The following is a 71,767-nucleotide window of genomic DNA, read 5'->3' as shown; positions in this document are numbered from 1 at the left end:
CCTTTGAAGAATGTGTTGATCATCGATTCATCATTAACCAGAACAGAAGAATTTTCTAAAGGCTCCACTACCAACTACCTGAGTAAGCAAATTGGGTGGAAGCAATTGGATAGCAAGAGGGCTATTTGTGGCAAAGAGATTTGGACACAAACCCTGACATAAATTTAACTGTTGTTCTACCATGACAAGCAACATCAATAAAGTTCACCAATTATACTTAAATACTATTTCATGCTAAAATAGGCTGATCAACAATAACCCCAGATTTTGCCGCTTAGCTATCTTATTTGGCGTCAAACATAACCAGTTTACTCATTGAATAACAGTCACATGAAATTGCACACAGAAGCCCTTTAAAGAAACGCACAACCTTGATTCAAAATAAATTTAGTTTATTCTTCATATGAAAATAATAAGAACAAAATGAGGTAAATCAGCATACCAATTGTTTTGAATGGACAAGCCACTCACCCACACTGGCTGATTTTCTTAGTGAGGTCCCCTGAAAACCTCCAAAATTAGGAAGTGTTGAATAATGGAACTTGTAGGTAAACATTGCTCGTTAAAGGATGCCTACCTGGGATGGTCTTTGTGCAACTGTACAAAGTGGGATATCCTAAAATGCAGATCCATGTTTAGTGAAAACTGAATTTGATTTATTGTTCCAAAATTGAAACAAAATAAATAAAAGAAAACCTTAACCTTTACAAGATCTAAATGTTCGGATGTAACCGAAAAGCGGCCTTTTATTTGAATAACGTTGCCCTTTGACTTGTCCTCCAATGAATCTCCTATACCTCCTGAAGAACGTATAGGAGCAGATAAGCTGTTTGCAGAAGCACGGTTTGGGAGCATCAATGGGCCACTTAAGTTTGGAGATTTCCTCACATCTCGTCTTTTTTTATCTGTTGCGAGTTGAATGTCATTGTCAAACCTGATAAAATATAAGAGTGATCTCCTTTAATATTTCCCCTAAGAAGAAAAGCCTCAAAATTTAAAGCAAAATGATATATGGATCCAAACAAGAAGGAACTTAAATGGGTGTATAAAAACATTAACTGCATCAGAGTATATAAACGCCCTTTTTTCCAAATACAAATTTGTAAAAGAGACCAGGAAATGTCAGAAAATAAGGAAATAATAATGAGCAAAAGTATCTGCATAACACTGCTAGAGATTATCCATCAATAACATCTGATATAACTCTAAGTTGAAAAGAATAAAACCTTTCAGCACTCCAACTCTTGTCGGATGATGAATTATTGTGCACAGTACCAGGTAGTGGACCACTGTACGTTTGGTGCCTTTTTCCAACTTCATTCTTCCAGTGGTTGGGCTCCGTACTCTGCTTTGATGTTGATGGTAAAGGATCATCTTTAAATCTGTTTTCATAATCAACCCTTTCGTGACTACTAGAATCCATTATATCTGCTTCAACAGATTTCATCTTTGGTATCCAAGCCCCTAGCCATTGGCTCTTCCATGGCACAATTATTTCCCCTGAAAAAGAGAAGTAAAAAACTTACATCAAAAGAGTCTGCCTAACATGCAGATTAAGCTGCAGCAGCATGTTCAAGAAAAAAGAGCATTCCCTTGCACAAGAGTACAGCTAAATAACCTAACTTGACTTCACCATCAAGTAAATTGACACTTATAACACAACTTATTTATTTCACGAAGAGTGAACTTTTTAATCAAAACCTTCAGTTAACAGTAAAGTTGGAAAACAGGTGATAATGTAACTTGATAGATTACTTTTAGCCAATTTGACAGTGTTAGGGTGAGACAGATCAATTAGTGTTAAGGTCATAGGTTCAATGGAAATATTTAAAAACCAGACTGAGATGGAACTGAAAAATATGAAATGTCATAATATCTGAAGCCTGTAACTCCATAATGCAAATAGCAATGTAGTTGGAAAACTCTTAAGTCTTAACAGTATAAAAAGCAAAAATGGTGCCGCCTTGAATTGCTTTGCAAATAGAAGAATTCCTAATTTTTTTTTTACAGTTATAGTCCGTAAGGAGTAAACATATTTTTTTTCTTTCTTTTTTGACGAATGTTGACAAGGCACCTTTTTTTTTTTGGCACAATCACTCCTCAAATCATCAAGACCTCTCACATAGGGAGGGGGTGTCTTGCCAACTCTTTTATTGGAAGGTTAGTAGGAGGAAACACATTTAAATACTATATGTCAAACAAGAAGCTAGTTATTAATTGCAGCAAAACAAATAACATCCAAATGAGCAGGACAACTTACTTATATTGACTTTCATCAGTAAATATTGATTGCCCATGACTAAATGTGGAATCACATGAACTCTGCCAATGTATACAAGCATCTATTAGTGAACTCAGTCACTGGGGAAAATCAAAGGGTCCACACCAAAATAGCAACAACCTTATTATTAAAAAATAATTTTGGTCCCTTATCATCCTCTTTTGTTCTAGGAAGGTCCTCATCATCTTCAATCTGCAAGAAAGATTAAAGAGAAACTCAATTTTCCAATTGCAAATATATTGAAAATTAAAAAAGAAATCAATATAGATAGTAAGAATTATATAGAAGTGATATTGAGAGAGAAAAAAAAAGGAAAGAATATGCTGGTACCATTGCTGCTTGGGCTTTCAGATCTTCAACATCAAAGTTCCATGCACTAACACCCCTTTGGTACTCACTCTGTCATATTACCCAAATCATGCATTTGAAATTAAAACAGTGAGAATTTTTACGCATTTTCAATAGCAGACCAACATCAATTGATTGAAAGTAATTTTTTTTTTCCTTCCCTTCCAGATTAAGTACCAAAAGCATGGTTTTAGGAGGAAGGCACATTGGAACACAACATAATGATATTTTATTTCTTACATGTTTTGTTTTATTGTTCGATTCAAATATACGGGTTGGCTGGTGAGTAAGAGTGTTTAATGGAATCTTTTGAAATTTGGTTTGGGAAGAAACTTTTATATAAGTTGACCACGCCTTAATTAATGCTAATCAAAATAAATATTTTAACGTTAAAGTTTAATTTTTAATTAATAATAGATATTTAATAATATTACTACATTTTAAAAAATTAATTAATAACTATCTTTATTTAATAATTAAATATTATTTTAAAAAAGGACTGATGTGATAACTTTTGAGTGTTTGGGGCAGCTCACCAACCAAACACCCCTACAGTGTTTATATTATGTAGTAAGGATCATTTCTGCAAATAACTTTCCATAATCAAAGACATGATAAGGCAGCCCTTGCACACAGGTAAACTGGCCCATGTTCATGGCCTCTCACTGGAGACATGAGCTGGTAAAATAAGCAGCAAATCCTCACTAGTTTGACAATTTTACGTTGTACAGAGATATTCCTTGAAAGCCAACAGGATCAAAGAAAAAGGGAACTGCTATGGCCTAAGTAGATCAAAGAAAAAGGGAACTGGTAGTGAATTATAATTTATATCTCATAGAAATGTAAATGCCAAAAAGTCCTAATTCAGAACTAACTGGCTGCCAGAACTCAATCTTTCCATGAGCATCAGTGCATGGCCTAATGTCCAAATGCACCAAACTAGAAAGTTAAAAATAGGTTAAGAACTACTGCAGCTTATAATGTGGTAGCAGATTTTATAAACATCCAACTGGTTAGCAGGCATGCAATGCATGTTTCAGCATCTATTTCAAGATTTGTTAAATGAAGGCTACTATGAAATTTCATCAGCATCACATAACAAGGATAAGCTAATGGTGCTAATCAAGCATCATATTACAGCAATATTGTTCAACAGAAATGAAGAACCACAACATGACCACATATTCAGGGGATAGACTAAGAGAAACCTGTGATAATGCTTCCTGTTCTGCAGAAGGCATCTTTTTGAGAGCTAATTGTGCTGCATCTTTTAACTGCACAAGAAGAGAATCTTCAATACAAATTTACAAATGGCTTAGCAACAGCAAAAGATATAAATGGCATGTGCTCTGAAGTGGTTGCAGACCTGAAGAGCCTTTACACGATCCCAGAGTGGTGGCAAGTCAGCTAGAATACTTTTTAAGGACAGCTCCGAAGGCTTTGCTTGTTTGAAAAATGAATGCTTTAATAATTTCTCTGCAGTTGGCCTTTTCGTTTGATCTTTCACCAAACACATAGCAACCACTTCCTTGAATGACTGATAACAACTGGAAATCCTTAGTTAGGAAAAGAAATATACATCATGCATTAAATGACTATATATCCCAAAATTCAAGAAAAAAAAAACTCAAATCATTAGAAAAGTGAGACGTGCACCTCAAAATCCTCTATTTGCATGAAAGAACTTTATAAATTTATTACTTTTGGAAGCAGAAAGAAGAGTAATACCTTTGAGAATTTTTTGTCACGTTCATAGTCAAGTCCAGGAGGAGCATTTTGGAGGGTCATCAAAAGAATCTATATTCAAGTAGAAGACTATATCAGAAAACTTTAGCCCATTATAGCCCGTTGTCTGCTGCACTAAGAACACTTATTAACACAAATAAATACATATCAACCACAAGAAATTTTCATTAATAACGAAGAGAAAAAATTTACCTTGTTCTCACTAAAATTTAAAGAACAGGGAAAGTTACAAATGGTATAAAATTTCAAACTAATTAAAAAAATATATATATATATGTAATTGCCCTTAATGTGACTGGGTCCTTACTAGTAACTCCAAATGTTTTACTGTCATTGTTAACAGGTTTTATAAGCAAGTGAATTATAATTTTGAAAGGAAAACTACTTTGGTGGCGTTTGATTGGATGTAATTCTAAATACAGTGGATTTTCAATTACAATGGAACTGAAAATACTTGGTTTTCAAAATACAGTGCAATCAAATCTTGTGTTTGGTCGGATGTAATTGGGATTACTGTATTATAAAATTTTATGTTTGATTGAAGGGATTTATAAATGTAGTTGAGGTATATAATCACCTTAGGTGAAATTACCCCTAAGATTTTAGATATTTTCATATATTACAAAACAAAATCAAGAATTAAATCTAACACTAATCGGATATTAATTGAACTTTATTATTAAATTAATTACTGGACACATTAGTTTATACTAAAAATTATAAATTTAATTATTACATGATTTATTTTAGTTATTTATTATTATTATTATTAAAAAAATATTATGGAAAATATTGAGAAACTATGTGCCCAAAAAATGAGAGGAACGGGAAGATAAATTTATGAAAAAATTAGGATCATGCTTGCAACCATCACTGTTGCTCCTTGCTCTCCACCCTTGAATGCACGCACCCCACCCGTCCACTATCTCTTCCCTTCTAAACTCCAAAGTTTGCCCTCGATTGGAACTTTATATATATTCTCAGAAAACCCAAGAGATTTGGGAAGATAGTATGTGAGAGAAAACCCAGATCAAACATGATAGTGGATCTCTGGAAGCTTTTTGTTGAAGCGCGGTGGCAAGGATCAGATGTGGATATGAAGCACAACGGCAGGGGATCAGCTGTGGATGTTCGAAGGTCCGCATTGAAGTGCAATTAATGAGGATTGGATGAGGATCACCGGAAGGAACATGTTGAAGCGCGGCGTTCAGGAAAAAGATGAGATTACCCCTGAGGCCAGTGGATGATCACGTGCAAGATTCCCACAAGGAGGATTTGGTTTTACGACCAAATAAAACCAAATCCACTATCCGTACGTTTTGAAAGCATTTGAAGTTACATTGAGAAAATGCAATTCATTGAAACAAAAGATTTTAGTCTTTTAATGTATTTGGAGTTACATGTAACTCCAAATACTAAGAAACAAACACCACCTTTAAGATTAAAGCGTTGTGTTCAAATTGCAGTGCTCTCAAAAGATAGGTCTTACATATCTGTTCAACCAATCCAAACAAATAAACTTTGGTGAAAGTGCACCCACGGTTCTTTAATCTTCCCTGAAAATGTATTTCACCATAAAAATTCGAGATATCATGTAGGGCTAGTTTGGTTGGTCCAACTCTCCAAACAAACAACCTTTAAGTTATTCTATTCATCTTTTTTATAAAACATAATTAATTTTTACAAAAATATTAATATTAATAAATAATTATCATTACATAATAAAATAAATAAAGTTTGAAATATTTATTTTAATTAGTTTTAATAAAGTCAAAGTGTAGTAAACATATATAAAAAATTTCCCAATAAAACAATTCTCAGAAGAAATTCCCTCACACTCTAGCTCCCAACCAAATAAAACCATAGTGATATAAATATACTATAATCACTAAGGATGTAATTAGTTCATAGGAAATCGAGAAGGACCTGACCTATCCTTTTGTAAGTCAAAAGTTTTTTAAGTCATCTAAGCTCTCAGAAGTTTAACATTTTGGTAATTCTGAAGTGTGCCTGAGAATGTGGGTGTATGCATGATTACAAATTCAATTCTTCCAAAACAATCATTCTTTTGCTGCATTACGCATTATTAATAATTCAAAATCTTTTAATGTATAATTTTGAGGAAGTCCTAGATTCTGATCTTATTTTTTCTGGTCTGGTCTTCCTTTCAACTTCAGGAAAGGACAGATGCCATGTTAACAACTATTTTAAGAGTCCTCATTTTCTAAGCACAACCAACATTAATCAGACCGTTGAAAATTTAAACTTCCTAATGACCTAACACTCACAAAGTAGCACCAATGTCACAATCACGAATTTCCAAGTGTTCATGTGGGTGGGCTAAACACATCCTGAGTAGAAGAACAACAAGCTCTGAGGGTAAGTTGGAGATGGAAGCAATAATTGGTGCTAACAAGGCTTTTAGAATAGATAGTAAAGAACAATATAAAACTAAAGATTGAATTAAAAAAAGAATTCACTGCCTTGCAGTCTTAAAGATCAGTAAGTATCAAATATGACACAAAGCAAATTTGTAAGATGGCACATAGTTTTTCCTTTTAGTTTCATCTATAGTACATGCCCCATAGCACACTATTAATAACTGAAAACACTAGAAAACTAAAGACCATACCTTCATTGGAGGATATTTTGAAAAAGGAGCATGACCATGAGCTAACTCCAGAGCCGTTATTCCAAATGACCATATATCAGCTCTGAAAAATATCGATAGATGAGGCACTGTTGTTGTAAGCATTGTGACAAATACCCATTTTCATAAATAATATCAAAGAGTCAATATTTCGTTTCCGCCTCAAATGAAAAAGAAGGTATAAAGCAGTTTCACAAAATTTGTACCTCTAGACATCAAAAGACCATAAGGCAACGACAGTGATAACAAAATAATATATCCACAATTAAATATGCTGCTTCTCTAATTCAATCAAGAAGTGGCTCATGACCAACACAGACACAGACTTCATCAAATTATATTGTGCGCATTATTTTCTAAAGGCTAGTAAAACTCACTTGAAATCATATCCACTTTCAGGCTGCAAGACCTCTGGAGCCATCCTGCACAAAGAAGGGCTATTAAATTTGGTGTTGAGTAACACTCCAAAAAGCTCACATTCATCTAAAAAGCACACTTTACAGAAAATTGATGCAAATTGGAACAGCATCTCACCAACATGGAGTCCCCACAAATGTATTTCTTAAGCGTTGCCTATCACCTTTATCGAACATGCATGCTGAAACACCAAAGTCACCAAGTTTCACCCGACCAGAACTATCAAGAAGAATGTTCCCAGCCTGAAACAACAGAGATCCAATGAGAAAAAAATATGGAAACATAATCAGAGTAAAACAGTACAACAAATTTGAAATTTAACCTTGACATCCCGATGTATGTGCCCATGTTTATGAAGATACTCCAAAGCTATAAGAGTCTCTTTCAGGATAGATCTAATGATAGACTCCTCAAATCCATCTTGATAAGCTATCTTCATCAGATGAAAACATGAGCCCTCTGCCATAAATGGCATCACAACCCAAAGGTAGCTATCAACAACAAATGAACAGCATGCCCGTATTATGTTAGGGTGTTCTATCAAGCTCATGGTTTGAGCTTCCCTTCGGATGTCATCCTGCAGAGCATACCATTCATCAGCATAAAGGATAGCAACCAAACATCATTCAAGCCACATAGATAAACACATCAATTGTTTCATATTATGTGCAATATAAATAAATACTAATATCATTCATATTTATGGGCAAGTCTAAAGAAATGCAGTTCTCTTTTTCTTTTTTTTTTTCCTTTTTTTTATTTTTTGACCAGCAATTTTCTTTAGTCTTTTTTGTTTTCTGAGTGTATGTGTGCACGCGCACAGGGCACATCCACCTCTAGGCAAAATTAGCCTTGTATGAAAGTTTGTATAACAATGTCCTATCTGTATGGAGAAGAGTCAGAAGACTTTTCCAAATGATAAGAGAGCTCTAGCCCCAACTGAAGGAAAAAAAAAGATGGAAAATATATGAAAACAATGTTTAAGCATGTGTTTGGTAACTTCAGTAATAAAACTGGGATTAGAAATAATGAACCACCCTAGTTTCACACACACTTCATTTTTTGTATGAACAGAATATCATGACCCAAAATCTCTCCCATACATACTGAAGTCTTCGTCCAACTGAAGGCATTATGGCCTATGGGTCATCTGGATTCATAAGTCACCCCACTTAGGAAGCACATAGGACATGGTGTAAGAATTGTTGGCCAACATGAACGCGACATAACGTTGACAATAAACAGTAATACAACAAGTAGCCTTTAGCTGCAACCCCACCTCAACCTACCTGGCTACTCATTAAGATGTCTTTTAAGAAAATATACCTTTCCAACATCCCACAGAACCAATTTTCCGCAAGAACTAAGAAGTTCTCAATCAAGATATAAAATAGGCAAATGGTTGTGTATTTTTGTAGTCAGGTTCTTTCTTTGTCATATTGGAAGGTATAATTTCACTTTGGATTCACATACAATTGAGAAAATATTTTAGGTAATAGACAAGAGGTTGCGAGTTCTCATGAACAATCCAACGCCAAATACAATTAGTTGCTGGGAAGCAAAAGCATCACATTTCAAGAGGGGAATATAGTGGACAACTAGAAGAATTCTCTCCACCTTAATGAAAAAATGAGACAACAAAAACTCGAGACATCTGTCATAAAAAGTGAGTGGATAACTGTGCAATAGTTACCAAACTAGCAAACTCCTAGACGACTTTGTAATAATAAATACATACATATTCAGTGAAGGGTTAAGTAAGCATAATTTAGTGAAAAACCAAAGCGCAATTATAAGCAAGTTAAGGAGACTAATACAAACAACCAAGATGAGCTTGTAGGGCATTGGCAAATAAAGATGCTGATGCAACAGGCCTGAGTGTGAAAAGTCAGATGCAAATAGTATTCCAAGAATGAATCTAAGTGCATAGAATCATGAATACCACTCTATTCCTAGAACTTCCGCATGAGATACAGGAAACTTTGGGGCAACATGTCTTTGCCTTGAGCTCATTATCCAGACAAGATCACTACTGAGTCTGCAGTGAGATAGATCGAAACAAAATTAATTTCTATCAGATGTAGAGGCACTTAAGCTCTTGGTAAAGACTCCTCTTCAAATGTACCATTCTATCTTTATATAAAACTGGAAATTCTGTTCTACTGTCATCTCTTACAGTTTGTATGTTTTTTTTTCCAAATTATCAGGGACTGTAAATAGAAATCATGAGCCATAGTATGGAGACCTAAGAACAACATAAGTTTCAAACTTTCAAGTATTTGAAGATCTTCTAGTTTTCCCAGGCTGAATGAGGATTCTCAAAACAATTCAGACTTGTAACTCCTCTACAAGCCCAAAACCGATGTGGCATAGAACTAAATTCATACACAATTCATAAGCATGAAAAGGATCACAAACTAACATCAATTCACAACAATCACCACCAAGGCAGAGACTTCAGACGTCCAAAACAACAAAGTCAAACAGCGAAGCAGATCCAAATCGCAATCTCATCAAGCACCAACCCCCCGCAAAAAAAAAAATAAATAAATAAATAAATAAATATTCAAACATCACAGCGAGATTAACTATCAAACCAATCAAGATCCAAGAATTCAACCCAAAAAAAAAATTTATAAATAAAAAAAAGACCAAAAACAAGCCAAGAACAGTAGAGAGAGAGAGAGAAGAGACCAGATTACTATTGCAGCGATCAAGATCGAGGCACTTGACGGCGAGAAGCTCGTTGGTGGGCAAGTAGATGGCCCGGTAGACGGTAGCACTGGCGCCATGGCCGACCTCTTCGAGCAAGCGATAGTCATCAGGCGACGCCGAGTAGCTCCTCTTCTTCGCTCCTCTCCCCATTCCCATCTCTTTGCCAAACCCTCGTTGACCGCAGTCGCAAGCCGAAGAAGAAGCTTCAAGAGCTGCAGTGAAAACCAAGAAAGAGAAAGAGAAAGAGAGAGATTTGAAGGCGAGTTTGAAGGCGAAAGAAGCGAGAGAGGGAGGAGGAGATGCCGAGGGGATGATGACGTGGCAAGCACGAGGGAGACGTTTGGAGACCAGCGCGCGTGGGTCCGTACAACACGGGACCGCGAAATGTGGGACCCTCTGGTGTGTCAGATTATGGATTTCTATTTTTCGTTTTTTTTTATGGATTTAGACATGAGAATCAGGTTTTTTTAGATTTTTTAATTAGTTCCTTTATTTTTGAAAATATATGAACTAATTAGATCATTTTCAAAAAAAATTAAATTGATTTATTTTTAAAAGTAAATGAACTAGTTGACAAAGATTTCGAATAGAAAGTGACCAGTAGAGTACGATTTAAATATTATACATTTTTTTTTTTATTTATTTAAAAATAAAAATAAAAATAAAGGTAAGAACAAGATTAGATAAATATTTGTAATATTTTTCTTTTCAAGTGATGGCTAATGTCCAAAATAAAAAGTAGTTTTATTCATCGGTGTGTTTAGCTTAGTCTTGTGTAGCACAGACGTGAAAATAATGAAATCGTATTTCTATGAATTTATTAATTTTTTTTATAAAGCCATCCAATGTTGAAAAATATGATGATTTAACAACCTTTAAAAATTTATTATATGGAGCGAACTAACATCGAGCAATTAAAATCTATTTGTGACAAATATGTTATATCAGTAAAATAGTATTTGAACAATGCTTTACAATATCAAGTAGTTCACGACCAAGTGAAGTGTGCTATAGTTGAAGTGAGAATTCACTGGGCTATCTTATGCAACTCATTGCTTTACTTAAATTTATTAGATAAATTAATATAAACGAAAATTTATATTTTTTATTACTTAAATAATTAATAAAATGCAATGTGATCATCATGTCATTTTATTCAAAATTTATATACATGTATGTGGTTGCATCTTTTGAATAATTCTACGAACGTTCGCTGATCGCCGTTGAATTTAAATTGAATAGATTTGATTTTAGATGCACGTACAGTAATTTTGTCTCTCTTTCAGGTGTCATTGTGTTACCAACTGCGAACGTTCTATGAACAAACATCTGCATTTAACATATTATATATATATATAAATATATCCTCACCAAATATAGGCATATATTAAAAAATTAAAATAAATAATGTAATTTTGTGAAAACCCCCCAAATTTATATTGTCTCGCGTGTTTTCACATTGGTTTGTGAATGATATACATGCAAATATGTTTTAATTTTTTTTTCATGTAAATGAATTTTTTAAAAGTGATGATTACAAATTGTGCATGGAGATATTATGAAGTAAGATTGAATATTTTAATTACATTTTATCGAAATCTAAAGTTAAAACAAAAAAGTGGGATCTTGACTTTGCAAACCGTGATATACATGCTATAATTATGGTTGAAGTTGGAAATATATCATTTTTCCAATGAATTGTTAGAATTAAAAAAAAATGTAAATTACTAGATCAATTTCATAACAAGCACAAAAAGGTTAAAAATATAATTATTTAGATTTTATTAAATAAATGCCCTTTTTTCAATTATACAGTTTAATAAAATCTAAATTTATTCATATGTTTGAGCATTTTATTATTGCTCCATAACTGTGAATTATCACATTAACACATACAATGCAATTCAATAAATAGCAGTAATTTACAGTTTTTTAAATAAAAAAAATATAAGTAAAGTAAACATATACATTTTCATGAAAGTACAAAATTAATCAACAAAATTTAAAAGTTCACCAATAAATTTCATCATTGTTCCCATACTCAAGTACTATTCATAGGACTTCAAAATAGCTCCGGTGGATCCCACGTGGGAGATATTGTATTTCTCTCTCTGAATTTACGTAGCATAGGGATACATTAGCTCTGTTTGGCTTCTAAAAATTTTTTTAGCATGCATATAACAGAACTTTCATCGTCCTATATGACACTTGGCTAGATTAATAAATTATTGGGTAATCAAATAAATCATCGTAATTAGTGCACTACTTTATATATGCTTGTCTCTTAATAACCCCTTAACGAGTTATCGTTTGTCACCTTTGTAATATATATATATATATATATATCCCAAATTAATCAAACTTATTCAAAAAAAAAAAAGCTAATTAAATTAGCATTCATACGAATTAATATCAACCAAAATTTAATTATTCAAAAAAAAAAGCTAATTAAATTAACATTCCTACGAATTAATATAAACCAAAATTTAATTATTAAAGAGTACAAGTTATTAATTGGATTGATACGAGCTTGAATTAAATATAAGAAATGATATTTTCGTAGGTTCACTTCCTTCTCAAAGTCAGCCCGTGACCGTGGTGGGGTAGTGATTCCGGATCCGGGTCCATGTCCGGATCCGGATCCGGAAAGGGGACGGATCCGCATCCGGGCCCAGAGACCATGGTGGCCGTACGATCTGTGGGCCAGGCCCACAAACAAAGTAATCATAGACCAGAGTTTGGTCACTTGTATGATTTAAATTTAAAAAATTTGTACTTTGTTCATAAATTTGAAGAAGATTTATAAAATTGGATTTTATACATATATAATTCTTTTTTTCATCATTATTAATGGAAAAAATATGAATGTTTAACAGCATTAAAAGTAATAAATAAATAAGTTTTTTTATGAATTTTATTAAAATTAAAAATACTGTTTTAATTAATAATGTCTTTTTTTCTGCAATGGTGCAAGGATGGATATATGGAAAATTTGGAGAAGAAAATATGAAGTGGAGGTATTTTAAATTTTTTTCTATTTTTAAATTTAAATAAATATATTTGATAATCAATCTTTAAATTATTAATTTAATAAACACATATTATTTATTTAAAAACAAATTTTTAAATATCTATTTTTATCAATATTAGCTAAATAAAAGTTTAGCCAACTACTGATAAAAAAATTTCTCCACGTTATTTTCAACAAAAACAACTTTCATGATAAAATAGAAAAATTTATTTACAACAAATAAAAACAAGTCGGAATGTTTTATTGAAAATGAGATTAGTAATTATAGCATAGCACATTAGAGTTTAGTTGAGAATGCAATATATACAGATATATAATAAAAGCCTTTCAACTTGCATTATTTAAAAAAAAAAAAAAAACTTTCAAAAGATATTATTCCGATATTTGATGTAGAAACAAATAACGTGTGTTCATTATAAAATATTGAGTGAATATGAAAATTGATGTAGATATTGTCTTATAATAAAATTGAAAAAAAGATGTTTTACATAAGTCATAATTTTTTTTTTATTTTTTATCAAAACTAATTTGATCTATATTATATATTTTGATATAGAGCGACAGGGAACCGACAAATAAAAAACAAAACACACGACAAATATATATATATATATTGATAATTAATTGTGTGATTAAATATTCTTTATGAGCTCCAAGTTGGGATGTACAAAATTGTTGGGAAAGTAAGCCAATAAGCTTCTTTACAAGATCATGAAGATTTTTATTTTAATATTTTTTTATATTTTTTTAATTAATTTTCAATATGTTTTATGAGTTAATTGAATTGGTGTTAATCATTCCATTTAGAGCCTTTTATTTTAATTTTAGTTATTATTCTTAAATATCCAATAGCATACTACGGAATAGTTGGATAATAAGGGATTTATTTCTCATATAAGAGATCTTTAATTTGTCAATATCTCAAAACATGGTTGAGTATTTAGTGAATACTCTCTTTGTTCTTTTTTACTTGTTACATTTAACTAATTCATACAGATTAAGAAAAATTCGTTAAAATTAGTTGATTACCTATATTTTATATCACTTTTCCAAAACTACCCCTATTTAATACCTATTAGTGGAGTATATAATTTAATGCTTTATTGATTGTGATTTATTGAAAATGGTACAAGTACATTAAATTAAAAGATAAATTTGAAAAAAAAAATATTTAATGTTGCACAAAGTTTATAATGTGACAAATAAAAAGAAACAGAGAAAAGTTCCAAAACATGACAATTAAAAAGGAACGTAGGAAGTATGTCAATGACTATGGCTTGTACATATTATAAAAAATTAATAATAAAATAAATATTCAACAATGACAACATCAACACATTGAATTATTTACAAAAACTGTTATCATGATGTTTTCACTATTTTTCATATTATATGGGTGAAAAAAATATAAAATAAAATAGAGTTTCGCAAAGTTAAATTTGAGTCAAAGACTTAATGCAAAAGTATGATTATCAACGACAAGCATATTAGATGCCAACGTATATTGAAAAGAATGGAAAAGATATTAAAAGAATTTTGGGTAAGTTTCCATGGATGATGTGATAGAAATTATTCTAATTAATCTCAAAGTGGGAATAATTATAAGTGATTATAACATCTTAGTTTGATTATTATCAATTAAGTCAATGCTATTAACAACTTGTATTAATTTAAATTTATTATTTTTAGAAGTTGTTTTGTCAACATAATCAATTTTTCTTTAACATTTATTAATCATATTTATTGGATATATTAGATCATTATTTTATACAATCTTGTTATAATACAAAAGAATGTTTTTCTCTTGTTGGTTTATATATAAGAATTTTGTGTAACATAATGTTACCTTTTATGTTTTAAAAAAATAATAAAATCTGGATAATATAATAATAATAATAATAATAATAATAATAATAATAATAATATTATTATTATTATTATTATTATTATTATCAAATGTGTGATGTATTCAAATCCAAATGCTACAAGGAAAACTCATAAAGCCCTATTTGGATAAATTTTTTTTTAATTTTTGTGTTTCTTTTGACAAATGGTTTTGAATTCATAACTTATTAGAAGCAATAGTAGTAATAAGTCATTAGTTATGGGTGTGGGCTCACAACTCAAATTTTTTTATCCTTAACTGAGACACACAAATTAGATAATTAATATTTGATCCATGTGTAAAACCTCATGTATGGAAGTCTTATCGCTTTCATCACTGGAAAAAAACATATAAAAAGGTATTTTTTTTATAAAGTGAAAGAGATGATCCACCATTGAAGGACCACAAGCGATCAGAAGCAAGCCACAGATAAGTTATGTCCTAAGTATCATCCTTGATTTTGACTTAATATTTAATGTAAATGTATATATATATATATATATGGTAATGGGAATTTAAAGATGTGACTATCATTGATTGTTCATGACTTATGCTTTATATATAAATAAATAAATAAATAAATAAATAAATAAATAAATATATAGAATGAGTGAAGGATGGATGGAAAACAATTTCATTAGAATTGATATAAAATTGATTCAATAATTTAATCTGGTCATTGGCTCAACCAATATATAAAAAATAATGCATATATCCTATATAATAGAGACAGTATTTATTCACAAAATTTCCAAAAAATAATCCGATTTATTTATTTATTTATTTAATTTCAATAGCGTATTATATGAATAATAAGTATTTGTTAAAAAATAATGAATAAGTTTAATATTCATTTTAATTATATAGTTAGTAAATTTCTGCGTAAAGTAAATCCTCAAGGAAGAATTTGTTAGGTTTTTTTAACAAATAAAAAATTATAGATGCCAAACAAAACAAAAGAGGTTTTTTTTATAAAATATTGTAAAAAATTATGCATTTTGTGGATTATTTACCAAAATATGCATTTTATGGGAAAAGAAAAATTTTCTGTTTGTTTTTTTTTAATTTAAATATGGAAAATAGTAAAATATCTCCCATTTTCATTTTTTTTAAATGAAAACGGGAGATGTTTGCTCGTTTTCTATTTTTTAAAAATTTATATCCGTTAGTAGGGCACTAACAGCCATATAAAAACGGTAACATTTGTTACTTTTTTGTTATCATTTCATTTTTTTATTTTTTTAATTTTTTTCTTATATAATCCCCGCTTCCCACATCATACCACCTCCCTTTATTCTCATTTTCTTCCCTTATAATCCTATTTTCAACTTCTAATTGTTTCGTATTTTTATATTTACACATGTATGAGATTTCTATTGACAATTTTTAATTGCGTTTTTAAGAGACCACATTTCATCCATTTTGCCAGAAAAGGTAATTTTTTTATACTTAGATAATCTACTATTTATTAGGTTAATTTTTTTATTAATAATTGTATTAAGTCATTAGTTTATATTAATAATTGTATTATGTAATAATTATTAATCGTATTAATAATTGTCTTATTAGCACCCAAGCATATTTGATTAAATAACCCACTATATTATTAGGTTAATTTTTTTTATTAATAATTGTATATTATTTTTATTAAAATATGTTTATGTATGTAGGGTTTAGATCTTAGTGTTTAGGGTTAAGAGTTTGTTGTTTGAGTATATAATGTTTAGTTTTTCGGGTTAACTATGTAAGGATTTGGAATTAGGGTTTAGAGTGCTTTTGATTCGTAGAATGGGAATGGGGAGTAATGGGATTTGAAATAGTAAAGATAATGGGAATGAAAATAAGGTGATAGGAATGGTGATTAAATTATGTTTGGTTGGAGATATAAATTATTGGGAATAGAAAAAGTGAGGACGAGGATATGGTAGAATGACTTATATACCCTTTTGGAGTAGAAAATAATATTTATGTATGCAATAGTAAGCTATGTGTAATTCTTATTTATAAAATATCATTATTAAATTTAATTATAATAATTAAATATTTGAAATAAATATCTTCATTGAATACTTTATTTATTTATTTAATTTTTATTATGTAAAAAATCTTTTTATTTATAAAATATTTTAGTAGGATTGTTATTTTAATTACCATAATTAAATGTTAAATTGAAATTTTCACTCTATTAAATTATTTTATTTAATAATTATAATTAACTATATAAATCATATAATATTGTTGGTATCTTTAATACTTTTTATTATAAAACTTTCATAATATTATTGTTCATTGAAGTTATTATATTAAAATTTTCAAATTAAACATTTAATGATTCTAACTCAATAATTAATTAATTTAATTATGGTCATTAACTTTCAGTTTTTATTAAAAACAACCAGAAATAACCCATTACACTTTGGTCATGACATTTTCTCACACAAATAATTCAACTTCAACTATTTCTCACATTAATTAACATTTTAAACATCCTACCTATTCTTAAAGATTCCAATCATAAACACACACCTTAAAATATATACTACTTTCAAATTGCAAAGCACCATCCCTTCTTAGTGCAACCGTACTATAATTGGCATAATTTGACACATAGTCAAGGTGACGTGGTAACCTGTGTGACGTGGCATAATTGATGACATGGCAAGGCATGGTGACATGGCAAAGAGTCTTGATTTAGAGACAAATACCTTGAAGATCTTGATGGAGTTATTTTTGACAATTTATTACAACTTGAAGACAAGATCATATCAAGACCATATTTAAGGTGATTTGATTGAAAACTAAATATGGATGAAGCTTAATTGAAGAAATACCTATCAATGGTATGATTGAAGACTATTGATGGTATGATTTGAAGAAACCTTAATGAGGATGATTGAGGGCTATTAAGGGCGAGATTTGAAGACATGCCTATTGTTGGCATGATTGAGTTGATTGATTAAAGATCTATTCTTGGGAAGATTTGAAGGCCAAACTTGGGTGAATTGAAGATCAAGTTTGGCAATTTTCATGAAGACGCACAAGGACGTGTGCCCCTTGCGAGGGGACTGCGTAATGAGGAACTGAGGAGGTAGGCTAGTTGCTGGCAGTCTGGATCAGGAGATTTGGCTGCACCGACTCAGACTAAGCATAACCGGGAGGTTGATTTGTCTTGAGGTCGTCCACAACGTAACCAGAACTTAATCAAGTCAGTAGTCAGGGCCATGTTGGAATTCATGTTACAACAGGAGTTGCAACTAGGGATGGCAACGGGTCAGGTCGGGTGCGGGTATTACCATACCCGCATGCATCCAATACCCCACTAATATACCCGAACCCGAACCCGAACCCGAACTCGAACCCGAACCCGACGGGTTTTAGAAAACCCAAACCCACACCCGCTCTGACGGGTAATCGAGTACCCGTGAGTATACCCGCCTCCCCTAATATTAAAAAAATTAATAAAAAAATATTATTTTTTTATAAAAAAAGTAACTTAAAAAGTAATTATAATTTTTTTATAAAAATAAAAATAAAAATAAAATTATTATAAAAATTACAAGACCAGACAAAGAGGAAAAATAAAAAACCCTAAATTGTGAAGTTGTAGAACATATTAGTATATATATATATATATGTATATATACATATATATTATATAAATATTTTAATAATTTTTAATTTTCGGGATCGGGATGCAGGGTGCAGGGTCGGGTATTAGAATTCTCATACCCGCACCCGCACTCGCTTTCATCTAAGTCGGGGTTTACTGAACCCAACCCGAAACCCGGTCAAATCGGGTTTTAACCGTCAAACTCGGGTCGGGTCGGGTCGGGTATGGGTATTATTGCCATCCCTAGTTGCAACATCTAATTTTGGAAAGGTTTTTTTAAATTAGTAGCTGCGGAGATTCTAAAAAAAGTATGTGCTATATTTGGGACGTTGAGGCGTCTATATAAGCTACCTTTCTCTGAGATTGAGTGTAGCTCTTGTGGAGGAGAGAGTGTGAGCACTAGACAATCTAGAGAAGGGTAGTGATCTTTATTGTTGGGAGAGTGAGTGACAAGTGTTTGTACTCATCTATTTTTCACCTCTTTTAATGGATTGTTTATCTATGGGCTTGGCCCCCTAGACGTAGGTGAGTGGACGCCGAACTGGGTTATCAATCTTGTGTGTCTCCTTTTTGTTTGGTTTGTGTGAGCTTTCTATGAGTGTTTGCGTATCCTCTAACACACAAACCACATCGGCGGAACTAACACCTTCAAATCTTAAAAAAATTCCTTGCATAAATTGGTTCATCATTCAACAAAAAAAAAAGATAGAAAATACATTGTTCAACACACAATAGTTCAAAACACATAAACAAACACAATTCAAAATATAAATCCCCAGCTTGACATGTTTCCATTGCTTAAAATGACCTCCATTTCTTTCATCATCATTGCTTGAAAGACCTAAAAAATCACAAGGTCCAAGTAAACAAAATCAACAACTTGACAAAGAAGAAAGCAAATGAAAATAAGCACAATATATGCAATATGAAATTCTTACCATGATGGTTTACACTTTAGGCGGGTGGTGTGACATCTAGCTAAAAATACCCTACAAAAGCGCAATTTTTTATCATTTGGAAGGTCCCAAAAAACCTTCAGTTGATTCTCATTCTCTACAAAGACCTGCAACATGATAGTTACTTCATCATCAGTAAGCCCATTAATCTCAAAAAGTACTTGACTTAATAGTTTCTTTTTCTCTTCAATTTCTACACGAGTTGCTTCCTTATGAGCAACAATTTCAACATTGCAAGCAGCTGTTTAGCATTGCGAGCTATAGAATCAGCATTGCAGGTAGCAGCCTTAGCTAATGTTTTAAACTATGTGCCAACCATATCAACAAAACCTCAAAAATTTTCATATATTTGCTCCATTGTTGGGTCCCTTGCAATGCTTTTCCTTTTCGGACGTGCAGATGTTCTTGAGGTTCTTCCATCAGATGCCATAGGCAATGGAGCTTTAGTAGGTTCTTGTGTAGGCATGAAGAAACCATCAATTGGCACTTGAGAAAACCCTACATCATCCTCCAATGTAATGCTAGCATCATGTTCATATTGGGTTGCATCATCGTCGATATCACCCCTAGCATTGCCATATACTCTATCTTTAGTGAAGACCGGGGCGAGGTAGTTAAAGAATGGAAAAGTTTTGCCATGCAAGCCAACTGCTTCCTTGTGAGTCTATGTTGCATGTGAAAAAAAAAATATCCTTATAGACAAAATGTCAAGTGCATTGTATAATAAGCAAATAAAAATATTTATACCTTAACATACTCATCGTAAGCGCTTTTCACACACATAATAATGCTACTCCCATAGTTCTAATCAAAACCACGCATGCGTAGAATATCAGTAATGGCAGAAGTTTGTCTTTGCAAGAGTTTCACCAGAGATTCAATGTTTGGCATTGCTTTAAGCATGGTTTGTGGAATTTTGTCCTTTAAAATTCTTTCCAATTGATATAGGTACCACTTTGGAACCCATTTTCATCCCGTCATATGAAATTTGTAGAAAGCTCAACCAAAGCCTTAACAAGGGCCTTATCTTCTTCGGGTGTCCAATACCTCTTGTTTTGTCCCCTACCCCTTTGGTGTAATTCTGAGTCCATACTAAACACAAAATGCAAAAGAACACTAAAACACATGAAATAAAATAAAGAATAATTGACTTCAACACAGCATGAAAATACCGACAAATTGTTTCGACAGATCGCATGAAGTTGAATTTAATTATCTTATTTTTGATATGGTGTGCGACAATATTCAGAAACATTGAAATCATCTCCTCAACCATGATATTTCTTGTGCCTCGTAGTGTGCATCAATAATTGACATAAATTATGAAAACACTGACGATCCATGCATAGTTTATCAACACATTTGATGTCATTTTCATAAACATCCCGGTTCAAGTATTCCCATTGTCTGTGACTCCTAGTTGACGTTGACTCTATATCATACTGCACCATTATATTTTTATTGTTTCGTTGTTTCTTTGCACATAGAGCAGTCATGACATTAGAACATAAAAATGGCACAAATACATTACGAACCAAAGTCAAAGCTCCATAATCTCATCCATATCTAAAATAACAGTTATATATATTATGGCAAATAAAAATAAACATTTATCATTGAGCCATGAAAAAACAACTATATAGAATTAAATGATATTTTGTGAAATATAGCCTAACATAACATGGTGTTATCTAATAAGTAAAAAGCACAATATAGGCAATATGAAATTATTAACAAATTGATAGCATCATGGATACTCATTTATGGAATTAACTTGTTTGCCAAGTATTAAACATATTCTCAACCATATAAAGTCTAAATTGAACCAAGCATCAAATACATAGTTTTATATAACCAAATACAAATTAAGTTAAAGTTTATCACTCAAGTATATAATTGATGTCAATATATATGTCTCTCCTAGTAATTGAACCAAGCATCAAACACAGTTTCAATTTGGGGAGTTTTGCTTTTTAACAACAAGTTATATAAAAAAAATAATAAGAAATTCAATATTAATGGACTTTTTGCAATTCAATTACAACCTATCAATTTTCAGTTAAGTCCAAATATTCCAACACAGTTACAACCCTTGTTCATCAACACAATTAAGCAAACCTATAAATATAAACCCCCACATTCCACACCAATCTCATCATACCAATCTCATCACCATTCAGAAGAGAGAGCAAGAGAGTGCAAAGAATCCCTACCTTTCCCTTCAATCTTCTATATAAAAAGCTTTCATATATATATATATATATATATATAGAGAGAGAGAGAGAGTGTGTGTGTGCTTTCATATATATATATATATATATAGAGAGAGAGAGAGAGTGTGTGTGTGAGTGAGTGAGTGAGTGAGATAGAAAGAGAGATGGAAGGGCAGTTCTTGCTTGAAGGTTGTTTCATATATATATATAATATGTTAACTTTATATATAACAAGATGGATTTCATTCATTTAAAAAAGAATTAAATTAAATTGAATAGTTGAAGAAGAATAGGAAACCAAAACATGAAAGCTTTGCAGCTTTATATCACGGGCTTGTTATTTCGTTCAAGGTTCGGTGCGGCCCTTGGTTGGTTTTTGTTCACACCTCAAGTGTTTGTTCAAAGTTCAAACCAAACCATGGCAGCCTTCCCTCTTAGAATACTTAAGATTTATAAGCTTGCAAGAATGAAAATGTAAACTTAGCAAGAAAGTAAATATGCAAGAACACAAGTAAATAAACAAGCAAGAAGATGAGGAGAAATCTCTCTTGTATAATAGATGCTTGTAATGAAGCTCTCTTATGTATCTTTACAATTGCCATGAGGGGTTTATATAGCCATTCACCTAACAAATTAAGGGCTAGGATCATTTTGATCCAAGGGCTCACATTAAAGGGGTAGGTGGCACCTACCCCCAAATAATATAAAATATTCCCCACCAACCTCCACTAACCCTCTCCACCTACCACCAAGTCATGATAAATATGGAGAAATATCATTCTTGCCTTTATGTGTTGATAGAGAAAAATTGTGGAGTGTGACATACTCCACCACTCAATCCAGCGACGTCCACCTCGCGTCTTCCTCATAGGCCTTAAGGATGTCCCGGTGGTTCCATAACTTGAGAGCCAGGTCCCAACTTACCTTACTCATAGGCAAGCCCCTCCATTTAACAAAATACTCCTTGTAGATTGGATGTCCACCTCGCCTTCGGATGGTGTGATGAGACAATATCTCCTCCACATCCCGTTCCTCAAAGGTTGTGATTGCCGTAGGCACCCTCCTTGACTCTTCTCGGCTTGACTCCACCTTATCGGCATGGTAAGGCTTTAGGAGACTCACATGGAACACGAGATGCATCTCCAAGTGCGATGGTAGCTTCAATTGGTAGGCCATCTTGCCTACTCTTCTCTCTACCTCAAATGGCCCATTATACCTCCGAACTAGGACTTTGTGCACCTTGGAAAATCTTTGAGTTTGGTGTTAAAGAAGCTTCACCATCACCAAATCACCATCTTCAAATTCAACATGCCTTCTCTTCATGTCCGCCCACTTCTTTATCTTCTTTGAGGCCTTGGCTAAGTAAGCCCTTGCCATGTCCACCTTTTTTTGCCATCCCTTGGCAAACTTGAATGCGGCCGGACTAGGACCCTTGTAGCCACCCTCTAAAGTATGTGGTGTGGCCGGTTGCCTCCCCGTGGCCACCTCAAATTGACTTGCCCCCAAAGACTCGCTTTTTTGCAAGTTATAGGAGAATTGTGCCATGTCAAGATACTTCACCCAATCTTGTTGATTGGAACTCACATAATGACCATGGTAGAGCTCCACCAAAGCATTTACCCTCTAAGTTTGGCCATCGATTTGGGGATGGAAACTCATAGAGAAATTGAGCTCTGGCCCCATGAGCTTGAAGAGTTAGGTCCAAAACCTCCCGGTGAACCTTGTGTCACGGTCGCTTATAATGCTCTTCGGTATACCCCAATACTTAACTATATACTTGAGAAACAATCTTGCGGCATCTTCAGCATTGAACTTGGTGGGTATGGGAATGAAGACCCCATACTTGCTAAATTGGTCCACGACCACCATGATATTGCCACACCCTTCGGACTTCGGCAAGCAAACAATAAAGTCCATGGAAATGCTCTCCTATGGCTTCTTCGGAGTGGGTAGAGGTTGGAGAAGTCCTAGTGTGCGATCATGCTCTACCTTGTCTTATTGGCACACAAGACAAGTCTTCACATATAACTCGATGTCTTCCCGTATTTGGGGCCAATAGTAGGCCCTCTCAATAAGTGCTTGGGTGCCTTGGGCTCCCAGATGCCCAGCCCAAAGTGCATCATGACATTCCTTCATAATCTCCTTTCCGTAGGCCTTGCCACTTAGGAATATAAAGTTGCCCTCCTTTGGTGACAAGCGCCCCATCTTTCACCCAAAACAGCCGAGTCTTGCCTCCACTCATGGCCTCTAGGATATTCTTGGCTTGGGGATCATGTTCCAAGCCTTCTTGAATGCAGCTTGCCAATGGAAAATTTGGGGAATAAACGGAGGTGAACTCGGCCCTCCTACTAAGTGCATCCGCCACACAATTCATCTTGCTGGGTTTGTGCTCCATCACGAAGTCGAACTCGGCTAGGAACATTTGCCACCTTGGTTGCTTCGGTGTCAACTTCTTTTGTGTAAGGAAGTAGCTTGTGGCAACATTATCCGTCTTCAACTTGATCTTGGCACCCTAACAAATAATGCCTGCAAGTTCTAAGGCAATGTACAATGGTTGTCATCTCCTTCTCTTGGACCATGTACTTCCTCTCCATGTCATTGAGCTTCCAGCTTTCAAAAGCAATGGGGTGTCCCTCTTGCATCAATACACTTCCAATAGCATAGTCAAAAGCATTGGTTTGTACCTCAAATGGCTTAGCATGGTCTGGAAGTGCTAGGACGGGTTCCTCCATCACAGCTTGCTTCAACTTCACAAAAGCCTCTTGGCATGCCGCATCCTACTTCCACGCCTTGTTTTTCTTGAGTAGGTTTTTTTTTGCTGGAGGAGAGCTTTGCCATTAGCAAAGCTAAATACAAAAACAAAAACGACAACAAACTAAGGACTCAAAACAAAAAATCACTCTTCCGAGCCACCTCCACCAGCCAAAAAACACCTCCATTCCCCCATAGAAATGGTCAGTATTCGGGTTCCTTAGCGCATGTTTCGTAATAATATCGGTAACAACGTTTAGCTCCCGAGGGATACCCTCCAATGTACTATTTGGACACTGTCCAAAAAGCTGGCAAAGCTCCACAATATGCTCTTTGACTCTCCATGTCACCGCTTGTTCATCCTTCTGAAACTAGTCTACCAAGGTTACATAGTCCGTGTAGATGTTGTGGGGTTGAAATTTCCTCTCTAAGCAGCTCGATAACGCCATGATCAAAGCATTTAGCTCCCCTTGAACACTGGAACCAACATGTCCATTCATAGCACCTGCCAACATGATAGTTTTATCCTAGTTAACCAGAACAAAACCCATGCCACAACATTGATTTTGTTCATTCCACGCAGCATCCGTAAACAAAGAAAGGGAGGAATTGAATGGGAAATGAAAAAACTTCCCTGTTCGCAGCTTCATCTCATTGTCCAGGCTCTCCACCATATCCACTGCTTGAACACCTATCTGCACAAAATTTGGAGTTGTACAATTGAAGATCTAATCACAGCGAGCTTTCCATAGCAACCAGGCGCAAGAGGCCATCACAGCCTTGAACCTATCATTTCCACACTTCGTCTTCCACCACTTGGTAATCCACTCCCCATTGATGAAATTTTCAATTGAATCTAAATTAATTCCAGCGTAATTCCCGATAACTAACAAGCTCATCTTACTTTTGTAGCAATGCCAGAGAATATGCTTATCCGTTTCTTTCTCTAACTCACAGAAGACACAATCCCTCTCTGTTCCAACTCTGATGCTATGGAAATTCAAAAACGTCGGAGTCCTGCCATGCAACGCCCTCTATAGAAACACTTTCACTCTGGGGGTGGTCCTCAATTTCCAAATCCTTTGCCAGCCTTCCCAGCAGTTTCCATTTCCAAATTGATCACCATTGATCCAATTGTACACCGAGCTAGCAAGAGAAGAGTTTGATCCCATGGGAGCCCAAACCCAAATATTGTTGCTCTTTCTATTAATGGTCCAGTTGCACAAACGGGACCAATCCACGTTGTCGCCAAACACCAAGCTACAAACATCAAAGTTAATCGACGAATTTTCAAAACAATCATTAATAGTAATATTCTCCAGCTGAAGGTTCATGTTCACAAAAGTAGGTTTAAATGCAATTGCGTTTCGAAAAGCCAGGGATCTCCCAAAAAGTCAGTTTTTATGGGATTACACTCCTTGATCCAACAACAAGCTTTAAATTTAGAAGCAGCAAGAGTCAAAGCTCGATAAAAGCTAGAAACATTTTTGCCTTTGTTGGACAACCAACAATGGAATGTTTCATATTTCAAATGAGCAATATGAATCTAAAGCTTGTCCTCACAGTTAAGCGCCATGAACACATTCTTGGCCATAAGAACACACTTGGCATTCCTTAAATTCATGATCCCAAGCCTCCCTCAGACTTTGCAAGTGTAGTAGTACTCCACCCCACAGTATGGAAGCCGCTACGATTGCAATTTCCACCCCAGAGGAACTTTCTAGCTAATTTGGAAATTTGGTCAAGAGTGGTATTAGGGATCGCTGCACAAGATAGCTGAAAAGTAGTGATGGACATCAAGACACTATTAACAAGCACCGCTCTACCAGCTAAGGAGAGAGACGTATGGTTCCAAGCATTGATGCAGGAGTGAGCTTTGTTCACCAGAGGTTGAAATTTGTTTACAGGCAAACGCTTAGGCCCAATCAAGCAACCCAGGTATTTAAAAGGGAAAACACCCACTTTCATCTCAAGGATCCTAACAATCGCCTTACAAATCTTCTTATTAATCAAACTGGGAAAGTAAATATTAGACTTGTTAACATTAGGCATTTGCCTAGTAAGGTCCATGTATATTTCCAAACAGGTTTTACAGGCCCTAGCAGCCAATCGGGAGGCTTTGGTGACAATAATCAAGTCGTCAGCAAACATGAGGTGGTTAAAGTTCACATTTAATCTATCATCAAACCCTGGGATCCAGTTGTGAAGCAAGACATGGTTTAACATGGCTGACAAGTTCTAGGAAATAAGAATGAACAAATATGGAGATAAAGGATGCCCTTGTCAAAGCCCCCTACCATTAGAAAACCATTGAGTGACTTGCCCATTAATCAAAATTGCAAACTTGGCACTACAAATGCAAGCCCTAATCCACTCAATCCATAGAGTCGAAAAGTTCATAAGGTGAAGAGTTGCAAGAACAACATCCCACTCCACCGTATCATACGCCTTGGCTATGTCAACCTTTAAAATCATCCTAGAGGGGGCACTTGGTTTCAGCCTATAAGGAATGCACAATCTCTTGAGCCGCGATAATGTGGAAATCGATCTTTCATTGCTTCCCCCTCACTAAGTTCATTCAAGGGCATTCTTCCATTGCTTCCCCTCTCACCAACCTACTCAAAGCCTTTAAAAGTGGAAAGGGCATGACAAGGAACTCATAAGAACCATACCTTGTCTTACATGCGGTCTTTGGCACATCTTCCTCCACAATCCTCACTTGATAGATCCAGACCGTAGGTCAAACTTGGTGAACCAACTCGCATCTCCAAGCCGATCAAACAAGTCTCCTATAAGGGGAATTGGATACTTGTTTTTTACCGTGAGCTTGTTTAGAGCCCGGTAGTCGATTCACATCCTTAAGGACCCGTCATGCTTTTTTTGGAATAATACGGGTATGCCATAAGGTGACTTCGAGGGTCGAACGCAGCCGGCATGAAGCAATTCCTTCAATTGCTTCCTCAACTCCTCAAGTTCGGGTGGTGCCATTCGGTAGAGAACGGTGGCCGGCGGTGTCGAGCCATGTTTTAGCTCAATTTTGTGGTCTACCTTCCTCTTGGGAGAAAGCTTCTTTGGCAACTCCAGTAGCATGATGTCCTTGAACTCCTCAAGGACGGGAATAATCTCCTTGGGCACTTCACAAGGCTTCTCTCTGGTTTCCTCTTTGAGTACGGCGAGGAAAGTAGAGCAAGACTTCTTCTTAAGGCCCTTTTGGAGTTCTAAGGCCGAAATTTGCTTAGTTTGGAGGCTCGCCTCCCTTGCCAAAGGTATCATACTCGGGCTCCCTTCTCTAATGATGCACATGGTGTTGGCAAAAGGAAATTGGCACCGCTTTGATACTATCCATGAAGTTCATCCCAAGGACCATGGAATAATCATCCATTGGCACAATGGAAAAATCAACTTGGCTACTCCATTCTCCAAGGCGCACCTCTACTCCACGGGCTATGCCAAAAATTGGACTTGGCCTTGGAGTTGATGGCTTTGAGCCATCGATGCTCCGACTTGTAGGTCACACCCATCCTCTCGGATTCCTTCACCTCTAGGAAGTTGTTGGAGGCACCGGTGTCGACTAAGGCCGTCACAACTTGGCCTTTCACATTGGCTTCTACAAATAAATGCCCATTTCTTCTTGTCTTTGGTCTCAACCTTGGCTTTGATGTCGTCTAATATTTGCAAAAGAGCTCATCTTCTTCTCCTCATGAGCATTCTCCTTCTCCTCCACGAAAGCGGAGATCTTGCTCTTGTTAGGACAATTCCTAGCAAAATGAGGACCATCACAAAAGTAACACTTGAGAGGAGGACATTCTTTACTCTCCGGACATCCCTCCTTGGGTTTAGAGAATTTTGAAGATTTCTCCTTCTTGCTCTCTCTACAACTCTTGCCCTTGTACCTCTTGGCTTCTCCGGCTTCTTGAACTCAATAAGAGATTTGGCAATGGAAATGGCGGTGGCGAGGTCTTGAGCACCCCTCCTTTGGATCTCCAATATATCCCAATGTTGGAGTCCATCCATAAAGGCAAAGAGAGCTTCCTTGTGGGGGTAGTCGGTGATGTCTAAGAGTACTTCGGAGAACTCCTTCATGTACTCTTGAAGGCTAATTTTGTGAGATAACCGATGAAGCTTCGCTTTTGCCTCATTCTCGACATTCTTGGGGGTAGAATTAATTCTTGAGCTCCCTTTTGAAATCATCAAAAGAATTGATAGTTAAGGTACCTTTCTCAATGTCACCATATCGCCATGGGCCTTAAAATATTGTTCTAGGCCCCAAAAATAATTATCGATCTCCTTGGCATTCCTAGACCTGTTATAAGGCTTGGGCCTAGGAACATCAATCTTGGATGATGACAGGGTGGTGGTCGGAGTGGCCACACTTGCCCCTTGGGCAATTGCCCTCTTACATACTACTAGCTCTTCTTCTAATTGCTTCACCCTTGCACATAATTCGGTGTAGACCCTTTCAAGTTTGTCTTCCACACGAACAACTCTAAGTTTGAGAGAATTATCCAAGCTCTTGACATGGTCGATGCATTTAGAGGCGGTGATGTTGAGCGCACCTTACATCTCCTCCTAGAACTCTTCATTCACCACATGCTTGAGTCCCTCGATGCGATGCTCCACATCATCATTCCACTCTTGCCCCTAGGCCAACACAAGCTCCACCTTTGAGAGCCTTGTGTTCATGTCCACCATGACATCTCTAAAGCTTGCTCTCTTCTTCCTTGGTTGCTTCTCCTTGACGCCTTGAGTCATGTCACTTTGAGATCCTGACATTTTCAAAAGTAAGATGTAAAGAAAACCAAGGCTCTGATACCACTTGTCACGGGCTTGTTATTTCGTTTAAGGTTTGGTATACCCTTGGTTGGTTTTTGTTCACACCTCAAGTGTTTGTTCAAAGTTCAAACCAAACCAAGACAGCCTTCCCTCTTAGAATACTTAAGATTTACAAGCTTGTAAGAATGAAAATGTAAACTTAGCAAAAAGTAAAGCAAGTAAGCAAGAAAGTAAATATGCAAGAACACAAGTAAATAAACAAGAAGATGAGGAAAAATCTCTCTTGTATAATAGATGCTTGTAATGAAGCTTTCTTGTGTGTCTTTACAATTGGCATGAGGGGTTTATATAGCCATTCACCTAACAAATTAAGGGCTAGGATCATTTTGATCCAAGGGCTCACATTAAGGGGGTAGGTGACACCTACCCCCAAATAATATAAAATATTACCCACCAACCCCCACTAACCTTCTCCACCTACCACCAAGTCATGACAAATATGGAGAAATGTCATCCTTGCCCTTATGTGTTGATGGAGAAAATTGTGGAGTCTATTATTGAAGGTTGTAAAGTCTACCTTAATAAGCACTCCACTTCTTTGTAGCCTCAACGAGAGAAGCAAAGTTTTAGTTGATAAAAAAACTTTGTTGATATTGGAGTTCCCCCACCGGAGTTTAACCACAACTAAAGCAAGATGGAGCGAGGGTCTTGTATGGAGTTACATGCTAGTGCCGATGCGGATGCTAGTGCGGCCGCTTGGTGAAAAGATTTCATATACAATGTGTCACACCCACCCCTTCTACCAAGGTAAATGTAGCACCTATCAGTTAAAAATTTCTTTTTAACTGGAAACCTGACACCTCTCAGAAATCAAATCAGATTTACAAATCACAATTTATAATTTTACACCAACTACAGGTTCAAATACATAAATACAACAGGTATAACTACTCAAATTTACAGGTACAATCGCTACAAGATCACAACACCAAGAAAGAAAGAAAGGGGGAGATCCCACTGCAGTCCTGGACTCAACCCTGACTAGCTCTATAGTCGAACAGTGATCTACTAAGGTCCTTCTCCTGCAACTACAGCACATTCAATTGGTCGATAGTTGCTCAATAATTTCAAATAATTTAAAAGTAATATACATAAAGCATATAAAGATCAATTTCTCAAATAATTTTCTCAACTTTCACAAATACCACTATTTTAGAAAAAAAAATACAACTTTAAAGAGCTTCTTGAAAACATAAATTCAACAGATTTCAACATCAAATCGATTTTCTCAGAAAACACAAAATTTGTGAGAGACTCATCACAATTCAAAAATAACATAAATGTCAAATTCAAAATAAAGCAATACCCAACACTCACCCAGCATAACATGGTCTAGAAAACTCTCTAAACCTTCGCCGTGGCCGCGGCTAGGTTCAGAGCCGTCAAGGAACTCATGTTCTTAACGTTGACCCATCGGTTCACCGGTCGGTGACCCCCGGCTACCCGATGAATATCCAGTCAGGGCTCTACACTCCCACCTGAACTGGCCCTCGTAGAAATCAACACTCAGGTCCAGCACACCACCTCTAAAGGCTGGCCCGTGGGGACCCACTACTGCAGTAGTCGGGCCTTAGCCCGCCGTTACCATCCAAACCATCAAATAAACATAGCAGTAATATAATCGGTATAAATCATATCACATGATCCTTATCCAGGACAAGCATTCACATCACGGAAATAAACATTATTATCCACAAAGCCAATGCCAAAAGTATAACAATGCATAATACCAGTAAAGTCCAGATTCATGATACCATTCCTATACCAGAAATGAAAACCAATTCCACAAACATTGCCGATAAAACATTTTAATATGCTCACATGGTTTCACAAATCATTCTAAATCAAAGTATATATAACCATAAAAAAAACACATGAACCAATAATTAAATCATATATATATGTGTATTTTCACTATTTAAAAATACATATAATTATACAAAATAATGTGTATCAATACGATCGCCATGGCACATCAACGACAAATAAATAATAATAAATATAAGTATATTTCAACAGTATACACAATTAAACATAATAAAATGAAATAATTAAACCATCATTTCCAAAATACTAACCATTAAATAACTATATCAAAATAATAATAATCAAATAATTATTTCCAAAATAATAATAATTATCTAATAATTTAAATAATAGCCACTATCAACTCACCTGGTCTTCCTTGGGTTTCTTGCTAGACCTAGAACTCACTCCTAAGCCTAATCAACACCTAGCAGGATAACATAATAAAAATAAATAATTATGACAACTAAAAACATAATTGAACCCAATAGAAAATACATGAAATCAATAACCGACTCTCTAATTGGCCCACTCACTCCAATCGGTTCAAACCTGACCTTGCATAATCAAATTGGTCTCCAATTGCAGTTAAGCCAACTCAATTTGGGCTAGACCATTCTAAACCAACCTGAACCAATCTCAATTCCACTGAACCAAGCTCAAATTCACTGAACCAAACTCAATTTCACTGAACCAGGTTTAATTAAACCAATCAGCCTTCAACCAACTCAATTCTTATACAAAATATATTGAACCAACTTGGTTTAGCCCAAAACCCTTAGCCTAACACCCAAACCAAACCCAAATCAACTTCAACCAATTTAATTCAACCAAACCATTCAAGTCCAACCACACTCAACTTGATTTGATCAAACCCAGACCAGATCAATTCAATTAAACCCAACCACTTCAATTCTCATCCAAACCCAATTCCAATTCAATTAAAATGAACTTGGTTAAACCAAATCAAACTCAACTCAATCAATTCAATTCAACTCAACCAAATCAAACCCAACTCAATCAATTCAATTCAACTCAACCAAATCAATTCTAACTTGGTTTGATCCAACCAAATCAATTTAGCTAAATCCAACCAATTCCAATTCAACCATCATCATTAACACCTTAATGTCTGCATATCTGAATTTGTGTGACAAGTTGATGCATTGCTTTTTTTTTCAGTATTTTTTTTCTCGAACTCGAATACCGCAAAATCTGGATTTGTGTGACCATTTAAACTTAAGCCAATACTTTTTTTCCTCCCTGAACTCGAATGTCTGCATATCTGAATTTGTGTGACAGGTTGATGCATTGCTTTTTTTTTTTGTTTCAGTATTTTTTCTGAACTGAGTACCTGCATATCTAGATTTCTGTGACCATTTAAACTTAAGCCAATACTTTTTTCTCCTGAACTAAATGTCTGCAGATCTGAATTTGTGTGACATTTAAACTCAGGCCTTTTTTTGGTTTCAGTATTTTTTTTTTCTTAACTGAATGTCTGCATATTTGAATTTGTGATCTAATCTTTTGACCATTTAAACTTCTTTTAGAATTGTGAATTGTCACCATTTGTTTTATTTGTCCACTTCAAGTGAATGTTTGTATATTTGATTATTGTTTATAGCTTATGTTCACACAAAAGTCAAACAAATTAAGCTAACAAATTATATCCAATGAATTTATGATCAAAAGAAATCACCAATATTTGAATTTCTTTGACTTACCAGTACGGGGAAAACCAAAATCCAATAAAACATACAAACTTCAATGTAATAAAGGGAAACAGTGCCCCCATTCATCAACACAACTATAACAAAACTTCAATTTGAAAGTAAACCCTAACTGAAGCTTTTGACTGAAGCTCTTTCCTTTCCTTCACACTCTCATGATGCATCTGCCATTTACTTTCCTTCCTGCATGGACGACAGAGCTGTCATCTCCTTCCCTTCCCCTCTATCCCAAACATTCGGTTCTTTGCGACGAAGGATGAAAGATGAAGACGAAGATGAGGTGAAGATGATGTGGCCAGTTGCTGCTGACGGGGATCACAAAACAGATGTGGACATGCCACATCAGGATTCTGAGTCAGCACAACCCTGCTGACATAGCCGTTTCGGCTGCCACGTAGGTTTATGAGGGCTGGAATTGGTCGGGTGACTGACCGGTGAAAAGAAATCATAGTTGGGTGATCGTTTTTATGCGTTTTGAACTTGGGTGACCAAATTGAAAACAAAGTAAAGTTGGGTGACCTCCTGAAAATTTAACCCTTATTTATTGTGAGGAGGATGACATGATGGAAACCCTAATCTCTGAAGACCATCCGATCATATATTGTGGGATTTGACAGTTGTTAAAGCTTTGAGAATTGAGAGTTTTTGAGATAGTAAGTGGGCTGGGCCTCTATATCTTAGTCCGAACCAATTCCAATTTTTGGCCCAAACTTATAATTTTGCTAATTTTATTTTCATGTATATTCATTCTAATTGCCTAGATGTTCTCTTTTTACCATTTTTTTTTATTTGACATCATCTTATAAAAATATAGTCATTCTCATTAGTTTGAATTACTTGTATCAATATATATATATATTACGTCATCCGGTTCGACCAAACAGGGTCATTCGGTCCAACCGATTGACCCATGACCCGGTTGCTTGGCTGGTTCACTTCTCATCCGGTTTTGAAAACATTGCTTTGTACTAATTACTAATTAGTACAGGTTTGACTGTCCTAATTACTGACCGGTGCAGGTTTGACCATCCTACTCTATACTAATTATTGACCAGTACAGGTTTAATCATTCTACTTTGTACTAATTACTAACTGGTACAGGTTTGACCATAATACTTTGTACTAATTACTGACCGGTGCAGGTTTGATCGTCTCACTTTGTACTAATTACTGACTGGTACAGGTTTGACCGTCTTAATTACTGACTAGTGCAGGTTTGACCGTCTTAATTACTGGCGGGTGCAGGTTTGACCATTATACTCTATACTAATTACTGACCGATGTAGGTTAGACCGTCCAACAGATGCAGGTTTGATCGCCCTACTTCTACTAACCGGTGCAGGTTGAACTGACTAAATTTGTAATAATTTCTAATTGGTGTAAGTTTGACCGTCCTATTTTCTAATATTTTCATGATTTGTATTTTTTTTTAAAAAAAATAAAACGTAAAAAAAAAATTTAACGATAGCTAACCGAGAGTTGTCGTAACGAAGTTTATTTTTTTTTAAAAAAAAAGAGTGCATCTCCCCTTTCTCATTGTTTTTATTAAAAAATTAAAAAAAACAATTAAAAGGGGAGACGCTCTCCTGTTTTCATTTTTCATTTTTTTATATAATTGAAAATGGAGAAATTTTTCTCATTTTCACCTAATTTACTCAGTCTGGTAAATAATCCAGAATATTCATAATTTAGTTTTTTTACAATATAAAAAAAATTCCAAAAAAAAGACAGTTTTACTTGAAAGTATTGAAAAAGAAAAGATATAATAATTTATTTTCACTAAAAAAAAAAGAGAGGATGAAATGACGCTCACTTACCAATAATCATTTTAAGTTAGTTTTTGATTAAAAAATTGAGTAACTCAATAGGAAAGTCAAATTTGGAATTTAAAATTACCAAAATTTTATGTTGGAGATTTTATGAAGGTGTCCAAATTAGATACCGCTTTTTTTTTTGTCCTTTTAGGAGAATAATAATGATCCAATAGATTCAATTTTACAAGTCAAAACTCTTATTGGATGTCATCAGATATTGGTTAATAATTAGAAATAAGCCAATAACCATTTCTGATTCCATAGAAATTATCAAAAAATTGTGTTTATGGGATCAACAAGAAAGTATTACACAAAAACTATAAAACCCTCCTATTTACCTTAACTGCTTATGTTATGGCATTGTCTAATGACTCTAGTTGAAATTATATTAGAAATAGTATTCTTATGGAAAATCCATTTAAGCGTTTTAATAGAATAATAATAGAAAAAGATTACTATTGGTTGAGGAGAAAAAAAAGGACCACAATGGCACTAGGAGACTTAAATGAGCTCCAATGTAGATCAAACTTTCTATTAACTAACAGAATCAAGGTGATCTAGGAGGACCACAATGACTTTTATATTTTATAGAATTGACATATATACTTAACCTTAATTCTATCCCCAAAATTCACTGTTTTGAAAACTTCGTTCTAGGAAAGACATTTGGCGATTTATAATTGGGTAAATGTTGAACATAAGTTAATTAATAACACTACCAAGTACCGACACCACCAAATCCTCCTTCTCACCGTCTTCTTTGCCAAACCTTATCCCTAGCTGGTGCCAGCACGATCCTCTTCTCGAGATCTCCTCTCAACCCCTCTGCTTTCTCTCTTCAAACTCTTCCTCCTTTTCTCTCCTCCTCCTTGATCTTCTTTTCAATGGTTTCAGACATAGCAACAGGGACATTCTTTGAGATTCGGACTTCTGATGAGCCGATCAAAGATCGGCGACCTGCTAGCGATGTGCAGCTTCGATGATTCCTCAGTGAAGGAAAGGAGCCATACAGAAACTGATATTTCTGTTCTCCTAATGATCATGGCCGGCACTGGAAGCAGAAAGGTTTAATCGCTTCTTGAAATTGTTGATTGTTTAGGGTTTTGTTTTCTCATTTTCTTGATTTCTTTGTTCATAGACATGGAGGATTGTTGGGTGTGTTCTGTCGCTGCTTCAAGAGCTATTGAGCCATATTGATTGTATTCTTTGATTATTTATCAAATTTCATTGGTTGTGTCCAATCCCTCATTCTTTTAATTAGGGTATCGACATCGAGATGAGGGAGAGGATTGGGTCGGTGACTCCAAAAGTGGTGGCAAAGAAACTCTCCATCTGTACCTTCCACATGTTCTGTTTGCAGCTCTGTCGTTGACACACAAGAAAGTATGACATCTCTTCAGTTTTAGTGCTTATTTTTTCTTGACTGGGAAAGGGAGACGTCCGCTGGGAGTATATGGGAGATGGGAGTGAGACTGAGAAGGAGAATAAGAGCGGTGGTGGTCAACGAGCCATCCATGGGTTCTTGAAGAAGAAGAAGAAGAAGAAGAAGATGATGAGATCATGGGAAGTGAAATGTTCAATGAAATGACAAAGTGGTGTGTAGAGTGGGGATAGTCTGCAGTGGGTATACTCTGCTCTTTGCTTGCTTTCTCTTTCTCTCTTTATTTTATCTGCTGCTTTGCAAAAACTTTCGGGATGATGAATTTTTAGTTTGAAAAATGAAATTCGGATGTCATATAAAATGTTTTTTTTATTGATACCCATATTTATTAATTTTATTAAAAACAAAAAATCAGCTTATAAGTCAGTGAATGATGTTAATTGATTATCCTTTTATATTTTTAAATTTAAATGAGGAGATAAAACGATATTGTTGTTGGTGTGGAGATAAGGTGGTGATGAAGTTGGTGTATGATTGAGTAGATTTTGGATGCATATAAAAAATTTATTTAATTTAAACGAGAAGAGAAAGAGGGATTTAATCATCTGGTAGAAAGTTTTTAATAGTTTTTTGTTTTTTTTTAAATATTAAAGTTTGGTTAAACTGCTCTTCTTGCAAAAAGGTCCATTTAGAGGGATTATGAATTTTTTTTGGGGGAGTTAATATATCCAAACCTATATTGGAGCATGTCAACATTTGGATTTTTTTAAGTGCTAATTTATTTTAATTTCTTTTGACAAATTAGTAATAAACATTTTTTTATTTATTTTAATTTTTCTTCTAAAAGTGAATTTAAAATTTAGTTTTGTTAGTTTAAGAAGAACCTAATACAATATCTTTTCTCTTCATTTTTTAAGTTAACCTAATACAATATCTTTTCTCTTCATTTTTTAAGTTAATTTAAATATTTTTTATTTTTATTTTAAATTTGGTTTTATTTGTTTGGTTTTGTTCCGTAGAGGTATAAAGTTAGAGAGAAAGATATATTTTCTTCATTTTTTACATTATATTTTTCGCTCTCATAATTAGTATTTAAGATTTGATTTTGTTAGGTTTAATTTTGCGTCACTAGCATACCGGCAGTGATTAAGAAACAAATGTTGAAATGGAAAAAAATATGTATTAATGTTTGGCTACATGAGTTAAAATGTGCAAAAACATCCACTATTATGGGAAAAAATTTAAGGATAATTTCCTGAATCAGAAAAACATGCATACGATAAACATGTCAAAATTTACAATACAGATTTGGTAGTGATGTTCACCCAGATTTTGTACACATGTCAATCCAAGACTGAAGAAAGAATAAAAAATTACAACATCAATCATCAGCCAAACAAACCCCACAATGCAAGACACTAGGCCAAACCAAGAGATAAGGGAGCAAGCATCCTCCTTGAAAATTGTTTTAAACATACCTGTTTTTTTTTTCATAAAAATTGTTTTAAACAACATATATGGAGGTTTGTGTCTTAATAATGTTCCGCCAACCCAATAAGAAGATGGCTCACTATCATAACTGATATGAATCAAAGAAAAGTAGATATTGTGGTCAAAACAAGGAGTTTTGATTTGACTTTTAACGCCTAACTTGCACTTATTTCTACAACTTGCCAAAAAGAATTAGGTGTTTCTTCCAATCTTATGTCCATATAATAAAAATAAAAATCATATCTAGACATATTTGTATAGAATTTGTTGAGAGGTGTTGTCATATAACCCACAAAAATCTTTTTGCTACGTAAAACCATTAAATTTTTTTGTTCATGTAATTGTTATTTACTACCCACTTATAGACGTGGTTTTAGATATTAAGTAAAAAAGATTAACTAAGCAAGTAATAATTGAACGGTTATTATTCATTCAATATCTCTCTCTCACTCTGTTGTTTCTCTATTCGTACAGATCAGTGTACCATCAAAAATTATTTTTCCTTTCAAAACATTGAAATGAAATCATTTTCATTATTCAATAAATAATATAACATATTCCAGAAATATATTTCTCAACCTTTCACATCTTGCAAATATACTTCTCATATTGAAAACAATTTACAAAAAAAATGACATGAACAAATTTTTTTTCAAAATTTATACTATTTTTGTAATTTTCTTTTTAGATATGATTAACCCGCAGCGTTAGCGCGGGTACATAAATCTAGTATTCTTTATTTGCATATGGACAATTATTTCTCAAGCACAAGTTTAGGTTTGGTCTCATGCCCTCAATGGATTTTTATTTTATTTATTTATTTTTTAAAGTAAAGAGAGTTGAAATTGAAATTGATCTCTTTGCAGAGCCATGAATCAAATGATACTCAAATGTATTGCAAGTAGCTTAAAACAGAAAAACATGTTTAGGATATTTATTAGCATCCGAAGAGACATTGCACCTATTTTTTCCCCCACGTAAGCCATAAAATATGAGCAATGAGACTAAAATTATAAATATGTTGCAAGGTCCAATTTGATCATCATCATCATTTAACCAATGACCACAAATATATATATATATATATATATATATGATTTGGAAAAAAGTTTTCAATATTTTAAAAAAAAATGGACAATGTTGTTCATTAACTTTAATTTAAAGAAGGTTTTGAACTTATTAAAAAATATTATGACTTTTTTTCATGAAAACATCTGACGTGAGGTCCAAATTAAAATTATAATTATAAGCATACAAATTTTTTTTCTTCTCATATTTAATTCATCTTTTGTGTATACAATTCTAACTCTAATACAATGATTTCCCAATGGAAAAGAAAAAAACAATTGAAGGCCAATAATGGTGTGATTTACAATGGAAAATTAGTATTAGAGTTGATTTAATTTAAATTTAATGAATATTTTTTTAAAATAATAAATAAATTACTAATTTATTAAAAAAAATTACATTTGGTTTTAATGAGTAAAACATGGAAAGATCGGACATTCCAAATAAACCACAAATAGTGAAATAGATAAAATCCAGACATCCATCAATGGTGAATGAAAGGAATGAAGAAATCATAATTAGAGTTGAATATGATATTGAAGACAAAAAATAATAGTTTGAGAAGATCATTCATCTTAGCTGACCAATCATCACTTTAATTAGTAAAAATTTAAATTTTATTTTTAATTAATAATAAATATTTATGAAAAAAATAAAGGATATTTGCCAACATTGGTATAATCCAATTGCATCGGAGTTGAGTTTGGAAGTTCAAACGTTTTTTTTACGGTGAGTATTATAAATAAAGGTTTGCCCATTTTATTTTATTTTATTTTATTTTATTTTATTTTGTTTTTTATTTCTATTTTGATTTTCAGTTTTGATTTTCTATTTTTTAATTCTTTTTAAATTTTACTTTTATTTCTTTACAATTTATATTTATAACTTTATAATTTAATTAAATTATAAAGTTATAATTTAATTTTATATTTTTTAATTAATAACGACATATCAAATTAAAAAAATAATTTACTGAATTACAAATTCATTAAATTAACGAAAAATTACATAAGCGATAAGATAAAAAACATAGAAAATAATCTTAAAAACATATACTATTAGCGATATATTACTACAACACCCAAAAATAAAGTTTGAGTAGATGGAGTTTAATAGTCCCAGGATGTTATCGCCACTTCCATCAATATTAGTCGAAGATGTCACTAAACATATTAGATCCAGGAAGGAGGTGGTTGTTGAAAAATGCCTCTTTTTAAATAATTCATCGGTTAAAAAGTGGAAAAAGATTTAAAGATGATTAAATTTGTGAGATAGTATGAATATATAAATTGTGAAATAAAAAGAATATTCATGAATATTCTATTTTTAGAGTTAAAAAAATAGAGATGATGGTTGGAGAAACTTTCACTGTGTTCGTATTTTTGAAAGATCTTGAGTCACTAAATATAGAGTTTTGGGTTGGAGATGGCCTTACTCTCCCCCCACTTTCAAAGTAGACAAAAATGAGATGGGCATCCAACTCCACCCGTAAACAATGTCATTATTTGAGTGCCAACAAGCCAATATTATTGATATATAATAAATAAATAAATATAATATATATATATACAAATATATATATATTTGGACAAAAGTGCCAAGAACCGAAATAAATGTCTCGCTCTCTGTATCACAAAATAAATAAATAAATAAATAAGTAAATAAATAAGATAAGATAAAAAAAAAGCATGAAAATGGACCCCCACTTCTGCACAGGCTTCAACTCTGTCCAGTGTCCTGTGTCTCATTCCATTGACTGTTCCTCCATTGATATCATTTTAGAATCTCCATCCCATCCAATCCCAAGCATATTTCTCCCTCACCCATCAATCCTTGTGGAAAAAGAGTTAGGAGCAAAAGCAATGCAAGTGTGAATGGATGCACATCAGCAATTCGTGCAAGTTTCTTATTGCCTTCCATTTGTGTTTGTAGTACACATTTCAATTACTTTGTTGGTTGGTTGTACTTCAGAAGTAGTACATGTTAGTGGAAGTTTTTATTTATGAGATTAGTTTCCATTGTGAGTGTTTGGTGCTGTTCTTCTTCTGCTTCCTGGGATGATTTCAGGTGAGTTTTCTTGTTGATGTGCTGAAATTTGTATGATGTTGTTCTTGATGTGTTGTTTCTGATTTAGTGGTCATGTGTCATGTGCCATAGAGATTAATGAGAAATGATTAATTGTTGAATGATGTTGTTCTTGATGTGTTGTTTCTGATTTTGTGGTCATGTGTCATAGAGATTAATGAGAAATGATTAATTGTTGAATGAAAGGGGAAAGCAATAATAAGAAGAGAAGAATACTGAGAAAACACTTTGTAGGAATCCAAATGGAGGAGTTGAAAGAGAGGGAAGAGATTGAGAAAGGTGAGGACTTTGAGCATGGAAACATTGAAGAAGAGGTTGGAGATATCAAGAGAATTCCTCATTGGTCAAAGCAATTGACACTGAGGGGTTTAGTGGCTAGCCTTGCCATTGGGATCATATACAGCATTATTGTGATGAAGCTGAACCTCACCACTGGCCTTGTTCCAACACTTAATGTCTCCGCGGCACTTTTCGCCTTCATCTTCCTTAGGACATGGACCAAGTTGCTGCACAAAGCCGGGGTTTTATCGACGCCTTTTACTCGGCAGGAGAATACTGTTGTGCAGACTTGTGCAGTTGCTTGTTATAGCATTGCTGTTGGAGGTTGGAGAGAGTTTTCTAATTTGGTGGTGTTTGTTGTTTTAATCAATATGTTGTTTGGTCACTGAATTTTGGGTTGATTTCAGGTGGATTTGGGTCTTATCTATTGGCATTGAATAAGAAAACTTATGAACAGGCTGGAGTGGATACAGAGGGGAATGTGCCGGGGAGCTATAAAGAGCCCGGTATCGGTTGGATGACTGGTTTTCTTTTTGCTGTTAGTTTTGTTGGCATTTTTGCATTGGTTCCTCTCCGAAAGGTACTTGTTTTTCATTTGATCCAATTGTTTGATATCAGCTAGTTGGTTTTTTTTCCTTTTGTTTATACCTATATTCGATCCTTAAACCAATTGATAGTAGTACACATCTCTGCCCACCCGAGAACAAGGAGATTGGTGGCTTTTTTCCTTTTTGCTTTTATAGCAGTGCAGCAATACAATGATTGCGGAACGATGTAAAGGAACTCCACTGAACAATAAACCATTCACTAATTCACCAAGTTAAATTTCTTATTTCGTCATTCTTTAGATCATGATGTTGTTTACTCGGACAAAGACATGAATATTATGCTAATGTTGATGTACACGTTTATTTTATCATTTGAGTCTGATGATATATTCCATTATGCCATATGTGTTTCTGATGAAACTTTCATCTCTCTCTAGATCATGATAATTGACTACAAATTAACTTATCCAAGTGGAACGGCGACTGCTGTTCTCATCAATGGATTCCACACTCGTCATGGCGATCAAATGGCGAAGTATTCATTGAACTTGCTCTAATTCCCAAAGTGTCACGCACTCAATAATTTTTTCGGTCTTGACAAATCCATTCTTCTTTTTTTACAGAAAGCAAGTCCGCGGCTTTACAAAATATTTCACATTCAGTTTTCTTTGGAGTTTCTTCCAGTGGTTCTTCTCGGGTGGAGATGAGTGTGGATTTTCACAATTCCCAACCTTTGGGTTAAAAGCTTGGAAACAAACGTAATTCTCTTAATTGTACAGCAATTGACACTGCTTTATGTTCGATATCTTGTTAACCGGAAACAAACCCTGCAGATTCTTCTTCGATTTCAGCTTAACATATGTCGGAGCGGGGATGATTTGCTCTCATCTTGTTAATCTTTCTCTCCTCTTCGGAGCCATCCTTTCATGGGGTGTAATGTGGCCACTGATAAGTGAACTTAAAGGAGATTGGTACCCTGAGAACATACCCCAAAGCAGCATGAAAAGTTTGCAAGGCTACAAGGTCAATGGATGGTTTGATAAAATTTAAATCGAATTTATAACTTACTTATATACTTATGTTGCAGGTTTTCATTTCTATTGCGCTTATTCTTGGTGATGGTCTCTACAATTTCCTCAAGATTCTCGCAATCACTGCCAAAAACATTACTGATAGATTGAAGCACAAAAACATCAAAAAAGGTGGTAAACAAAAAAGAAGCCATAAACAAACTCCCTCCAAACACTCGCATTTCAATTTTTTGAATCAGCTTCTGTGTTGCAGTATCAGACCTTAATACACCGGTCTTAGACGATCTCCAGCGGGATGAACTCTTTGGTCGAGAGAACATTCCTCTATGGCTAGCTTACACTGGTTACATTGTATTCACAGTTATCTCTGTCATTGCCATACCATTCATGTTCCCTGCAGTGAAATGGTATTCATGTTTTCATTTTGCCCATTTCACTCTTTTGTAAACATTAACATAGTTCATATTATCAATTCTTAACAGGTATTATGTGATAATAGCTTATGTTCTTGCCCCTGCACTCGGCTTCTGCAACGCATACGGAGCCGGCCTCACTGACATGAACATGGCCTACAACTACGGAAAGGTATCGCTCTTCATCCTCGCAGCGTGGGCCGGGAAAGACAATGGAGTTGTTGCAGGACTAGTTGGCTGTGGACTGATCAAATCAGTAGTCTCGATCTCTGCCGATCTAATGCATGATTTCAAAACAGGGCATCTCACACTCACATCCCCCAAATCAATGCTCCTAAGCCAAACCATTGGAACAGCAATGGGGTGTGTTGTTGCACCCTTAACCTTCTTCTTATTCTACAAAGCTTTTGATGTAGGGAATCCCAATGGCAGCTTTAAGGCACCTTATGCATTGATATACCGAAACATGGCAGTACTTGGTGTCGAAGGCTTCTCGGCATTGCCACACCATTGCTTACAGCTCTGTTATGGTTTTTTCGGCTTTGCTGCAGCAGCTAATGTGATGAGAGACCTTCTTCCTGTTAGGTATGGAAGGTGGGTGCCTTTGCCAATGGCCATGGCTGTACCATTCTTAGTAGGTGCTAGTTTTGCCATTGATATGAGTTTGGGGAGCTTCATTGTGTTTGCATGGCATAAGATAAACAGCAGAAAAGCTACTTTGATGATACCTGCAGTTGCTTCTGGATTGATTTGTGGGGATGGACTGTGGATTCTTCCTTCTTCTTTGCTTGCTTTGGCAAAGATTAATCCTCCAATTTGCATGAAGTTTTTGGATAGTTAAGAAGTGTAGAAGAGGTTAATCCTTTTGAGATTTTGATTAAGGATTGAAACTGAAGGAAATTGTTGAGCATGAGAGATCAAAGAATGAGGTTGTGTGTAGAGAAAAGCAGAGCAAAAAATATAGAGATGTTTTGTATTTTTTATCAGCAAATAATTTGTTAGTAGTGACCTTTGTTGCTGCCTTTTGATGTAGTTTGAAGATACGAGTTGATAAAAGTTTTAATAAAGAAAGGGTAAGTTAAGCTAACTACCTCCCTTGGTTTATTGATATCAGGCACTTTCAATAAAATAATTGTGTATTTGTCAAAAGAGTATTTATCAAAAAAGTGAGTTTAAATTTCAGTTCAAACAAGATGAGGGTATAACCATGTTAGGTGTATTAACTCTGCATCTGTGTGTTTTAATTTAACTTATCCACTTTGTAATAAATAAATAGGCAAAAAAAGAAGATAGCTTGTCCACTTTATAATAAAAAAAAAAAAAAATTAAAAAAATTAAAAAGAAAGAGGAGAGGGATGTATTAACTTTACATCTCTATATGTTTATATAATTTGTCTACTTTGTAGTAAAAAAATTAATGCAATAAAAAAATAAAAAATAAAAAAAAGACTGGGTTGATTTTTTTTATTGCCAAAAGTGATATGATTTTGAGGAGACATTTTAATAAAGAAGGAAATAAAGGTTGCTCCTCTTTATAATAAAAAACTAAAAACAAAAAAAAGGAGAGGGGTGAAAAATTATTTTAAAAAAAAAGAAAAGTTGATTTTGAGAAAACATCTTAATAAGGAAATAAAGGTGATTTGCTTTTACACTTTTGAGCTGTGATCTTAAGAAACATTTTAACAAAGGAGATAAAGGTTGCTTTCTTAACTCTTAAAAATAGGGTGTTGCCAACTATATCCCCTTGCACATTATTTGTTTATTTATTATTATTTATTTACCTTTTTACCGGAGGTTAGCTTTAGATTTTTTTTTAAAAAAATAGGTCACAAGTGCTCTCATTTAAAAGAAGATAAGAACATGTATAGGTATAGAGCCAATCATATAATCAATAAGGTGTTGTTTGGTGGTAGGTTTGGAGTAGGAATGAGCATTAAAGCCGTAATGGGCCTAATCCCTTGTTTGAGTGTACAGACATTGGGGTGAGAGAGGCATGAGGGAGGAGAAAAGGATCAGTTCACAAGTAGTGACATTGCCCCTAATTTGAGAGGAGTCTCCATTCCTTGTTCACTACTTGATGGCGAAATATCAATTTTGGCCACAAAAAGTCAGTCTGCCCATGTGAAGTTGTTCTCTCTCTCCTTTGTAGCCATTCTCCTTCTTCTCCTTTGTAGCCATCCTCCAAGCCCATTCTAATGCCGCCAAATGTCCTGGATTCTATTCCGACCTTCTCCGCAGACTGGCCACATCATCTGCTCCTTCATCGTCACGAACCAATGTCTTCTTCTCCTCTTCTTGGCATGTTGAACATCTCGCAGTCACACTGGTTTCGATCTCTATCTAGCTGGCGAAACTCTCGAAACCGGAGAAGCTTAAGAACCTTAATTCCCATTTCTCAGTGGATAGCTTGAAACCCCAAGCTCAAGCTCAGCTCAAGCTGCATCATTGATTTGGATCTCCATTGCTAGGGAGCTTGGACGTTGTGAGTTTTCTTAGCTTTGCAGCTCCTAGTTTTCCTTTCTTTCATGGTTTAATTGATAGAACTTTAGGTTTATTTGTCCTTTTGTTTGATTTCCTGATGATTTGGTGGTGCTTGTGATGAGAATTGGCTGGAGGGGGAGATGAGAATATAGTTTTTTTTTTTTCTGTATTTTATGGAGGCGCTTGTTGGTTGGAATGGGATTGAGTGTTTTTTTATGATTTTTTTTCTCTGTTCATGTTTGGATGAATAGTACCTGATTTTGCCCTTCTAGTGATGTAATATTTCAGTTCCTAAATATTTGATTAGAAGCTAGATTGTATTAGTGAAGGGATTGATACAAGCTGAAACTAGTGGTGAGAATAATTTTTTAGCTTAATTATCATCAATGGAAATTAAATTATATTGTTGATGATCTTCTTCGAATTTTGGTTATTTTATATTGCTTCATTTTGACCTTATTAGCATGTTTTCAGTCCTTTGATTTCTTTTTTAAGTTTTTCTCTTATCTTCTTGTTCACTTTTTGTGTGATTATGGATGTTGAACTTTGTTATATATTTTTTGTGGTAATTAAAAATAATGTTTATATTCTTGTTTGAATTATGCTTGTTAGCTATTCTTTGGCTTTTGGCATGTGTAGAACATTAGGGAGTATGGATGCCTTGTTTAAATTCTTGTTGTTTTGTCTTGCAAGTTATTGTTTGATTAAACAAGTATTGTTATGAACATAGGATTTGAACATGATCGTTGTAATTACTTGACTTGGTGAAGGCTATTGCTTTCCTAAGTAGTGTTGAGGTTGTTTGGATTGTTTTTGAGGTTACATTATGCATTCATTTAGGAAAATTAAATATGATGGGTTCTTAACATAGAAACACTAACCTGTTGGTTATAAATTTTTACACTGTGTTCAGATTGATAAAAATTAGTACAATAAGTAGTTTAAAAGTGTCATTCATGTGTTTAGAACTTCAAGATTAGCCACTTCTCTTTAATGCATTGGCCTTGCCCCCAATTTATCTTTTTATCATATTATTGTCGTCACACAATCTTTTTGTCCATTTTTAGTATGGCACTCGCTTTCTATATGTTAATGTTTAATCCCTGTTTGTTATTTTTCAAATTTGCTAATTTTGGGGCTGGTAGTCGGGAAGGCGAAGAGCATCATATATAGTTTTGTTATTTTTTAACTTTGTCATTTATTCTCTAATGATGAGGCAGTATTTCATCTTATAGGTTTTGCCTAAAGATGATCAGTTGAAATTTTTTTTTGAGTTGCTAGACAGCAAAAAACTGTGATTTTGTCGTGTGTTGTTATCAAGATTATCATTTAGCTCATCTAATATGTAATCTCATTATTTTATGTATGTTTGATAGAATGACGTTGAATGTTTTGACTATGTATTTTCCCCACTTTGATGTTTAATGTTGTGTGGAATCTTCAATGTTGTGGAATGATGTTGATTAATGTTGAATGTTGTTGAATGTTTTAGCAGATTGTAGGAGTAAGTTAAATTTTGTGTGTAATGTTGAATGTTGTTGAATGTTTTGACAAGTTATAGGAGATAATCTTAATTTCGTGTAGAATGTTGTATGTTGTGGCATGATGTTGAATGTTATTGAATGATTTAACAAGTTGTAGGAGTTACGAAAATGTTGAATGTTGTTTAATGATGTTCATCTTTGTTGAATGTTTTAACATTTTGCAGGATATAATCTTAAATTTTATTTTTAATCATATTTTTATGATGGTTTCATATTTACAGTTATAAGTAATATTTATTATTTAAAAATTTATTAAATTAATTATGATAAAATTAATAATATTTAATTATTATATCTAATAGGAGTTGACGCTGCTCACAAGAGAGAATTCCTAGACATGTTTGTTAATATATGATTAAATCTGGTAATTAATAATTAATTAATAATCTAATGAGTTATTAAAATTAAATATCCATTTTTAAAAATAAAGTAAATATAATATTTTATATAATAGTTATCACATTTCATAATTAAATAATAATTAATAAAAATATAATTATAATACTAACTAATATTTAAAATAGCAATCGATTAAAAAGTATTAACATTCTATTTGTTATTAAAATTAATAATAAATAATTGTTAAAGTGGAAAATTTAATTTAAATTTTTAATTATGATAAATGAAATAACAATGCTAAAAAAATATAATTAAAAAGTATTAACATTCTATTTTCTACGTCTTAATATTAATTTTAATAATAAAATAATTGACAAAAGTGGAATATTTAATTCAAATATTTAACTATGATAATGGTAGTAAAACAATATTTGAATTATTTTATTAGTTAAAAATAGGTATCATTTTACTTTGATATGTTATGTTAAATACAATGTTATTTATTCCTATAAAGGTTATAAAGGTCATTTTACTATATATATATATATATATATGTATATCCCTCTCATACTTTATTAGCCAAACACATCTTTCATTCCCAATCCTCTTTCACTCCTCATTTCCATTACTTTAATATGTTATATTATATATAATGTTATTTATTCCCAGTACTTCCTCACTCTTTTCCATTCCCAATCCGTAAACCAAACGGCCCCTAAATACCCATGTCCTCACTTTGCGTGGCCATTGAGGTTCAATTTTGGATTCTCCTAAAACGAACATTTTATATAAGTGTAAGGTTTGTAAAATTTCTTTTTTCTTCATCTTTGACTGGTTGGCTGAGCTGTTGGTGAGCAGGCCCCCATTGTTTGTCTCTTTGCCCTTAAAAACCGGATCTTGATGAGTGAATTATTGGCTTGTGGTGTTTTGTTTAGTTTTAAGGGGAGCAGCTTGCTTGCTTGCGATTGGCATCTTCAGGAGGCCGAAATTCCAGCTTTTTTCTTCTCTTAAAAGCTTGGAGTTGGAGGGAGATTCTCTTCACCGGCGGATCCTCGGAGAGATTAAAGGTAGGTAATCCTTGTGGTTGTTTGTTTAATAGGCCTTGCTCCTATAGAAATCCTGGATTCATGCCTAAGCCTTGCAACCTTAGTTCTTATTTACTCTTCCATTTTTGAGCTTGATCCTTGTGTTGTGAAAGCTTTGTTTAATTCTTTGAAAAATGTTGAGTCTGAGAATTTGTCTGAGTTGTCCTTCTTGTGATGGAATGTGTTTTTATCATCATGGGTTATTATGTGTAGCATGCCTTTGTAATTTAAGTTATTAGCTCTATGTGTGTATGCTGTGACATTGAGCTTGATGTGAACCTGCAACCTTGTTATGTTATGATTCTATTTATCTTTCTTGTTTTTTTGTAAGTTTGAGCATATAACCTTTTTAGTTAGCCTATATTTGTGTTCTAAAAGCCTGTAAGCATGAGATTTTTAGAAGTGTGCTAAGAGCTTAATAATTTTAAGATCTGATTTTTCTAAAAATTTTTCTACACTTTAATTGCTTTTATCATGTTATTATTTTTTATATCAGCATGACATCTGGACTTAGTTTATACATACAACTGTGTAAGCATGTTTGGTTTAGTGGATAATGAATTTCTTTAGAATGCATTATCTGTATATTTTTCTTGCTATTAATTTATATGAAACCAAAGAATTTCTTTAGTTTAGTTATGATATTTTTATATGCATCATGTAAACTTGGACCTGTAAACTAACATTCATGCTCTAAATTATTTTAGAGATACGTTTTCATGTTAATAAACTTGAAAGTGTGAGTGTGCAGCCATGTTATAAGTTAATTGTTATTTATTAACATTTTGTTATATAAGCATGGTATTGTCTTTAATCATTCATGTTATTGTTATTTTCATATGTGAATACTTTTATACTCATGGTTGTTCTCATCATGGCTTGAAATATGGTTATTATTTATCCCTTGGTGATTAGAAGTTTGTTGTTTAATTCCTATTATGTAAAGCTTGGGCAATAGTTAAGTTAGGCCCAGCCCGAGAATTATTCCTGAGTGTAGTTTATTTTGTTGGGTTAGATTATTGTAGCGAGTCTTAGCTCGCGGGACTTGGTGAACCCAACTCTGTAGCTCGGAGCCAGGTAGGCTCTCGCACTGAGTATTCCGTATTTCTGGCAATAATTATTATTTAATTATTGCATTGTTTGATAATTTTATTTATTTGCGTGGTATTTATGTTTATTTATTTATTTTCTTATTTGCATTATTTATTCGATGAATTCCTCCATCCGTATTCAGTATTTTCTGCGGTTTTTAGTACATCTCCATTTCGGCTCGCCCTGACTAGGGAGGAGTAAGTCCCTAGCCATGTGCACATGTTTTTACGTAGTAGCGCTACCCCGATCGCGGTCGAAGATCCCAGCTACTACTGTTGATATTACATTACGCTGCATTCGACTTCATAGTCGAAGATCCGACCCTCGTCTTTGTTGATTTTCTGTTATTAGCCATGGAGATGTATTTCGCGTGTTTTTTTGTGTTTTTGGATTATTCCAAAGATTCTGCGTATTTTTTGTATTCTGTATGAAGCTTGAGCTATTATTCTGCAATATCCGCTATACTTGTTGTTTTTTTCCGCAATCCCTCCGGGCCCTTGTGGCTCATGCACTCTGTGTATTCTGTTTTCGCAGGAGAAGATCAAGTTTAGGTCTGGGGGGTGTCAGAGAGTCGTATTGTCTGCTTTATCAGTATCTTGTTATTACCTGCTTAAGAGTGTAAGACTTGTATTCTGACTGTATTTGTAATTTGCAAACTGTTGGATTGTATTTGTATTACGTAGAGTTTGCTAAAAGCCCGTACTTATAATATGTCGGGTTTTCGAGTACCCTATTTGTGCTTTTTATGTTCTATTCATATTTGCTTGTTAGGGTTGACTCGACTGAGGGTTTTTAGTCGAGGCCTTGCACCCGGTGGGGCCGGTCCCCATTGGATGCGGCCGATCCGTCCATGAGCCCGGTACGTGGAGGCTGGGGACGTGACAATAAGCAACCCAATATCAATAGGGTAAGAGGTGACGGGTTAGTTTTAGAATTTTATAAAAAAAAAAAAAATAGACTACTGCTCTACCATCTGCATATTTCTCTTATGTAATAACTATAATTTTCTTTAATTAATAAATTTTTTAAGTTGAGGTTTAATAATTTGAGAATATATAAAAATAATAATTTGTAAATTGTAAAGATCCATAAATAATTATGTTTTTATAAACGACTATCGACAATTATCAACTTTCTTAAGGGCAAATATCATCACAACTGTGAATCTTTAAAAAAAAACCCCTTAAAGAATTGCTCCCATGCACCTCTTATTGAAACTTTATATATTGTTAGTTAAGTTGCTATACCGTATTATTAAAATAGGAAAAATACTCTATAATTTTAAATTCATTAATCCTTCTTAAAACTTTGAGAAAAAAAAAAATAATTTAGGTGTTTTACATAATTTTAATCACACCTTCTCACTAGCAGCCAACATTAATTCCACATTGGCTAGGAAGAGGAATTATCATATGCATGTAACAGTTGGGAGCTAACTCTCACAATTAGACTAGTCCTTTCGAGATATGGATATGACTCATGTGTGCATAATTGGTGTTTCATTGAAAGCTAGTTCGATGTGAATGGGCATGTGAGCCCCCATGTGGGGATGCCTTGGTGAGCTACGCATGGGTTGCGACTGGGTTCCTTAGGGCTGCCCTAGTTGGCTTCGAGGCTCGACCAAGGGCACATGCTAAACTGGGGTCCCTGATGAGGGTGTCAAAGTCACGGCCATCAGCTAAGAGAAAGAGTTTTCATATGTATATAAGGGTTGAGCTAACTCTTACAATCAGACCTGTCTGATGAGAATGTAAATCTGACTCTCCTGTGCGTCATATATGTATATTGAAATAATTTCCAAGGTTTTAAATACATACTGGGGATTAAATAGACAATTTAGAGTATTTACACAAATATATATATATAATTTTTATATTCATTTATTTATATTTTAACAATTAATCAAGTGTCACATAATATATCAAAATTCCAAACCTTTTGTAAATAATACTCGATTTTGTATTGGCTAAAACCCCAAATCACTTGCTAATTACTATCAATTTAAAACAATAAAATATAAAACTTGGAAAAAAAAAAAAAATCAAACCAATCACATAGCTGACCAACTCCTACCAAAACCAAATAACCAACATTTCCTTCCTCCAAAAAACACCCTCTCAAACAAACCATGCAATTCATATGTTAGTCCAACAACCCCAAACCAACCTCCTTCAACCCCTCTTATTAAAAGCCCTCTTGTTCTTCATCCCATCCTCATTCAAAAATAGAAAATAAACATAAAAATAAAAACTCTTGAACCATGAACACATTGGTGGGAAGAAACAACAAAGATCGGCAAGGCGCGGAGGTTGTTTACGGTGCCGAAGCATGCCATCATCACTGCATGGAACTCTTTTCGGAACTCGGCTTTCCAAAAGGAGTTCTTCCTCTCAAAGGCCTTGAAGAGTGCGGTAGAATCCCGGAAACCGGGTTTGTTTGGATGAAACTCAAGTCTCCATGTGAGCATTTCTTCAAAGGAACAAACACTAAAGTGAGTTATGCTTCAGAAGTGACTGCATATGTGGAGAAGAAGAAGATGAAGAAGATGACCGGAGTGAAGAGCAAGCAAATGCTCATTTGGGTTCCAATTAGTGAGATGAGTATTGATGATCCTCTTGGGGAGAAGATATACTTTAAGACTCCTATGGGGATTGGGAAGTCATTCCCTGTGTCTGCTTTTGAAGAGGAGTGAATTCACGGTGGTTTTTAGTGTTTTGCTTGTTGTTGTTGTTCTTGTTGTTCTTGTTGATGATGATGATGAGTTTTTAAGTTTAAGGTTTGAGTTTTTTATCTTTGTTTTATGTGCAATGAAGATGAAGATGTATAACTGAATTAACTACTTAATATATATATATATATATAAGTAATTGATAATGTAATGTTGGATTCAAGAAATAAAAATAGGATATCTTTCCTTTGCTTTATTTGATTTTGTTCGAAGCTTCTAATGTCAGTTGAATTGTCAAAGTATATTAAAATATGCATGACCCTTGTCACAAAAAGAAAAAAAAAGGTACGACAATTTATGCAAATTACTTGTTAGTCTCATGATATTTTCATTCAACCTACTAAATTTGTATTTGTATTTTTATTTTATTATTATTTTTATTTATTATTTTTTTAACCCCACCATCTTCATTGTCTTTTTGGTCTGGTTTTTTTAAAATATTTTTAAATTAAATTTGAATTGAACACTTAAAAAGAAAGTTTAATTTGAATCTAACTCATTTGACATGGAGAAATTTTAAGGGATTTTTCTTATTTTTCCATGGATTTTGTTGGAGGAATCTTGCCAAATTTAATAAAAGGTCAATTATCTACTCATGTTCCTAGATAACAAATTTATAAACATATGTAAATTAACCGTTAAATTAAAATCCAATGATTAAACAATTATGAACACTAATTAACCCAATTTTACATCAAACACCTATAATATTCTAGTTACTGTTTTACTCTCTCTTTTCTTCCATGTGTCCGCTTTTTTTTCCTCATTCTTATTTGTTAGTTTTTAGGATTTTTATAGAAAGTTCTTAGATAATTTATTGCCCTTTACTAGCATTTCTAATAACACTATTTTATCAAATTCTTTTTTTACCAGAAGTAATGATGTTGCATTTGTAATTTTTTTTTTATTTAAAATCTTTGGACTATATATATGAAAGTTGAAAATTCTCAGGGGTTCTTGTTACTTCTTTCCTTCTTTCTTTCTTTTACATGCATGGCCTTGAAAATTTTATTAAAATATATAGGACCTTCTCTAGATTCTACATCACATATACAAATATACTATTAAAATATATTATAAAAAATATGTGAATATATTTTCAAGGAATTCGTGAGAACGTTCACACTTGAGAAAAATAAGAGATAAAAAGATACATGCACAAATGGGTGCACAAACAATAGCATAAATAGTACTAAAAATCATGTACTTGCATTGAAAATGGGCAGTTTGGTTTATGTTGGATTTTTATTAATTTTCAGGGAAGGTCCTAGTAGAAATTGTGCATAGTTATAGTTCACTGTAATAGATCATTTAGTCCTATATCGACTAATTGAGGGAGTATCCATGTGTATATAAGAGCATGGCTAACCACTAGGTCAATTTTTTGGGTGAATGTAATAGATCCTTTAGTTCCACATCAATCACTATGTCAGTTTTTTGGGTGAATGTAATAGATCCTTTAGTCCCACATCAATCACTATGTCAGTTTTTTGGGTGAATGTAATAGATCCTTTAGTCCCACATCAACCCCACTCTTATGTGCATATGGATACTCCCTCAATTAGCCAATGTGGGACTAAAAGATCTATTACATTCACAAGGAGAGATTCTTTAGAATCATTGAATTGAAATCCAACGGCTGCACATGAACTTTCTTAGAATTCAATTCTATGCATGTTTGTAGAAGACACAGCCTTATATACGTCCATAGAGGATGTAAATTCATATATATATATATATATATATAAAGTTTATATTTATATAATTTATATTTTATCTTAATGCCAAATTTCAAGGGATATTCGGAGAAATAATCCCAAAAAATTTCAATGGTTTCTTGGTACTCCAGGGACTAGACATAAAAATTCAAAACATTCAAGGGTTTCTTGATACTTTTTTCTAACCTTAAAAACAATGTCAATCACGTACTTGGACTCAATTGGACCATTCATTAATCGGGTTTGCTCACTCAAACCCAATCAACCCGCCAAAGAAATCCAAGACGAAGACGAAAACCAACGATGGCCAGGCCTCTCCTCTCGATGCTTTCCCACTTCTCCTCTCCTCCTCCTCGCTCCTCCTCTCTCCTCGCCTCCATGGCCTCCGTCGAGATCCCCAATGCCCTCCCCCATTCCTCCCTCGAGCTCATCGGCCCTCGCTGTTCCCTCCTCTCCAGCTTCTCCAGCCTCCAGCGCCCCTACAAACCCTTCCCTATCATCGCCTGGAACTGCCACGTTGAGACCCTCTTTGCCGCCTTCTTCCGCTCCCTTCCCTCCGTCACTCTCCGCCGCGAGTGCCTCCGCACCCCCGATGATGGCGCTGTCGCCCTTGATTGGGTTGCCGCTGACGATCGCCTGCTCCCGTTTGAGTCTCCGGTTCTTGTTCTGCTGGTTTGATTCTTTGCATCTTGTTTTCTTTTTAGGGTTTTTAGCCTAGTAATTTAGATTGGGGAAATGGTGATTGATTCTCAGCCAGGTCTCACTGGCGGTAGTGGTGATACGTATGTGAGGCATTTGCTTGTACGAGCTCGGAGTATGGGATGGCGTGTCGTGGTTTTCAATAGCCGTGGTTGTGGTGATAGTCCTGTCACAACCCCTCAGGTATCTGATTTACCATTTCACCCTATAGTGTACGTCCATAGTTACTGATGTTCCAATAGTTGCTGAAAAATCAAGCACATTGTTTTAGTTAAGCCTGCAATTTGTTCTTGATTTCGTTTTTCATGGTTTTGCTTTTGTTCTTTTGGCTTCTGTAAATACTTGTGTCTTTTTTGCAGTTTTATTCAGCATCATTTACAGATGATCTTTGCCAAGTTGTTGATCATGTTTCGAAGCGGTATCACAAGTCGAATGTATATGCTGTGGGCTGGTCTCTTGGTGGGAATATATTAGTAAGACATTTGGGTCAGGTGAATACTATGTTTCTCACTTTCAATTAATGTTACTGTTTGTCTAGGTAATCTTTTATGAGACTAATGCAGTTTTAAGATTGATATTGATGAAAGAAAACAAGTAGTCCATATGTTTTTCATATGCATTATGTCTACTTTCTTCTTGCTTTTCAGAAAGATCTCTGTGCTAGTTGGGTTATCTTAGTATTTTCTTGATGCTTACAATCTTATTGTTTGCTTTCTTTGTGTTTGTTTTCAAATTCTTGCTTTTAATGATAATGATGTGCGCCTTCAGGTCACTTAACAAAATCCTGCTTTGATTAAAAATGAAACCTGTATAAGTATGCTCGTAAGCCTCTACCTTACCATCTCAGAGTTACAGATGATTGATTCCTCGAAGTAATGCTCAAATTTGTCTAACTATCCGCCGGTGCTTAGCTAGTACCATGCCAAGAAAAAAATTTTGCCAATCAAACTTCAATTAGTTGGTGGAGTTAATAGTCAAGGCAGCTGTAAACACTTTTTATTATGTGGAGATCGTGACTTTGATAACTTTGTATTTAGTTACCTTCCCTTTCCTCAAGGAATAACCCTAGCGAACTTATCCATCTCAAGAGATTGTTAACATCTGAACATTCTCTAATTGAGCATATGTTTTTGCAGGATTATTGTTTCTTTTTTGCTAGAAAATGCGTCGTTAACACACTGTAACTTGTTGTGTTTGTTTTTTCTTTTCAATTATGTTAAAGCCAAATTAAGTCTCCTGCATTTAGAATGTTTACCTTCTTAACCTACTAAGAAATCTTGGTTTGTTCCATTGAAGGAATCTGACAAATGTCGTCTCTCTGGGGCTGTATCCTTGGCCAATCCTTTCAATTTGGTATATGCAGACGAGGACTTTAAGCAGGGCTTTAATGTTGTCTATGATAGAGCTCTTGCTAGAGCTTTGAGCAAAATCTTCAATAAGTAGGACTATTTTTTACTTTGGCATCATATTGCAATTTGATTATTCTCACAAAGTCGTGAATCCTATTAGCTCATAGATCAAATTATTCCTTCTGACTGTCTTTTTCCAGGCATGCGCTTCTATTTGAAGGGATTGAAGGTGAATACGACATGGCTGTGGCAGCTAATGCACGATCTATTAGGGAATTTGATGAAGCATTGACACGTGGTTGGTATAATGTCTCAATCAAGTGTGTCTATTGTAAAATGATTTTCTTTTTGCTAATACTGGAAAGTTTTTCAGTCTCATTTGGTTTTAAGTCTGTGGATGATTATTATTACAAGGCAAGCAGTTCAAAGTCCATTGAGCATGTTCGTACACCTTTGTTATGTATACAGGTAAATCCTCATGCTTGTGAGCAGCTGTTTTCTTTTAATGTTAATGGAGGGGTATTATTATTTCCATTTGCTCATAATTCAACAAGCAGCCACGTTGATTGTGCTTTTGTCCAATAAAATTGTTGTTTGAGGAAAATATATATTAGTTGCTTTTGGGGGTAAAATTTGAGGTTTCATATTGTCACCTCTTGACCAGGTGATGTAGTACCCTTTTTTTCTCCTAACCCTGGATCATTGGGATTATAATTTGGTACTACCAGCACTGCACAGGAGTTTCATATAAGCACCGCTTTCTAGCCTTTTTCACGGCCTCTTATTCTTTTCTTTAGCCCTTTCATATAAGAGACCTACTTCTTAAAAGAATAGCTTTCTTTGCTTCTCTTGGCCAGATTACTGCTGAGGTACTTGCATCAGACGATAAGATATATGCCAAAATACTTTTTTGACACTAATTGCTTAGTAAAACTTCTTAAGACAATTTCCTATTATTTGGAGTATTTTTTTCTCTCTCTGTTTTGGCAATTTTTAGCATGAGTGTATGTCTAATTGTTGTTGATGCCATTTTGATTTGTATAACTTGCTATCTGTTTAACGACCATCTTCAGGCTGCTAATGATCCATTTGCACCATCAAGGGGAATTCCTCGAGAAGAAATAAAGGTATTTCTTGTATTATTACTTTGTTTTCAGCGACATTCATCTGTATTGTGCAATTTTTATGTTGCCATCTCCATTTCTCCTTGTTCATTTTTAATCCTGGCTGATGGCGGGTAAGGCAACCATGGAATAGAAGTTTGATAGGGCAGTCAGCATGGCCATAACCTTAAAAACTTACAATATTAGAGTGAAGACAAACAAGGATAAGGCACCTCAGAAGGGAGATGGCTGGTCATGACTGAGATATATCAACTTTTTCTTCTGTCGAAGGATAACTTATACAGTCTCTTAATTGTTACTGGATTATGATCTTTAATATCTTTTATATGTGCTATTTCCAGTCATAGTTATTTCAGAAGAATTTTATTTTTTGGGGTTCAATGATTTCAGTGTCTTCCCATGTATATCAAATGGCAGAGATACAGTAACTGTTTCTTCTGTTGAAGGCAATCCTATACTCTCTCTCTTAATTGTTACTGGATTATTATCTCTAATATCTTTTTATGCATACTATTTCCAATCATAGTTATTTCAGATTTCTTTTATTTATTTATTTATTTTTGGTTAATGGTTACAAACTTTCTCCATTTATATCAAACATGAATGAGATATGGTAAATGTTTTCTTTTGTTGAAGGACAACCCATACTGTCTCTTAATTGTTACTCCGCAAGGTGGTCATCTTGGGTGGGTGGCTGGGGATGAAGCTCCATTTGGAGCTCCATGGACTGATGAGGTGGTGATGGAATTTCTGGGGCATCTTGAAAAGGAGGGCACTGAAAAAGCCGAAATCTGGCATCCTATGAAGGTGGATGGTATCCAACAGTTGGAACCTTCTATATCTGTGCACACACAATCGTAGCTTTAGTCCATGGTGAGAGCTGAACAGAAAATTGCATCTCTCCATGATCTCCCCATGACAAATGAAGGAGTTTGGTTCTGAAGGTGAATTGTTATATTATAATTTCTTATGAGCTATCCCTTCTACTCACAAATGATAGTTAAATTTTGCTCACTGGTTGTTCCTCCTCCTTAAGTTAACAAAAGTTAGTTATTCTTTAAATAATATTGGCTCCCTGGTGCTACTTTTATCTGATGATTATCATAGAAATGGACTGATCTTTCCTAAACATTCTTGCTACCTTTGATTTTGTGCATCTGATTTTGGTTGAGGTGATGGGGTTATGGTTTGGTTTGAAATTGTTTTTGAGATAACTTTTCATGTGGAATTGACCAAACTTTGACTTAATTAGTACTAATCAAAGAAAATATTTTGATCTTATACCTTTACTAATTAATGAATGATTTATGTTAATATTTTTAAAAATTATATAGTGTATATTTATTTAGATAATTAAATTGAAAAAAGATTGGTTGCGAGATAGCCTGGGATGTCCCCAATTAAGCACTCTAAAACGCATGTTTTTAGTAAAATTCTTGACCTTTAATCTGTTTTTGCAATTGCAGGTATTATCTGTTTATGGGCAATATTCCTGAAGACAATTAATTAGGCATCATGTGCTTTTTATAATAGTTCTTTGAAAGATTGCATTTGCTCATGTTTCTCGTAAAATTCGATGATCTTTTTTTTTTCTTTATTTCTTGCCCCCCTCTCTCTCTCTCTCTCTCTCTCTCTTTTCTTTTTCTTTCTTTCATTGTTTGTTTGAACTGCGGGGATCATCTGTTTACAAGTATTATCCTTGAGGGGCACTAATTTTGCATCCTATTCCTCTCTGCTTTAGTTCCCTTAAAGATCACAGTTTTTCATTTTTTTATTTTAAAATTAATTCTTTTTAGTAAATTGATTTCTTGATTATCTATTTTTTCTCCCTTGAAATTGCAGGCATCATATGTATACTAGAATTATTCTTGAGGAGCGTAAGCTTCAATTCCAAAGATTGATTGCTCTTCCAATGTTGCCCAAGAAGATGAATTTCTCTCTTGTTAATGACACTTGGAAACCACGCCATCAGCAAAAATCAGGTGCATTGCCTGTGTGCTGTATATGTTTTCCTCAAGATTTGTAGTCCTAAGCTATGAAAAATGATTGCCTGCAAGTGTGCTGTGGCACAGACAGGAAAATATTATAAACTCATTTTATATTGTGATAGATTGAATCATTTGTTATTTTTATGCTTTCAATGAGTATGAAAATGTATTAGCTCAACCAGGAGTCATTTTGTTGTTCCAGTTGAGGTTCATCTGGTTAGTCCATTCATGTCAATTGAAGATCTTGCAATATGAAATAGTTTCCTTTATTTTGTGATTCTGCCATATTTATTATCTGGTTTTATTCACATATTTTTAAAGTTAGCCTATTTGCTTTATTTTGTTTAGGATTGTATTTCTCTTGCGCAATCTCTCAAAATAGTTCTAACCAAAAGTTAATATTTATTTTTATATATATTTTTATTGGGTAAAATTTGTCTATTGAATCAATTATAGTTTACCACCTCTCACAATAGGTGAATGGTAGCAGATTAACTTCTATATAAAAGATTGAGATTTGACCTCTTTTTCAAGCATGATTGAGGATTTAGGATATATTTAATGTGATTTGTTGACATTGTAAAAAAAAAAAAAAAATTGTAGTTTTGTTAAGTAGTGTTGGTCACAATGTTTTTCAAGGAATCACCACCGCAATAGGCAAATGGTCATTCCTTCAATTTTTATGTGGAATGTGAAAGGTTGACGGTTTGACTCTCTTTTAAAATATCCTTCTAAAATATATTTATGCGTTGTTGATGTATGTGGACTTTTCATATACATAAATTTTATAAAACTGTTTTCTAGTCCTAATTACAGGCAGTGAGATGAGAAATATCATTTTTAATAAGTTAGAAATTAAAGAAAATATAAAATTTTCTTGATTTATGTGTAAAATTGACAATACTAGATTAAAAAATTATAAAAAACTATAACAATAGTGTTGTGTTGTTATTAAGAACCGATTCACTTATTAAATCGGGTCGGATCCGTTTGTCTTAACGGGTACTAAACCGACAATGCGGTTTGGCGGGCTTTCGGGAGCTCTCCACATCATTCCAGAGAAGCGTCGAAGTGTTCTTTTTGCACCGAGAATACAAAAGAGAAAGCAAGGAACTCCAACCCTCTCTCTGTCTCGCTATCTCTCTCTTCTCAGCACTGCTAGGAATGGCTGCCAGTGTGCTTCTCCGCTCCATCATGCGCTCTATGCCGAACCACTTGAGACCTGTAAGCGCACTGCTTTCCATTCTCTGTTCTTTCATTTGATTCCATGCACGTTTGTTCTTTAGTTCTTTGTTTTCTGTTTGTTTGGTGCTTGCTTTATCTTCAAGAGAAAGAGAGATAATAAAAAGGAGAACTCTTTTGTTTTTTTTGTGTCTTTGAGCTTTCAATGGCTCGGGCTTTCTCTATTTCTACTTTTTACAATTTAAGTACTGGCTGTTGATGCAGTGGGTCCTTCTTTCATGCATGATAGGTTATTAATTGTTGTTCTTCTTTTTGTTTGGTGCTTAACATTCAAGAGAAAGAAAGAATGAGGATCTCTTTTGGTGGTCTTTGAGCTGTCAAAGACTTGAGCTTTATCTATTTCAACTTTTGTTATTGAAGTAGTAGCTGTTGTTTCACTGTCTTTTATTTTAATCTCTAGTTGCACGATTTAGTTCAGGGTTTTTCATTGTCATGATGTCTGATTTTTGGGACTATTTGAACTTCTAGAGAAAAGCAGAAAATTCTCTTATTAGTTAGTTTGCACTTATGTATAATTTTTCACTGCTGGACTTTAGCAACTTGACTTTGTTTGGGATGTTTTCAGTTGTAATTAGTTGAAACTAACTTTTTTGACTGTTGTGTTTGTTAATTGAGACAAAAACAGCATTGTCATGGTCATAATAATATTGACTTTGAAGTTGGTTGATTAGATTTTAATAACTAGATAGACTCTGACATTACTAGCAATTTGGTTGTCCTGTTCTTCCTGTTATAGTTTCTTATGTTCTGTTTTTCAGTTGTGTGGCAATGCACAAACTCTATGGGCTACTTCACCTCTGCATCACAGAAGCTTGATGTCGGGGAGAACATTTAGGTGAGTTTTCAGTCTTGAGAGCAAAATCTCTGTTGGAACATTTTATCTAGATTTTACTGGAGGAATATTTCTTTTTATTCAGCTCAAAAACATCAGGAAACGATGTCATTGGGATTGATTTAGGCACGACAAATTCATGTGTTGCCGTTATGGAAGGAAAGGTCAGTCTCTGGGTTCTTTGTTTAGTTGGATGTTTTTGTGCATTTTTGTTCATAATGGATGTCTATTGTGTATCCCTCTTATCTCATCTTTGCAGACGCCTAAAGTCGTAGAAAACTCTGAAGGATCACGAACCACGCCGTCAGTGGTAGCTTTTAACCCAAAAGGGGAGATCCTTGTTGGAACTCCAGCAAAACGCCAGGCAGTGACCAACCCCTCAAACACCATTTTTGGGACAAAGCGACTAATAGGCCGCCACTTTGATGACCCTGTGGTACAAAAGGAGATGAAAATGGTCCCTTACAAGATAGTTAAGGCTCCTAATGGAGATGCATGGGTTGAAGCAAATGGACAGCAATTCTCACCGAGCCAAATTGGCGCATTCATACTGAAAAAAATGAAAGAAACTGCTGAGTCTTATTTGGCTAGACCGATTTCTAAAGCAGTTATTACTGTTCCTGCTTATTTCAATGATGCTCAACGGCAGGCTACAAAAGATGCAGGGAGAATTTCTGGGCTCAGTGTAGAGAGAATCATCAACGAACCTACCGCAGCAGCTCTATCCTATGGGCTCAATGACAAGGAGGGTCTTATAGCTGTCTTTGATCTTGGAGGAGGTACTTTCGATATTTCGATTTTGGAAATATCGAATGGCGTGTTCGAGGTATGTTTGTTCAATTATTTTTTGACTGTGATCCTTTTTTCCTCTTTATATTTATGATTTAATTTATATGTTTTAAGGTTAAAGCAACGAATGGCGATACATTCTTAGGAGGAGAAGATTTTGATAATGTTCTAGTGGAGTACTTAGTGAATGAGTTCAAGAGAACTGAGGGAATAGATCTTTCAAAAGATAGGTTGGCGCTTCAGAGGCTTCGTGAGGCGGCTGAGAAGGCCAAGGTTGAGCTATCATCGACAACCCAAACGGAGATTAATTTGCCATTTATAACAGCAGATGCATCGGGACCAAAGCATATGACAATGACGCTGACAAGATCAAAGTTTGAGAGTTTGGTGAGTCACTTAATTGAAAGGACTAAGGAGCCATGCAAGAATTGTTTGAAGGATGCCGGTATGTCTAGTAAGGACCTCGACGAGGTTCTTCTTGTTGGAGGAATGACTAGAGTCCCGAAAATCCAACAACTGGTGAAAGAGATCTTTGGGAAGGAGCCGAGCAAGGGCGTGAATCCAGATGAAGCTGTTGCATTGGGAGCTGCTGTTCAGGGTGGCATCCTTCGCGGAGATGTTAAGGACCTTCTTCTTTTGGATGTTACTCCACTATCTCTTGGTATTGAGACTCTTGGTGGTGTGTTTACAAGATTGATCAACAGGAACACTACCATTCCTACTAAGAAAAGTCAGGTGCGTCTTGTCTTAATCTTTCAGCAATTATTGTGCAAAAAGTATCTGCTTAGAAGTATCTCGTTGTTCTCACATTAAATTGGTGCATTTATGATGGCTTCTTTTATTCTGAATTCAACTCATGATTGTTAGAGGGATTCAATGGTCCCTTGAATTTACCTGCTTTAGAACACTTTTCTCTTGGGAGACCCAAAGTTCGTTGCAATTGTTAAGTGGCTTTCAGTCTTTGTGAGTGAGATGTATGTTAGGAAAGATTATATTAAAGCTACAAGAGTTTTAGGGTGTTTAAAGTCAAGCCATGCATCATCATTCTTAGCATGTGTATTGCATAATACACTAATGGAATTATGCAGGTGATACCTATAATTCAATTTGCTGATTTTTATTGATATTCATACTGCATTGTGCTTCTTTTGCTTGTCACCTGTTCAGAAAAATTTCTATGAGCACATACATTGTTATTCTGCTGTATGATCATTTATACATTATGTCCATTGCCAGGTATTTTCCACAGCAGCGGACAATCAGACCCAGGTAGGTATCTGTGTACTGCAAGGTGAGCGTGAAATGGCAGCCGGCAACAAACTTCTGGGCGAATTTGAGCTTGTTGGAATCCCTCCTGCACCCAGAGGCATGCCACAGATTGAAGTCACATTTGATATTGATGCCAATGGAATTGTGACTGTTTCTGCTAAAGATAAAGCCACTGGCAAAGAGCAACAGATCACGATTCGATCCTCCGGGGGACTAACAGAGGATGAAATACAGAAAATGGTTAAGGAAGCTGAGCTGCACGCACAGAAGGACAAAGAAAGGAAAGCTCTGATTGATATCAGGAACACCGCGGATTCCACAGTATACAGTATTGAGAAGAGCCTGAGTGAGTACAAGGACAAAATTCCAGCCGAGGTTGTTTCAGAGATACAATCTGCATTGGAGGATTTGCGGAATGAAATGGCGGGAAGTGATGTCGATAAGATAAAGGCTAAGATTGATGCCACAAATAAGGCTGTCTCAAAGATCGGTCAGCACATGACTGGTGGCGGCGTTGGTGGATCACCGGGTGTAGATCAGACTCCGGAGGCAGAGTACGAGGAAGTGAAGAAGTGAATGTCACAGAAGGTAATGCTAAGTAACTCTTTGAATGACAACATTTCCATGAATGCCACAAGTAAAATGTTTATTGAACCTCAAGTTTTGAAATTATCAGCTTCTACTTGTCACTATCCTTGGTTGATTTTCATTTGTTTCTAACTATAGTGTCATATGGGTTTGAGTTCATAAATTTAGATATAGATATGTAATATATGTTTTTGGTCTGTTTACGTAAAAATTAAATTAAGAGAATGGAGCCATGGTTGTAGAGGTGTCCGCAGCGATTTTTAATTAAAATTTAGACCATATGTTTAGCCTATTAAGTATTAACATCCTTTCTAGTTCAAAGATCTGATTCTGTGTGTTTTGATATTGATTTGTAATTTATTTAAATGTATAATTTAGTATTGTTAATTTCTTCACTTCAGTGTTGGGCCAACCAATGGCCCGATGGGCAGCCCCGCCAAAGGTTGTGGACCGGCCTAACCTGATTATACTTGACATACGTAGTAAATGGGCTGTGGTTCTCGCTGGACCAAGCCTGCGGACTATTATTTTTGTCAGCTCGGCTATTTTTGGCTCCGAAAGACCAGCATGGCCTGTTAAAAATGTGGATAAAATACATATATAAATAGGAAAAAGATAATTTAGGTACATCCTTAGGTTACTATTTCTTAGGGACATTTGATCACAGCCGTTGGATGATGAATGATAGTCGTTGGATGATAATCCAACGGCTGTTTGTTTATGTAAGTATTGTACATCTTTTATTAGACAGCTACTATGGACATTCCTAAATTACTCATATACATATCCAATTCAGTTTATTTTCGGCATGTGCAGCATTTGAATCTGAATTGACTATTTGTTATACATATATAAATTTTATGGAGCCAAAGGTGTCATTTTTATATCTCCACATAAGTTTTCAAAAAATTAATGTTAAAATATTAGTCTCATGATTTACGCTGTAAAATTGATTAAATGTTTTTCACTTCAGATTCAAACAAATGACACTTCATTTATATTCCTTCCTGGAGATGACAAGAAGACAGCTTCTAGAGATACATAAATTTAAAAAAAAAACGAGATTCATGTTTGTATTATATTAAACCAGTTTTTATATTACCTCATCATATTCTAATATGAATTGAATATATATATATACACATAGTTTCTTTTTTATATGTATATAGATTTTTAATAGTTGTATCTTAACATATTCAAAGTTTTGCTGTCAATTTAATTAATCTCAAATCACAATACTGAAAACATGCTGAACTTGTAGAATCACATGCATTTACACATGATCAAGCTTCTTCTTATCAATTAATTATCAATGTTGCTTGACCATAAAATTTATCAAGTTTTCCACATGCAAATGGTTTTGTTATAAATTATTTTTATTTTTATATTTATAATTTTTTTTTGTGTCTATGCTTAATGTGTTTGTTAATTTGATGGATCAGAACTTTAGAAATGTTGATAAGATTTAAAAGCTAACATTGTGGAGGTGCTGAGAAGGAGCTTTAATTTTGTTTGCTTTTTTTTTTGTGGATAAGAATAAATCCTTGTGCTCCAAAAAAGTCTTTTGTTATTACTTGAGACCAAATGCTCTTGACTAGTACAATTATTTTATCCAAAACAATAGTACTATTAAAGCATATGTTTTCCATTCATAAATGGTCCCTGAATTATTAATTATCACTTGAAAACAAATGACATTGACTAGTACTATTGAGCATATGTTTCCCATTCAATGAATGGTCCCTGAATCATTATTATACCTGAAATATATTTTGATCTTGAAATCCAAAAACTATGCAAGTTGATCCTCCATATATATCAATTTGTTCAACTTGGTCTTTTTATACATAAATCATAAATGTGAAATTTTTATTACTTTAATTCTTGATGGAATTGGGGGGATCAATTTGCTATTTGTGGAGAATTCAAGAATGGCATGCATTGATACATCATTGAGCATGTCTTTTTTATTCATCAACTACAACATAACATGTACAATGTATTTAGATGTTTACTAAATACCTTAGTCTTTTATTATTATTCTTCTTATTATTATTCCTTTGTGAGCTTTTGGTATTGACTGGCTTTTCAGAATGTGAAGTCTTAAACTTGCATGTTTAATGTAGTTCATTGTCAAGTGTTTAGTTTGCAATATGTTGAATTGGTTGTGTAAGTCAAATAATATTCAATGATTTGAGCTACAAAACTTAGTCTTTATGTAAATATACATCAACTATCTAATATATTAACTTTAGATTATATTCACTTAGTTTTTAATTATTTTAATTTTGTTAATTTCTTGGATTATATGTTTTTTTTTTTTTTTTTGCAACCACAAACCAACAATTTCTTCCATTTAAAATAGAAGTATGGTAGACATAATATTTAAGTGGGATTATTCTTCAGAGCATATGGTTTGTTAATAAATATTTTTATTAAAAAATAGATTTTTTTAAGTAATAATAGAGTTGAATTATTATAATTTTCTTTTGGTTTGGTATTCGGCTATTAATTTTTCTAGTTGTGTGTATTTTTTCATTCATCAAATACAATTTATGATGATTAAAAATGGATTTGGGTGTTTACCAAAAAAAATTTAGTCTTTGATTATCATTATTGGTAACATTGTCAGATTGACTAATTTTTCATAGTATGAAGTCTTAAAACTTGCATATATATTGTACTTACATAGCATTTATTGATTTTTTAATTATAATTCAACTTATGTTAGAAATGACTTTATGTAGTTTAGTTTTTTTTATTATCATTATTAGTAATATTGTCGGATTGACTAATTTTTCATAGTATGAAGTCTTAAAACTTGCATATATATATATATATATTGTACTTACATAGCATTTATTGACTTTTTAATTATAATTCAACTTATGTTAAAATTGACTTTACGTAGTTTAGTTTTATGTGTTCAATTTGCAATATTTTTTTATCGAATGTCTAAATCATTAATTTAATGATTGGAATTACAAAACTTACTCTTTATTTAAATACATGTATTCATTATCTAGTAATTAATTAAGGAGTACATTTAAGCAGCTTTTGATTGTAAAACGTACACCAAAAATAAAAGAAATTATAGGTGGGTTACCTCATTAAAAATATTAGAAGATAGTTAAGTGCAACAAATGATAATTATAAAATTTAAAATAAAGATTAAATTATATATTATGAGACGTTCTCTATAAATTAAATTTTATAAAAATTTGCATGTAAATAAAACTTTAATTAAATATTAAAACCCATAAACCCCGCGAAAGTTATATGTAGCTTTGACATTTTTCAAAACACCCACTAAATTAATTTTTTAAAAATTAATTGTTAGAATATTTACAGAAATATTTATCTAATAATCTTAAAAAATCTCATGTGTTTTTAATTGTTTTTGAAAACTATAATATATACAGGCAATATTTTAAAAGTTAACATTAAAGATAATGAAATCTTAGATTACTGGTATTATGTCCTCATGCATGCAATGTTTGTATCGGAATGATTTATCACTTTGTTAAAATAAATATTAAAAAAGAACTTGAAATGATTTATTGATTTTTTAGAAAATTTTGGTTAGCGATGAGTCACTTTTCCCTTTAATTAAAAAAGTAGAAGAAGTACACACGTGTCCCCATTTTGGCAAGAGAGATAAATGTGGACCTATCTATAATGAAATAAACTATACAATGAAAAGAATAAATAAAAAAAGAGCTAGCAAACAAGGCTCCAAGGAGACAGGAACTCATGGGAATCTTGATGTTATTTTTATTTTTATTTTTTAACTTTTGTTCTTGTATGAAAATGAACGGGTTTAACGTGGGCTGCACAAATAAAAAAAATAATAATAATAATAATAATTTAATTTATTTATATTTTTTTATTATATATGAGTTGAGGTTCAGATAAGTAAAATATAAACATTTTATAAAAAAATAAATTTTTTTCTTTTTTCCTCTCTCTGTATTTAATATAATTATTATTTGAATTATGATATCAACATGAAATTCTAAGTAAATTATGATATAGCTTATTATAATTATTTAAAAAAATTAAATTTATTTTAGATTAAAAAAAGAATTCTTCACCCTCGTAATTTTTCAAAAGCTTCAAAAAAACCCCTCCACTTTTTGACACTGGACGTACTCAGTTATATTTTACATTCATCTTTAACCCCTGACGGTAAGTTGAAGTGGGTCCACGATATGAAATTCCTTTTTTTGCCCTTCGAAAAGGTGGGAAAAAAATAGGCCCGATCATAAAGCTTTCTTTTATCGATAGTTTTTGATTTTTTTTTCTCCTCGCTTGCTTTTTCTCAAACAAAGTTTAGAAAGGCTCATATCTTGATTCTTCTTTCTTGTTCTTGTTCTTCTTCTTCTTCTTTTCTTCTTCCTCATTTTGGTGTATTCGATTTTAGCTCTTCGATTAAATTATGGAGTTTTTTTGTGCTATTGCTAGAATCTGACGGGGAGGGGACGAGTGCTAATGTTCACTGCCCGACTTCTTGGGGAATCGAGTGTTAGGCTGAAAATATGTGAGCGATGGGGTCTTGATATTTCCGTGTCGAGGGTGAAGTTTATCACACTCGATGGACATAAAAAGCAGTATGTCTCATATAAAAGCGAGGTTGACTTCGGTAGCATGTGTCACGTGCGCTCCATCTTCAAATGTTACATTGTTGATCTTGTTGTTGGGGAGCGGATGATGTGGCATCGTATCCTCATCGAAAAGCGAGTTCTTCTCGTTGTAAGTTTCTTCTCGTTTATGTTTATATAGTTGTAGAAGTTAATTATTGTTTATTATCCCTGTCACTGTTTACATTTATCAAGTTTCCATTTAAACACTATTGTCTCCGATTAACTTATTAACTTATTATTTAACTTTTTGTTTTAACGTTTAAGATTTATGTTTATCGTTTAAATATTTTGTGTCTCTGTTTAAATATTGATCGTGTTCGTTTAAACTAAAGTGTTGGCAGGAATTCAGAATCTGGCATCGCTTCTGTTCCACATCATGGCGAGCTCGAGGGTGTGGCGTGCCTTCCTTCCTCATCCGATCAAGTGAAGTGTTGTCGTTGGATATTGGACGATGTTTTGAAGGCGTTGAACATTTCGAGAGGCAGCTTAGGAATTTTTGCAATCAAAAGGAATTTTGACTTCAAATTCTGAAGAGCGAGAAACACGGGTGATTTGTGGAAGGAAGCTTCGACTTCAAAAATGGCGTATAAGGAAGCTATATTCCCCATCTAGGACGATAGCGGGTCGATGGATGAAAAATCGCTGACTGCGTTTGCGACCACTTTGTGACGAGAAGGCAACCCGGGTGTCCTAGGCGAAAGAGGATCGAGTCGTAAGCGTCAGGGTCCGCAGAGTTGCGTTGTAGCCATTGCCGCGTTTCGAGTCACGATCGCGGATCGTGGAATGAATCTCATTGCAGACTAGGCATTGTGTATATACTTCTTATTATTGTTTAAATATTGAACTTTATATTTAAATATATCTCTTACGTTTTAAATATTTTATTCTCTCGTTTAAGCTATTATTTTTTTATCGTTTAAAAATAAATTTGTATCCGCTTAAAAATGTACTGACGGGATGGTGCTAGCGGTTCCCCAGCGTAATTAATACACGCTCGGTTCCCCAGCGTTTCCACTCCGTCATGCATAAAAAAATCGGAACATTACATTACACTCTATAAGAGATTATTAAGTAATAAGGATATTTTAAGCGAGAAAAATATTAAGTATATTTTTGTTGTAATTACATTGATATTATTAAATAATAAGGATATTTTTAAAGCAGAAAATATTAAATTTAAAGCAGAGAAACCTAAACTTAAAGCAGAGAAAAGCGAAAGTTAAAGGGCAAAAGTTATCATTATACTGATTAAAATGAATGTTGATATTAGCTGATAATGAAAAATGAAAATGAAAGCAGAACCCTACCCGATAATGTACCCTGCGGACTACAATATCATCCAACAAAGACAGAACCTCAAAAGCGAAGCAGAATGAATTTACATGAATTTAGATACATGTACATTTACATTGACAAAAATTTGTCATGTTCTTGGAAAAAAATGAATTGAATTTAAAAGCTGGTTTACATTTGAAACTATTACACCTATCTGATGACTATGACCCCGCTTGCGTACACTCCCCTACGGTTCGTTTTACCGAGTAAAAGCGGAGTTTAAACTAATTACATTGATATTTACGCAATGAACTATATGCTTAAACACTGAAAGTGTATGTTAAACAATGAATCCGGATTATTAAAGAAAGAATCGTGTATACAAATATAGAAAGAATGACTAAGAACCCGCTTGCGAAGACTCCCTACTGGTCGTGATGCATGTGCCCTCCCTCCCTAAGTATCACGGGAAACATACCTTAGTCGCGAGATAAGGGGACGTCGATCTGCGGTACCAGTAGCTTCTCACGCGTGAGTAGCGCTCGATAAACCGCATGACATAGGCAGCTGCGATCGACACTTCCTTTTTTTACGTCAGTGGGGCTTCGATTGTCGTGAACAAGCGGGTACTGCGATCGCCGACTCGCCCAACTCCATGTCGATCTAGAGGGTCGAATAGGTTCCATTGTCGAGATATACAAGTTCGTATTAGAATGCCGATTATTTACCGAACACTATTACACAAACACAAATTATTAAAGCACTTACCATTTCTAGCGCGTTTTTATCGTATTCTTCGCTTTGGCATGAAGAATAATGCACTGTATTCTTGTTTTTCATTGTCGAGGGCGAGCGACATGGAAGTGGCCACTCATAATTATCGGGAGGATGAGCGATGTCCACTTTATGCAAGTTCTTGCGCGGCATCTCCAATCATAGCCATCGTGGATTCGTATGCGTCGTCAGCCTGCTTTGACATGAACAAGGCCGATGGCCGGGTGTGATGGAGGCGCGCCTCTTATAGCGATATGGCACTACGCTCATCGTCTTTTTGCAAGATACATACGAATCGTCCATCACATACGTGCGTGACCATCTCCTTCCCCTCGGCGGTCGAATAGATTGGCCCGGGTGTGGTGCTGGCGAGTCGTTCTTCCACACGACGGTCTTTCGTGGTTGAGCGGAACAAAGACATGTAAACAATGTTGTAAGTATAAAATTAAGCGTTAAAGTATAAACTTTAAATTCTATATTGAATGTTTTAAGCAGTAGCGGTAATATTTAAAAGGTATCACTTATAAGTTAAATGTTATCCGTAAATTTTTAAGCGTTAACGCTCCTACTTAAATGGTAACTAAAAGCAGTTTAAACAATATCATAAAAAAACTTCAAACTTACTTGTCCATAGGGCGGGTTGAGGAAGATCCTTATCAACTCCTGCTCGTACTTATTGAGGCAGCGATTGGCAGCGTATTTTTTTCTTGAATGAAGACTTTCCGAAGTTCTTCTACTTTTTATTGGCTTCCTTTAATGGGGAGCACGACGGCGACATCAGCGGGAGACACTTCCCTTACATGCTTCTTGTTCTTGTGGGATTGTGTCTACCTTCGATGCGGCACGATCAGCCGTTGGTTCCACCGTGAATTCCACTTCGTTGAGGATAGACTCAGCGACCTTCTCAACAAGTGAGTTCCGCGGCGGCGGCATCGATGGGAGACACAGCGTTATGCGGTTGTTCTTCTTCATGGATTGTGTCCATCTTTGATGCCCTGCATTTGTCGGCAGCCGGTTCCACCGTATCGCATGATGTACGTCGACAGCAGTCGGCGATCTTTTTCCACCGCGGCAAACTCGGCGCCATCTTGATCTCCTCCGCGTGATGGGCATGTCATCAGCGTTA

At 34.3% G+C, this 71,767-nt stretch overlaps 5 protein-coding genes and 1 long non-coding RNA gene across 8 annotated transcripts in view; 5 read left to right on the top strand and 1 right to left on the bottom strand.

The window, feature by feature from the left end:
• The window catches only part of LOC120278608 (probable serine/threonine-protein kinase DDB_G0284251), a 14,652-nt gene extending 4,194 nt beyond the window's left edge, over positions 1-10,458 (bottom strand). Inside the window, exons 1-16 of the mRNA XM_039285350.1 lie at positions 10,137-10,458; positions 7,765-8,019; positions 7,560-7,684; positions 7,403-7,447; positions 7,008-7,089; positions 4,358-4,426; positions 3,996-4,166; positions 3,838-3,903; positions 2,612-2,680; positions 2,402-2,473; positions 2,261-2,322; positions 1,756-1,850; positions 1,227-1,500; positions 703-934; positions 578-616; positions 443-502 (exon numbers count right to left, since the gene is read on the bottom strand). Coding sequence (XP_039141284.1) covers positions 443-502; positions 578-616; positions 703-934; positions 1,227-1,500; positions 1,756-1,850; positions 2,261-2,322; positions 2,402-2,473; positions 2,612-2,680; positions 3,838-3,903; positions 3,996-4,166; positions 4,358-4,426; positions 7,008-7,089; positions 7,403-7,447; positions 7,560-7,684; positions 7,765-8,019; positions 10,137-10,313 — 1,893 coding nt within the window. The 5' untranslated portion in view covers positions 10,314-10,458. The remainder of the gene's footprint in view (positions 1-442; positions 503-577; positions 617-702; positions 935-1,226; positions 1,501-1,755; positions 1,851-2,260; positions 2,323-2,401; positions 2,474-2,611; positions 2,681-3,837; positions 3,904-3,995; positions 4,167-4,357; positions 4,427-7,007; positions 7,090-7,402; positions 7,448-7,559; positions 7,685-7,764; positions 8,020-10,136) is intronic.
• A 29,989-nt stretch (positions 10,459-40,447) lies between these two features.
• On the top strand, positions 40,448-44,186 carry LOC120279163 (probable metal-nicotianamine transporter YSL9). Of its 3 annotated transcripts, none has more exons than XM_039286032.1 (9): positions 40,448-40,623; positions 41,046-41,414; positions 41,498-41,670; positions 42,076-42,173; positions 42,262-42,396; positions 42,472-42,661; positions 42,726-42,840; positions 42,923-43,076; positions 43,152-44,186. In XM_039286032.1, the coding sequence occupies exons 2-9, from the start codon at positions 41,054-41,056 to the stop codon at positions 43,921-43,923; spliced, it is 1,998 nt and encodes a 665-aa protein (XP_039141966.1). In that variant the 5' UTR covers positions 40,448-40,623; positions 41,046-41,053; the 3' UTR covers positions 43,924-44,186. The 3 variants fall into 3 exon arrangements, with proteins under 3 accessions (XP_039141966.1, XP_039141965.1, XP_039141964.1); XM_039286031.1 differs by having other exon boundaries at positions 40,448-40,793; XM_039286030.1 differs by having other exon boundaries at positions 40,448-40,793; positions 40,998-41,414.
• Positions 44,187-45,009: 823 nt separating this feature from the next.
• LOC120279168 lies at positions 45,010-50,291 on the top strand. The gene is made up of 4 exons (XR_005541837.1): positions 45,010-45,564; positions 48,382-48,513; positions 49,547-49,608; positions 50,158-50,291. It is a non-coding gene; the product is annotated as an uncharacterized LOC120279168 (long non-coding RNA).
• Positions 50,292-51,845: 1,554 nt separating this feature from the next.
• On the top strand, positions 51,846-52,437 carry LOC120279167. Its single transcript, XM_039286036.1, has one exon. It carries the CDS (start codon positions 51,884-51,886, stop codon positions 52,313-52,315), a length of 432 nt encoding a protein of 143 aa, XP_039141970.1. The 5' UTR covers positions 51,846-51,883; the 3' UTR covers positions 52,316-52,437.
• A 1,870-nt stretch (positions 52,438-54,307) lies between these two features.
• LOC120279166 (embryogenesis-associated protein EMB8) lies at positions 54,308-59,501 on the top strand. The gene is made up of 9 exons (XM_039286034.1): positions 54,308-54,741; positions 54,823-54,951; positions 55,128-55,259; positions 56,065-56,207; positions 56,318-56,415; positions 56,491-56,585; positions 57,191-57,244; positions 57,878-58,185; positions 59,084-59,501. Exons 1-8 carry the CDS (start codon positions 54,373-54,375, stop codon positions 58,100-58,102), a joined length of 1,245 nt encoding a protein of 414 aa, XP_039141968.1. The 5' UTR covers positions 54,308-54,372; the 3' UTR covers positions 58,103-58,185; positions 59,084-59,501.
• Positions 59,502-59,550: 49 nt separating this feature from the next.
• Positions 59,551-64,137, top strand: LOC120279165 (heat shock 70 kDa protein, mitochondrial-like). Its single transcript, XM_039286033.1, has 6 exons — positions 59,551-60,453; positions 61,230-61,306; positions 61,389-61,467; positions 61,563-62,129; positions 62,207-62,827; positions 63,329-64,137. Exons 1-6 carry the CDS (start codon positions 60,394-60,396, stop codon positions 63,935-63,937), a joined length of 2,013 nt encoding a protein of 670 aa, XP_039141967.1. The 5' UTR covers positions 59,551-60,393; the 3' UTR covers positions 63,938-64,137.
• Positions 64,138-71,767: the final 7,630 nt, after the last annotated feature.

This window comes from Dioscorea cayenensis, chromosome 16 (assembly GCF_009730915.1).
Source record: "Dioscorea cayenensis subsp. rotundata cultivar TDr96_F1 chromosome 16, TDr96_F1_v2_PseudoChromosome.rev07_lg8_w22 25.fasta, whole genome shotgun sequence".
NCBI lineage: Eukaryota > Viridiplantae > Streptophyta > Magnoliopsida > Dioscoreales > Dioscoreaceae > Dioscorea > Dioscorea cayenensis.
The sequence above is the reverse complement of the archived record's forward strand: the minus strand, read 5'-3'. Positions and strand labels throughout refer to the sequence as shown.

What these genes read in the sequence shown, in the direction of transcription:
- LOC120279167 (XM_039286036.1), top strand. Translation starts at nt 51,884, where the DNA reads ATGAACACATTGGTGGGAAGAAACAACAAAGATCGGCAAGGCGCGGAG.
- LOC120279163 (XM_039286030.1), top strand. An exon ending in CATGGCGATCAAATGGCGAA is followed by an intron (nt 42,174 to 42,261) that starts GTATTCATTGAA and finishes CTTTTTTTACAG; the next exon opens with AAAGCAAGTCCGCGGCTTTA. An exon ending in ATGTTCCCTGCAGTGAAATG is followed by an intron (nt 43,077 to 43,151) that starts GTATTCATGTTT and finishes AATTCTTAACAG; the next exon opens with GTATTATGTGATAATAGCTT.
- LOC120279165 (XM_039286033.1), top strand. Translation starts at nt 60,394, where the DNA reads ATGGCTGCCAGTGTGCTTCTCCGCTCCATCATGCGCTCTATGCCGAAC. An exon ending in TATCGAATGGCGTGTTCGAG is followed by an intron (nt 62,130 to 62,206) that starts GTATGTTTGTTC and finishes ATATGTTTTAAG; the next exon opens with GTTAAAGCAACGAATGGCGA. An exon ending in TTCCTACTAAGAAAAGTCAG is followed by an intron (nt 62,828 to 63,328) that starts GTGCGTCTTGTC and finishes GTCCATTGCCAG; the next exon opens with GTATTTTCCACAGCAGCGGA.
- LOC120279166 (XM_039286034.1), top strand. Translation starts at nt 54,373, where the DNA reads ATGGCCAGGCCTCTCCTCTCGATGCTTTCCCACTTCTCCTCTCCTCCT. An exon ending in GTCCTGTCACAACCCCTCAG is followed by an intron (nt 54,952 to 55,127) that starts GTATCTGATTTA and finishes TCTTTTTTGCAG; the next exon opens with TTTTATTCAGCATCATTTAC. An exon ending in TTCCTCGAGAAGAAATAAAG is followed by an intron (nt 57,245 to 57,877) that starts GTATTTCTTGTA and finishes CTTTTGTTGAAG; the next exon opens with GACAACCCATACTGTCTCTT.